Raw genomic sequence first — 72089 nt, forward strand, 5'->3', positions numbered from 1 at the left:
CAGCTCAACAGTCAAAATTGTTCGGACAGTAAAGTTCTTCAAATCCCCTTTGTTGAATGTCTTCAGTTAGAACACAGTGTTCTTCTATGAGCAACTCTCCAGCATTTAGTGTTGTAACTTGAGAAGCAGAGAGCAGCTCGGGTGGCATGCATGAAAACCCTCCATTCCTCTCATGGGATTTCTGTAGTCACTAAATTTTCCCTGGTGAACAAAGTGTCCACAGTGTGGAAGTGATTCGTTTTCCACCCAGCGGGCCGGGTAGACCAGCTGATTATAGATTTATGTCCATTTTTGTGTGAAGGACCATCAGTACCACACACAACTTGCCCTGAGGAGCTCTCATAATTTCTTTAAATCATGTTTCTCCTAGATATTTGATGTTTCTTTTGGTTGACATGCTGTTGAACGTGTCAGAAAAACTCAATAGAGCGCTAAAGCTCTGCTTATTTTCATTTCAGCTCAAAGCTGCTCCACAATCAGCCAATATAGGCCCAGATTAAAACCCTGCCTTGCATGAATAAGACTGTGCTCTAGCTGACAGTTTTGCTGTCTATTTGACGTAGACTGAAACTAATGAAAAGAAAATAATCTAAGAAGATGCTGATTTGAGGGGCTGGAACAATCATTTTAAACTGATCCTGTGTTTGTTTTTTGGGGGCAGTTAGAGGAATATTAAATTGTACAGTTAACAAAGTAGTTTAGGTTTCATTTTTGTCTATGACTACAACACCATTTATAATTGTGTCTAGTTGTTTATATAAGATATTGTGAACCTCTTCCTATGGCAATGTGAGATACTGTTTGAGCATAAAAATTCTCAGATCTGTAAATAAAGTGATAACGAAACTAAAAAAGCATCATGGGAAGTACTAAATGCTATAATGATAAGGAGTGACCAGCAGCCTTATGTTTCAGCATCACACAAAATTTAAATTATATCATGGGTACCAAGATGATAAAACAATTTTAAATTTTGGTTGAACTATTTCTTTAAGAACACTTCTACTGTCGAGTGGTAGTCAATGAACAAGTATCCCCCATCCCCATGCTGACATATAGGACCAAACCCTGTCCCTTTGACCAATTACAAAATTGGTATTGACTTGACATAATAGGTTTTATTTGTAAGATAGATTTATTTTCCCACCAGATAACTCTGAGTTATATCTGTTGGCCAAGGCAGTTTCACATATGAAACTAAGGTACTTTTTATAAGTCGCTTTGGATAAAGGTGACTGAAAGTCTTAAACCCTTCTAGAAATATGATAATGCTTACATAAATAACCTTTTTCTGCAGAAGTTTTGCTATCATTTATAAGTAAACAGATACATTTCTCTTGACTGAATGAGTGCTGATGGAGAGACCATCCCAGCCCAGTTAATCCTGTTATTAATCCAATGTGATACAGAGTAGGTCTCTTCATACACTGTCAAAATGTAACTGTTGAGAGGTAGGTCAAACCCAGTAAAGGGTGGTCCATACGGTGGATCAATTACAGGACTCATGAATTTAGAAGGAGGAGTCAAGTTGAACGTCTTTCTCTTTCTAGCACACACACACACACACACACACACATTTCAGTTTTCAACCCCATCAGTTATCAAGGAGTATAATTTTACTTTGTCACACATGTAATCTGTATTCATGCCCTGGCCTTTTGAGCTTGGCTAACAGAAGGCTTGTGTGATCCTATGTGAGGCAACAAGTCTCGAGGTCGCATAATTACAGCTGAAAGCCAATGGATCCCAAATTGCATTAGCTGCTGTATAATTGTCTTTTTTTTCATTTTTTTTTCATGTAATGACACATTATAAGCAACAAAATTGAAAAATGAACAGAAAACCGATTGGATTGTTAGCCTGCTGGAGATAGACGATGCCCATCAATGAAGAATGAGATGAGCTGTGTTTAAAGCCTTCACTGTGATACTGCATCTAAGGCACATCTTTTAAGGTAAGCATAGGACAGTTTTAACAGAAGTGGTTTTAATAAATGGACTTGGTGTCAATTTGTGAATTCCAAATTAGGGAGAACTGAACAAGAAATCAATATGAGTCTCTTGGGAAAATGCAAGCGCATCCTAACTGGTTTGGATTATAGGCAACAAATAAATGCATCATGCAAATAGTGCTTCAGGACATTCCACTGACAATTGCTACAGTATTGAATTTATTTAATATAGTTATTTCTCTTGCTTTATATTCTATTCTGGATTATTTATATACATTTCAATTTGTACATTGCATTTTGGGAGGATACATGTGCCTTAGAATCTGGTGAAAACAATTATCTAAGGAGGCTGCATTATTAAGTTGCTTCACTTTTGGATCAGCCTGTTTGATGCATGCAAATGCTGGCGAAGGAGGCATCTCACTATAGGTTTCGGTGAGTGGTTCTCTTGTCTTGTCTCTCTGGGCATGATGTTAAATATTTGCCTGGATTCTTGTTTGCTAAAAAAACGAACATCAGATAAGACTCAGACTGAAATGAAAATAATGAGATTGGGGGAAAAAGGGCGCCACACCTCATGTTTATCTCCAGTTGATTATAATGTGATCACATCATCATTGTGACCAAAACGGCACATTATGGTTGACTCTGGTGGAACAAATGATAGTGTAAGCACAGCTGAAGAGGATTCAAAACATCTCTTTTACCCCAGCAGGAATGGCTGTGGTAGTTCATAACCTTGCAGTGTCAATTCATTTTCTTCATTGAAGCATTTCAGTGGCTTTCCACCTGACACCAAAGTACTGAGTCTGTAGTAAGCTATATTATTGTTGTTTTGCTTTGGTGCCGACGGAAGTTAGTTTGAGGGATGCCACTTCCTGCCATCCCTCAAGCTAGAAAATGTCTTTTTTTTTATATTGTATTTTTTATGAATGAATGGATTTATACAAGGCTCTGTGCGGTGAATGCTAATTTTGATGTGTACCGTACATCAGCATACTAGCTGCTGCCTCTCTCGGTTATATCTATTTAAACATCTCCATCATTTTTGCTAATGCACATATCAATTTACATTACACTGAAAAATTCATTGAGATGATTTTTGGACTTATTGTTTGTTTGCTATTCCCAAAAGCCACTCACAGTCAATTTGACAGTTAACCAGGACTGGGGGGTATTTAAAAAGTGATGCTTCATCTCAAGTTGGGGGATCTGGTGTCTCTTTTCAATTGTGCAGATGGCACTTTCATGTTAGCTCCACCCCCGCAGTGAGAGATCATGTGACTGGTTGTTATAGTCTATTCAACACTCTTCTAATGAGCTGATTTGTCCACAAGTCTCTAGTTAACCTTGTTGGTAGGACAACATTTTGGGTAATCGAGCCTTCAACATCATCAATCAAATCGATGAGAGCCATCTCAGCTTGGGCTTCTTTTGTGTTAGCTATGCCGCTGTGGTTATGCCAAAGAAGGTGGCATGCTACCAGCCACTGGCATGACTACAATAGCCCTGAATTTGAATATCAAAAACAAATTGTGATTTAAACTAAGCCTGTTCTGCCTTGTAAACTCTGGCTGTTGTGGGATGTAAACAAGGCCTGTGATATTCAAGCTGATTATCGAGATTCATTGTTGCCAAGCAACACATTATTTGCATAGTCAATGTATTTTGTGTACATGGTGTAAACAATATTATTGACGGACCCAGTGATGTCTCTTTAAACATGCACAATGCTATCGTGTGCCCAGAGAACATATGTGCAGCAATACATCGTTCTGAACATGGTCTTTAAAGTGGTTAACACTTGATTACTACAACAGACTAGGACAAATGTGTGCTTTGTTAGTTACTTCTCTCTACAATCAATCCGTTTAGACACATTTTACAGGCCAGATGTTGCACTAGCAGCTGTGGTGATAATGGAGGCAGGGTTTGACTATATTTAGGATGAGAACAGTAGAATGTAGCCAAGGTTTCCAATGTGGCAACAAGTACAATAATAAACACCCATTCTTCAGCACTATGCTGTTAATAGCCTTGCATCTGCATGCAAAACCATGCAGAAGGGTTTTGGCCAGAAGTGTTTTACCAAAGGCAGGGAATACAAGGAAGAAATGTTGGGGTCAGAAGCAAAGATGGGAATGAATTGATTCCACCTTTAACTCAAGTCCCCGAACCATTCAAGCATGGCTAATGTTGCCTGTGAGCTTTGAATCCAAATGCACAAGTGAAGATAGATTAAAACCCTTCACCCAAGTAGTGACAAACCATAACGCATTCATGCAAAGCATAACGAAATTTGCAAAAAGTCTTATATTTGAAATGTCTTATTTCAAAGTATTTAGATTCTTCTGGCTAATATGTAATACTCTGACATATATGTGAATCAATGAGAAAACAGTGTGAAGTAGCATTGGAAAAAAACAGTGATTTATAGATTTTGCAGTGAGTCACTGCCTCTCATCTTGTATCCTATTTGATTCACTGCTACTGTGAAAAGCCGAAGCTGATCATTTTTCAGAGGAGTATCTAAGCTTTTCTACAAGAATCCACCAGATGGCTGTAAAAATAAACCCTGCTAAATATGCGCCGTGTGGGTGAATATATGACAGAGAGGAGCTGACAAAAATATGCTTCATTGCCTCAGGGAACTTTCTTTGGGAGACAGAGCTGTAATGTACACAGAGAGAGAAAGAGACAATATGAACAAGTACAGAAAGTGAACGTGTGTTTGTACATGTCAGTGTTGAGATTTTATCCTGACGATTGCAATTATCTGGTCATGGGGTGACAGACATATTTTTCATTTTTCAGATACTAACATATTTTCTTTATATTCTCATGCAAGTCATGCTCATTTACATACTTTGTGGCAGCTTACTTTTGAACAAGAATACCTAATACATTATATTTCATAGTAATTTGCGTGTACAGGAGATTATCTTGAGGTAATTCCCTGCAAACAGTCCTGAAGTCTCTGACTAAGGCTATTTTCAAAGGTATATATACTTCCTGTCTTTTGGTGTGATTGCATGTTTATATTTGCTCAGACAGTCTGCGTGGGCAGGGAGTGTCCATGCTAATATAGTCTAACGTGTGAACATGACTCATTTATTATGTAACCAGCCACCATTTTGTTGAGTCTCTCATCAGTCAAGCTGTGTCAGGAGTGTTGATTTGCAAGATAGCTCCCAAGCCCATCATCTATTGATTTTTGTTTTTGTTTTTGCCATTGATGTGAGGGGATGACAACTGATAGAATTACTGAATACCACACAGACTCATTTAATAAACCTGACTATATTATTAACCAGATGGAAATGGCACTTCAGCGATCTGTGCTTTTGTTTTGGCCCAAAATCCTAATCTAAGTCTAGCCTCTGAAATACACCTGCCACCTGTTTTGAGCTTTATGCAAATATTTCTATGAATATTACAGATTTTTCTAACCGTTTCTATACTACCAGCTGACTGAAAGGGTTTTAGTCCTGGTGGATTATTTAATATATTTTCAAATAGTAATATGAAGGAGTACTCTGTCTGTCGAGTCTTTTTAATGCCTGATGAGATGTTTTTGTCTATTGTCAATACAAGGACATTATTAAGATCGGTTCCAAAATCTATTGAAATGACTTGATGTCTACTGTCTACATGGACAGCTGGCTTCAAAAGCAGCCTCCTAAATGTCAAGTAACCTAATAAGTGACTGTTTCAATGCTTTACATGGGCACCAGCCACATGGTGGTCTAATCTAATTTACACAACTTCCTTTCATTAATGTTTATTTTGTGCTATAACTAGTAGTTTTATTGTGCTGTATTCGTAGTCATATTACAAAATGTCAAAACAATTTTGAATTTTGTGATAAACAAAAGTAAAAGTAACAAATAGCAAAGCTTATTGCAATTATTGGATGGCAGGTGGTCTACAATTGATGTTTAGGGAAGTTTTGTTAATGCATCAGCATAAAACAGCCGATAAAACTAAAAGACTGGTCTTGGGACTCAAGCATGAATATCAGATATCATTATATGGACTGAGTTCATCGAAATAAAGACTGACTTTAAAATTGTGAAATCAAAATTGTCAACCCAACCTTTATGTGTAAACTGCTGACATGTTTACTTGTTGTAACTTTTCCACGTTGTGTGCAAGAAATGGACGCTGACACAGTCAAAACACCTTCGGAGAAGTGCTAACAGAATGTCTGATAAAATGAATTGGACCCTCCAAACCCAAATTGTTTCAAACAAAATATTTGATTGCAGATACATTTCAGTGTATCACTAATTCACTTTTGTATCTTGCATTTTCCCCCTGGCCCTCCTGGACCCCATCCCCATTGCTGAGAATCACTGCCCTAAGAGATTGGGCACAAATATCAAAGTAGATGTGGGATATTAAAGGTGGTATATGAGAAAGGGGTTCAAAGTACCTTTGTTTGTTAATGGAAAAAAAGGCATGCCAGTATTTCCATAAGCAGTAGAGGAACTCAACTGGAAATAACACCAATGATTCCGTTATCACACTTCTGCAGGTCCTTTCACAGCTTTTGAGTGCTATACCTCAGTGATTGGGTTCTATGGCTATGCCTCAGCAAATGGGTTCTGTCAGCCTTTTAACAGAAACTACAAGGCAATAAATGTGAGAATTAACATAATCCCTAGATCAACCCTTCTTGCATTTCCCATTTAAAACGACCCAATCCTGTTATCAGAGGCCCAATTCCTTACATAGTGCTTACTGATGTTACCCAGTGACCACAGTGACAAATGCCATGACAGCCATCCCAGCATACCCTGCTCCCTTCTCAACACATGCCTGACATGTGACACTACAGTAGTTCGCTTCCTGGTGGGATGGATGGGGGAGATGATTGGTGACTTGTTTTTATTTAGCATTTTACTTTTTTAGAGAGTTTTGTACACTTCAACTTGCTATTTCGTTTGTTTTAGAGGCTGAAAATTAAGCTAGATTCAATAGTTAACTCTCTAAAATAACTGCTTCATATTGAGTTTATATGCAGTGCTGTGCAAGAGGTTTTTTTTTTCTGTCAGGACTAGCAGATTGAAACTGAGATGATATTATTATGTTTAGTTTAAATGCTGAGCCTGAAACTGCAGATGCATATTGCGTATGCGATCGTTATCAAAAACATCAAAATACATCTTTTGGGATATCAGATACCACTTTTTATAGACTAAGATGGGATGATCTGAGTTTATGAAACTCAAAACCACAACAATCACTCAGAGGAATAAGATTAATCATTGTTTTTTGTGCTTTATTAATGTATAACTTGGTAAATACTCTTATATAATATTTCAGTTCAGATCACTGTAGAATGTGCTTTGATATGCATGCTGGATATGCATTTATGTTTTTTATCTGTAGTGATGCATGTATAGCAATGATTTGCAAGCAGCTGTGATGTTTCTGAAAGAACAAAAACGTTTAGACTGAAAGCCTTCTTCAGTGTGTAGAAGATGCAACTGTACTAAAATCAAATTACGCAATCAAATTAAGCAACATGATCCAATGTGTACATACATTGCTCTAGTTTGGGAACTAAATGTACAGTACACGTGGAGGCAGTAATGTTATGCTGCACTCACTCCACCCTCTAGTGGACAGTAATTCCAGCTGTCATGCCAAAATAACAGGTGCTGAAAGTGTAAAAGGGATTTAATAATTAAAAATTAAAAAAATTTCAAAGTTGTTCAATAAAAGAATAACTGAAAGTTAAAAAGTTAAGGCAATTTAATTCACTATTAAGCTATTTAAGTTGATTTGGGTGTTACTTTTTACAGAGCTTTGACACAGACATGAACTTTCAGATGGGTGAATTAGAAATGTTCATATGATTAATTACCACACCCATTTAAGAATGTTTACCTGAAATCAAGAAAGGCTACACTTTCATTTTTAGGTATGACTTAGGTATGTGAAATACCAAGTGGTTTTTTTTTTTTTTTTTGGACCCTTCAAACTCACAAGAACATTTTAATCACACAGTTGCATGCTATTATTGTGTATGAAACATGAAAAAGTATGATGAAAGCATGAAAAAAAAGTACAGTCTGTAAACTGGCATTAGGTGTGTGACTAAGATAATTTGTGCTCTGTTTGGGACTGTGATTGGTGGACTTTGCTCTGGGAGTATGGCAAGCCAATTTAACATGAATTCTTACTTATTTATTTTAGTAGTAGACTTGCATTTTGTATCACTCATTCATTCATTCATTCATTCAAGTTACCAGGACATACTATAAATGCTTTAAAGGGTTAGTTCTTCCAAAAATGAAAATTATGTCATTAATGACTCATGTAGAATCCTCATGTAGTTCCAAACCCGTAAGACCTCCGTTCATCTTTGCTGCTGACGTGTTTTCTGGTGTGCCCAATAACAAAGATAACACATCAGCAGTGTCACTGCGGTGTTGTGAATGAACTCACAACAGATCCGGAAGAGAAGTCAATGCTGATAAAAAGTCATATTTTTTGTTATTTTTGAACCAAAATGTATTTTCGACACTTCAACAAATTCTAACTGACCCACTGATGTCACATGGACTATACTTTGATCATGTTTTTATTACCTTTCTGGACATGGACAGTATAACGTACATACATTTTCAATGGAGGGACAGAAAGCTTTCGGACTAAATCTAAAATATCTTAAACTGTGTTCCGAAGGTGAACAGAGGGCTTACGGGTTTGGAATGACATGAGGGTGAGTCATTAATTACATAATTTAAATTTTTGGATGAACTAAACCTTTAAAGAAATAGTTCACCCAAAAATGAAAATGTGATGTTTATCTGCTTACCCCCTAGGGCATCCAAGATGTAGGTGACTTTGTTTCTTCAGTAGAACACAAACTGAGATTTTCAACTCAAACTAGGGCTGTGACGATAAATCAATGCATCTCGATTCCTCTGGAATCGATTCTAAGCTTAGATTTTAACAGCAGATGGTGCTCTAATCTAGTTTTTATCTGCACACTCAAATGCTCATGAAGAAGAGTGCTAAAGAGTGCTTGTGTATTCGGCTGAGTCATGTAATTTATCTTCATCTTAAGCACTATTCGGACAGGACTAGTTTTCTAAACTACGTTTGAGTTTCGATTCTTACCACCTGACGTCTGTGATTTTCATGTACCAATTCGGACGGGACTAGTATCTCCGTGTTTATTACAGAGGTGGGAGGGTCTGTTTTGTGCATCTGGGTGTCACAGAGATCACGCGATCCGTATGCGTGCATTGCATTCATTCAGAATGACTGCCTTAGTATTATTACACAATAAATACTAAATGGCTAGTATAGCAAAACCATCTTAATATGTGGTTCCTTTAGTTTAACTGTTTTCCTTTTTTATTTTTATTAAATGTAATTAAAACATTATGTAACTGAGTACATAAATGAACGCGAGTAATCTTACCTGACGCTGATATTACAATAGCCGGTATTAACAGTTTACGCGATCTTGCTCTTGATTTCATTATTTGTAATATTTTTTAAATTATTTATTTGCCGCTAAGCAAATATATCAAACATCTGCGCGGTAAGAGCATCTACGGTAATTCACGTTGGCCAAAACACACAAGGAAACGCGTTGTGAAATGAAATATCACCGGCAATCACAGACATTCGCATTCGGACGGGATTAGTTTTCTCAGAAGATCACTGAGTTTGCTGAAAAACGGTAGGTAATTTGCTCTGGAATTATCACAGAGGTTGTGTGAGAAAAACCCAGACGTGGCAGATTCGGACGGGATTAAAATCACCAAGTACGTATGTGAAACGAAGATTTCTCTAACGACCCCCTGTAAAACTAGTCCCGTCCGAATAGGGCTTTAGAATGATTTTATAATGCAGGAGTAATGTAAACACAGCCCATTGTGAACACCTTTGTAATTCGCTTCAACCTTTTCGAATTTTATGAATGATTATTTCAGGTTCAAGTGTCTGTAATGATTTGGAAACGAGCAGAGTACGGGTGTTTCTAAAGCATGCAGTGCCATCTGCTGTTCAAAACTAATTTTAGAATCGATTCACGAAAGAATCACAGTGCATTAGGAAAATCTCAGAAACGATGCTGAATCATTTCTCGATTTGGGATGCGATTTATTTTCCCAGCCCTAACTCAAATCGTTGCAGTTTGTCAGTCTTATAATGGATGTTAATGGGATTCACGGCTAAAACATACACTTCAAAAACTAAATTAAATCCTGCTGCTTGTGACGATACATTGATGTGTAAAGACACAAAACGAACGGTCTGTGCAAGAAACTGTATTTTTTATAGTTGTTGTTGTTGATGTATTTTTTACCTCCGATGTACTGCAGGTTAAAAATATCTTTAACAAAGGCATTATTAATTAATAATATTTACTCCAGATGTGACTATTATCTATTACTATTATTCCTCAAAGGGGTAGTTTACGAAAAATGTAAATTTGACTAGTAGTCACTGATAAATGTGAAAAAGGATTGCCGCATGGGGAGGGGAGAGTAAAGTAGGAGGAGGCGAACTAGGGCGATAGATAAGTCCAGGCAGACAACACCCTAAACCGGTTTAAAGTATTTCCCGGTTACTGTATGTATTAGTTAGAGAATGCCACGGACTGTGCAGAATTTCCTAGGCCCAAAAGTGCGGAGCAGCGCAGAGCCATTTGTGCGTCTTTGTTTGTTGTGCACGTTTCCAAGCGATGGTAACGCGAATTCGGGTTGCGTTTGAGGAAGCGGCCCCTATAGTTTGCTTGCTCCGGTCTGGATGTAGCTGATTGGAGTAGCAGCAGTCAGAGTGGGTGATCACAGGGAGGAGGGGAGACTCTGAAGTGGCTTTTCTCTCTGTGTGTGTGTGTGTGATTCTCCAGCGGCCATGTTAACCAAGAAACCCTGCGCTGCCGCTGCTGCTGCTGTTGTCTACCCGACTGGTAAGGAACCCAATGCCCGGATCTAAGAGGGCGACGCCGGTCTCGTTTATTCTCCGGATTGGATTGTGGAGATGGATTATTTATCCGATTTAAATGCTCCATAACGCGTGTAAGACTCGCAGTTTTTAGTTTCATTACTCGCCGTTGACTGCATGGTCGAGTACAGTAGCAATAAGCCCCGGAAACAGCATTGGAAAACCGTCCGTTTTTGTATTTATCTGTTCATTATTATTGTTGCTATAGAGACTAACGTTAGATATAGAAGCCAAGAGCGTTGGATTAATGGCTCTTAGATGTTATGGTCGTTGTATAGCTCGTGTGTCCGTATTAAAGGTTTTCGTTGTGCTATGTTGATTTTTGTTTGTCGATTGTTTGTTAAATGATTTAAATATCATTCAGGTCCTCCATAAATTTCATCATTGAAATACAACTGATGTATCAGTACATGTAACGTCACGGGGCTATAGTTTTTCCTTTTTTTTTTTTTTTGGACAAGCTAGCCTTTAATTACATCCTGACTGGCAATTGTGTAAACATTTTCCCAAATACATTTTTTACTTGCTTTCACAGGCAAAGGGGGTGAGATTTGCCAGCTCCAGTCTTCCCCAGGACTGGGCATTGGGGGTCCCCGGGCTGGAGCAGGGACTGAAGCCACATCACCCGTCACATTACCACCACTCAGGAACAGCAACTCTCATCAGGTAAAATTTACCTTCTTGCTTGCGCTTTCCACCATGCATATCCCATTCTTTGTTGTTTTGCTTTTTATAGTCGCATGTACTGACTCCAATACTTATGTAAATTGTTATGTTGAAAAATAACTTTGTATTTAGTTTACTGTATGTGTTTTCCCCATCCTTTTAGATTAATGTTAGAGATGTACCTGAAGGAAAAAAAAATCATTTTAATCCAAATTAATGTAGTGCTTTTCACACACACGCACACAAACACACACACAAATGGTTCACTAAAATTGTACAAAAAATAGTTCCGTGAGCAAGATTAAGATTATTGTCAACACATTAACTCTGACAGCCCTAAAAAATACATTAAAATATATATATATATATTTTTCAAATTTTCTTTGGACCCCCTAGCACGCAGGGACCTCCTAGACTCCCATGCTTTATAGCATATGTTGTTCAGAGCCCTTAAGTAATGGTTCATTCTTCACACAGAATGCAAATCTGTTACTTGATTTTGATCATTGCTTGTGAATGTTGTTAATACATTAATACATTCAGAATAATCAAGGTGTATGTCAGTATTTTAAGATGTTACATTGGTAATGCATGAGAGAAAGGGTCTGACAGCAAAGAATGTCTTACACTGATATAGGCTTTAAAATGAAATTTGATGATTAGACGGTGTAATATTAGATTTGGTTAGAAAAAAAGACAGAACTTTATTTGTAAACTAGGCATTTTTAAGAAACCGTAGTAAGAAGACCTTGACAGTAGTTAAAATTTTTTAGAAAACCAAAATGCATGTCGTACCCCATGTTTTGGTAAAATAAAATACATGTATGTTGAGTGGTAGTAGTAATGACCAGTGGCTCTCTCAGTCATTGGCTGATGTGTTGTGTGTGGAGATGTTGCCATTAGTGGGGGATGGGAAATGCTCAGGCCATCAGTGACGCCAACAGACACAGCTAAAATCTGTCATGTAATGAATTTCCTCCTGTAAATCTATACATCCAAATTATAATACATCGAGTCTGCATGACAAGGATGTTTTGCATGGTATCGGAACAATAAACATGATATTCTAATATTCAAAAAGTATCAGTAATTAATCAACGAGTTTATTAGTTATATTTAAAGAATTGCAGTTCATATAAATGTATTTGGCATGTTATTCTGAATTAAATAAAAGAATTGGACCAATGCCATTTATGACTAAGTAGCCAGGGGTTCTTTGTTTGGCTAATAGGGGTAAATATAGACAGGCACATGGTAGCTGCATTTGTATTTCTGCATTCTCTTACAAGACAAAATTCCTGCCATATGACTATGCAGACGATGTCTGGCTTTCATTTAGGATTTTTTTTTCAGGTTTCAGAAGATGCAGAATAAGCTTCAAATCTTACTGGGAATTATAATTATTATTGCACCTTGCCCTTGCTTATTACTTGGTAATTAAGTATCATGATGACCTATGACGTGACAATGCTTAAGTTGATGATTAAGTTAATGATTTCGAAGCGCTCGTTCCTACTTTATGTAACAGATTACATCAACAATTTAGTGCTGATTTTGTATATGGTATATAGAACTGATTATGTAAGGTCTTAAAATTAATTTCTTTTATGCTTTACAATTGCCTACAAAGTTAAATTATATAGAGCATTTATCAGAAAAGTTATGGACGCTCAGTGCCTTTACATTTTTCTTCAAAGCTATTTGGTAGGTTAATTCGAATTATATACACATGTAAGAAGACATTCTTATCTTCAAGTGATATGGTAACTACAAGGACAGCAATATCTGTCTTATCTATATTTGTTCAAAATATCTTTCCTGTTAAATTTGAATGTCATACCTTTTAAAGTTTAGTTAACATTATTAAGGCCAGTCCCATAGCTTTTTAGTACTTCTGCCATGCGGTATATGTACTTTGCAGAGTAAGTGAGTGTTAAAATGATTGCCATGCTCACAACATCTCTCAGAGCATATGTGTCTGTTGTTCAGCTCCAGTTGTGTCCTCTACGGCTGTCAGCAAACATGCCCTTTGCACGACCCCCACCTGTCCAGATCATGTTTGAATTAACCGACAGGGCAGCCGAGTAAACAAAAGAAAGAAATTGAAGCTTTATTCAAATTCACTGATTCCTATCAGAGTACCCAACTTTTGTACGATGCATAATCTAAATAATCTCTGTATTTTCAAAAATTGTTACTTTTTAAAATGTACTTATGAGATTTTATTTTAAATGATGACTGGTAAATTATTTAGACTCCCTTACCTTACCTAATCTATAAATCTTAAATCTATAAATACACTTATTTAAACCAGTATGATTTATTGGACACTTAAAGATTGATTTATTGCTTTAGGATTAGCTATTGGTTACATTTATATTTGAATGATACACTTTTCTAAACTAGAGGCTTGTTGTTAAACAGTGCATCATATTGTCACTGCCCTTGTCTTGTGTGAGACAAGGGAGGAGGAAGAAATATGGCTGTATATTTAATGTTTTAAAAGCAGATTGTATCACAACCCTTGGATTTAGAGTTCAAGCTAAATCTAAAATATCTTAAACATATAAACTGTGTTCTTAAGATGAAAGGTCTTACGGGTTTGGAACGACATGAGGGTGAGTTATTAATGACATAATTTTGATTATTGGGTTAACTAACCCTTTAAGTGGATTGTGAGCATTACCAAATAAAATAAACACGAATCCATTAAAACTATTAGTCTGAAATAGCAGGACAACAGCCATGTCAAGGGGAGTCATGTTCAAAGGTGTTTTCGTGTAGAATGAGAAGGTTGCCACAAACGTCTGACTGAAGCAACAGGATGTCCTTGTAAAAACAAGATGCAGAGGTAATCACATCATCAAGGAAGCAAGCATCTTGCTGGGCAGGAGATTCAGTAATGCAGGAAATTCATGTCTAATGTCCTTGAATATACAAGTAAACAAACAAAAAAATGCCTCCCATAGCTTTGTGTACAAGTCTGAATTCTCCATCCTAAAAAAATGTACTAGGTAACAACAAATGGCATTTGAATTGAAAGGTTAAGAAATTACACTCTACACCTCGGACACCAATCTTTTAGACAATTATGTAACATTTTGCAGTCATGAACACATTAATTCATTTACAAGAATAATAAGATTTAATGATTAATAATGTAATGTATAGCATGGGATAAGATTTAGGCTAAGACATAAGTGCCCAATCTGTTTTTATTTGCCTGTCAAGCCTTCGTTCTTATTCTGTAGATTGTGTGTTGATCTCTGGTCTTTATATTAGTTGGCCTCATTTCTTTTGATCCTGTAAGAACACACAATAAGCATTTAGTCATACCCTGTCCAGGCTATGCTTAGCACACAAATCTACTGTATTGTCTTGTCTTTTTTTTTGTCTGTTTGAATAGTGTGTGCAAATACACATGGAATTACATATCTGAAAGCCTATTATAGAAAACCATGGAAAAATTGTTAGTCATTCTTACAACAACGGTGTTATCTGGCCTGAAGTGATCTCCCTTCCACTTTGCACTTTGTTAAGCGTCTGCTTTTAATATTTAGCTTGCTACAGTACAGTACCATTCTGTCAGCATGGACAGGGTTGAAATGACTTGGACAATTCAGTACCTTCAAAAGATTCTATAGCTGTCTCTTTTGTGTCAAATTGAAAATTGGCTAGGTAAATCAGCTGTGTCTTCCTCATTTTGGAAACAATCCTCAAATGATGCCTCTTGTTTTTGTTTTACCTTATCCAGGCTGGAGGCAATAACCACACAATGAATGACCATCTGCACGTTGGGAATCACCAGCAGATCCACGTTCAACAGCTGTTTGAGGAAAACAGCAACAAACGGACCGTGTTGACTGCACAACCCAATGGGTTGGCTCCCGCAAGTAGAACAGGTCTAGCCATGCCAGAGAAGCAGCAAGAAAGCAGCCAGTGTCGACAAGGCAGCTCAACTTCCATCAAGTCAACTGAAAGCAAACCCAAGCCAGCACCTTTGACTCCTGAGCAGGCCATGAAACAGTACTTGTCAAAGCTTTCAGTGTTTGAGCACCAAGAGATCCTCAGCAACCCTGAGATCTATTTTATAGGTCCAAATGCAAAGAAAAGACAAGGTGTAGTTGGGGGGTCAAACAATGGAGGTTATGATGATGATCAGGGCTCCTACATTCAAGTGCCCCATGACCACATAGCATATCGGTATGAGGTACTAAAGGTTATTGGTAAAGGCAGTTTTGGCCAGGTGGTGAAGGCCTATGACCACAAGAACCACCAGCAAGTGGCCCTGAAAATGGTGCGTAATGAAAAGCGATTCCATCGCCAAGCAGCTGAGGAAATCCGCATTCTGGAACACTTGCGCAAACAGGATAAGGACTCCACCATGAATGTCATCCACATGCTGGAGAACTTTACATTCCGCAACCATATTTGCATGACATTCGAATTGCTCAGCATGAACCTTTATGAGCTTATCAAGAAAAACAAGTTTCAGGGCTTTAGTTTGCCATTGGTGCGCAAGTTTGCACACTCCATCTTGCAGTGTCTTGACTCCCTGCACAAGAACCGAATCATTCACTGCGACCTCAAGCCGGAGAATATCCTTTTGAAGCAGCAGGGGCGCAGTGGGATAAAAGTGATTGACTTTGGCTCCAGCTGCTACGAGCATCAACGGGTCTACACTTACATCCAGTCACGCTTCTACAGGGCCCCAGAGGTCATTCTGGGTGCTCGATACGGGATGCCAATTGATATGTGGAGCTTAGGTTGTATCTTAGCGGAATTACTTACAGGGTACCCTCTCTTGCCTGGAGAAGATGAAGGGGACCAACTAGCATGTGTCATAGAGCTGCTGGGTATGCCCTCCCAGAAGCTACAGGATTCATCTAAGAGAGCCAAAAATTTTATCAGTTCAAAGGGATACCCCCGTTACTGCACAGTCACAACCTTACCTGATGGCTCAGTGGTGTTGAATGGGGGAAGGTCACGTAGGGGAAAACTCAGAGGTCCACCTGGCAGCAGGGACTGGATGACAGCACTTAAAGGCTGTGACGATCCCCTCTTCTTGGACTTTCTCAAACAGTGTCTAGAGTGGGACCCGTCCCTGCGTATGACCCCCAGTCAGGCCCTCCGCCACCCATGGCTCAGAAGACGCTTGCCAAAACCTCCCACTGGGGAGAAAACGACAGTAAAGCGGATCACTGAGGGTACTGGTGCTATAACTTCAATCTCCAAAATACCTCCCCCTTCTGGCTCAGCCACAAAGTTAAGGACTAACCTGGCACAAATGACTGATGCCAATGGGAATATACAACAAAGGACAGTGTTGCCAAAATTAGTCAGTTGAACACTTGTTTCTTTTTTTTTCTTTGAAATTATAATATTGGAAATTGTGCAAAGCTAAGCATTCAGAAGTGTGGTATTTTTTAGGAATAAGAGTCTTTAATGCATATCCGCCATTTATGAACTGCTTCGTAGCACCTTTTTCAGTTGGATTTTTTTCTAGGAAAGCTCAAATGGCCAAGAAAGGGGGAACAACACTTTTAAGTTTTTATCTCAGGGCTGTGTTGAATGCTGCTTTGAAGGAGCATTCATGCAAACTGGTCTGTAATAACAAAAAGTCGCACTTGGTTTAATACCTAAATGCCTTTGCCACAATGAAGTAATTTTAGGATACATTGATTTGTATGCTTCTAAAAATTTTATCACCACCCTCAGATCCTTTCAGATAAATAGCGTGTTCATAGATGAGGATTAAACATGCATTTTACTAAAAGCTATGCGATATGAGGCTTGTTGCATTTCCCAGCATCATTGTTGTCAATATCAAGAATAGAGAACATACTCTAAGAGACTTAGTGAGGGTCATAATGGAGAGTGGATGTTGCAGACTGTTCTGAGGTAGCAGAGAGAATTTTTATGTTTACATGATAGATTTGTTTTGTGTCTATTAATCTCTTGACATTCCTTTAAAGAAACTAAATGAGGAAAAGTGTCTAGAGTGGTCTACACTACAGCAGATTGATGGCAAATGTAAAGGAATTTATGTGGTTTGATAGAAAGTAGGCTATACTGTTCTCTGTAGTACTTGACCGGTGTACATTCGTGTAATTATAAGCTATTCGCTGGAAGAGTTGCTTTTGAACATGTACTGTCCTGGAAGGAAAAAAAAACTGGTGCTTTACCTTTTTATTTATTAATGTTTTATAGCTTGAAACTTAATGTTCACGGAACAAAACAGTGTTGTGTTATCTCAATGAGTGAAGACAGGTTAGTTTGCAAGTTAGGGTCTAGATTCTTTTTGTCTTTTTGCAGTGACTAGGATTAAGAATTGAGGAATCGGAAGGCAGGACAATAAATTAACGTAACATAACGTAAAAGTAACGATGCTAATTAAGATAGATATTTTAAGTGGACAACGTTATGGCAGAGCAATGCAAATGATTCAGTACAGTACAGATGGCTACATTGCTTATATATTGTTACATAATCATTGTGTGGACTTGCTAATATCAGGCCAGAGTTAAAATTCTTAAAGGTTGTTCCCTTTTTTAAATAATGAATAATGCTACAAATAAGTTATTAATAACACTTTTTTTTACCCCCAAATCCAGAACCATTGGATTTGAAAAAGAATATTTCACTAGATCACAAAACACTGGCCATTTTTATAGCATTTGTGACATGGAAATAATAACTTGACTGACATGGGTGTAAAATCTTAATAAGTTTAACTTATTTATCTTGTTTTGTTGTGTCAATGAAAAGCTAATATGGGTGGAACCAGTGGCCTGAATGTGGATTTTATTTATGGTGTAATGCACAAGAAATATATCTGCCACTATGTTGAGCTCTTATTATAGCAGGAGGTAGTCCTGCTTTCTTTCGACCAGTCATGGATTGTGGGGGTGTGGAAGGACGTCAAACTATGGGCTGTCAGGGAGACCAGTGAAGCTGTAATGCTCATGTTGAGCCCTCAACCCCCCACCCTCTGACGGAGACTGGCACAGTGCCCTCCAGGCCTACTGCACACTGCACAGGGGGCTCAGGGCCCTTTGGACACCCATAGTGCTTTATGCAGAAATTACCTGCTAAGATCAGCAGGCATTTCAAAATGTTCACCTTTTTTTATTGTTCTTTGAATTGACAGCAGTGTGGAATAATTGTGCCCTTAGGTTTAATACAATGTGCCTTTGGTTATCAATGCCATTCATTTTATTTCAAACAATGATTCTCCCTTCCATTTATTTTGAAAGACTCATGGTGATTTGAGCACATGTTTGAGCATCGCCCAAAGATACTTCCCAAACCATATTAAATGGGATTTGGGAACAAGCGGCCGCACAGTAGAGGTTATACATGCAGTTTGGACACTCAGTGTTTTTTATACTATGATTTGAGAGGACCCTTTTCCAACAGGGATGTCTTAGTAAGAGACAACAATTATTACAGTCTTCGTCACTGCATTCATTTTGTTGTCTTAACATCAGAGTATTCAAGGTGATACATTTGGTTAATTTTTATTACAATAGAAATAAGAACACATTTTAATATTTTACCTCAGACTGTTGTGATATTCTTGTACTTTATGAATCCAGGGCATTTGGTATATACCAAAGTGCATTCCTTTCTGTGTTAGTGGCTTTGAGGGAAATGAAGCCAGAATTTCTATTTTTACCTGATCAAGAGGCCATCAAGCCTGTCAAGGGCATGTCTTGAGATTGATAATCCTCTGTGGAGAGCGAATGATTGGGGAAGGATGCTTGAGCTCTATTAGACACTCGCATCACCTGGTAAAATGTCTGACAGATGTAGCATACCTCCAAACCTCTGTTACTTGACATGGTTGGATGTATCTTCAGAGCAGTGAAAACTGCAACCCCAAGAAATCCACAGTGACTCAAGTTGTCATCCCAGTGTGCAATACAGTGGTAGCATTGTTGAGGAAAATCAAACTACATGGCTGAAAGGTACATTTTAAAACAACATGCTTTTTACGATTTTTAAATATAAGCCCTAATTCTTGAATCTAGCTACCCACTGTCAACCGAGGTCAGTTCTTTTTTTTTTATTTTAAACGAATCTTTAAATGGAGGAATAAAGTTGACATTGTTTATATTCAGCCACAGATATGTTCTGTACATATGTGAATTTGTTGAGAATTTGATGTGGATGTGTACATATGTATAATGTTTTAATTTTGTGAAATGCTGCTGAAAACACTACATATATTGCTGTAGTGGGGTTTTATTGTTGGCGGCCAGTTTGATACTGTATGTATTGTACAGCAGAAAAAAGAAGAGGTTCTTTTCTAGTGATCATTTGTTAAATTTTATTGTTGTGGCTGGAATACATTAATAATAAAAGTTTTAATGTCCATCTTTACAAAATGCTTTTTGTGGTGATGTTATTAAGCCATCTAAGAAAAGAAAAAGAAAACCTAGAAGCTAAGCTAATAGTTTGTTCTGTATTTCGGTTCAGATCATCTGTGTAACAGAAAGCTTTGAACACACATCAGCAAGGGGTGGTGTGATATAGATACTGCTTAAGGTAAGTAACCAAAGGTTTGATGGTTTAACACTTTTATGGCTTTAAAGGCCCTTTCACGACAAGAACGATAACAATATACCGTAAAGTTTTAAATAACCATAAAGTTTTAAAAATCTTTCTAACTTCCACAACTATAAAAGATAATACAGGAGCAATATTGTTGGGATCTTTTTTTTTTCTTCATCCGATTAATGATAAAAACATCGGAAGCCAGTCAAAATCCATCTGACTTTGCCTCTGCAGTGTGCGCATAAAATAAAGTCTGATGCAATTTTATATTGTTGGTACAAAAATAGTTATCGTTCTTTGTGTTAACAGTCTCAACTTAACCCCAGTGAGATTTAACAATATGATTATTGTTATTGGCAGAGAGAGTAAATTTCTACAATAATCAAGTTTTTGGAGCCTTTTGGTCAACTCACGTCAGGCGCAGCTTTGACCAACTTTACCATGGAAAAATGCATTTAATTTTGACTTCTTGTCAAAAGAAGATCTGTTTACAGGGCTAGGATCTGGACTTCCATTAGTCCATATACATAGTTAAGTTTATTTATTTCTTTTTTTAGTCATATTCTGAGGCAATAATTAATGCCAAGAGTATTGCTAGTGCAAATAAAAGTAATTTGCGCAGCAGAGAGAACCCAAAGCTGATTCACTATCCTGTTTCATCTGCACCAAAAGGTGGGAGAACATCTCCTCCATAGACTACTCAGCAAACGGTTTGTGGGATGTGTTTTGATGGAAACTCCCGTCTTTTGGTTATTATCAACAACCAATCATAAATATTGCAGTGTGGTATCTTTCTGAAGCAGAGAAATTCTCAACTTCTTTCATTGACTTTAATAAATGTGCTCCTCGGGAGAAAGTCTTTGCATCAGTGAAAATGTGTTGTCTGTAGTGCTAATGAATTCAGTGTTGACATGAATGGAAAACGCTGAGAATTTATGGTGTGCTGGATCTTTTATAAGACTTGAGCAGAAAGTTGTTTTGCTGTCTATGCCAATTGTGGTTTAAAGGAAGAGTTTTAATAGGCTTTCCAAATGATTTGTAGTGCTGATAGATTGGGCTCCTAACATGCCAGTTCTTTGATCAGTTCTGACCACCTTTTTGTCTTCTAGGTCATAATTACAATCATGAAAATTGTTGTTATAAGTGCGTGATATCAGAAATTAGTCTTGGTTAAACATCATGAAGGTAATTCAACTAATGGATCTTTTCAAATATCAAAAATCTACATGTCTTGAATGTATTCTTTGTAGTCCCCAAAACACAAAAACACAAATGGTTTTAAGTGTTTGTTTTTTTTAGGTTTAACAAAGAACTCCCAAGTAGACGATGTGGTGCTTTGAAGACTGATAAAGTATGACATATTTGTTGTATTGTAAGTTCTTCAACTTAGTGCATAAAAGGTACTGCTTTAAATTTTCTTTCATTATCTGCAATGCCATCTAGTAACATAAAGCTGACAAACCTTATTTCAGAATATAGGCTCTGCCGGACATGACTGTAAAGTATAGCAAACTTTCCAGTTTATTTTAGGCTATTTAAATGACTCATGAAATAAAGCAGAGTCATGAATATTAACAACTCAGAGACAGGAGGCAGAAGGATTTTCTGTCTCAATGCCGTTTTTTGTTGTTTGGCTGATCGGCCTTTCTTAGTTTTTGCTGGGCAAGCGAGTGTGGGAAGAATGCCCATGTGATAGGCCTCTGTAAACAAACAGAGCTGGTGATGTCATACCACTGGAATGAAGAGGAATGCATTTTACACACTGAGGGTGCCGTCTACAGGGGTATTCCCCCAGAAAGCAAGATGAACCACCACTGTTGCCTCATCTCTTTAATCATATCCCTTTAAATTTCCTTACAATATTTTTATATATATATATATATATATATAAATGCTGTTAGCTGTTTTTGAGACTGATCAGATTATGCTAGGAATTTTGTTTGTATAGTTGACAAAAAAGAAAAGCTTGCATGCTCCACACATTAGAAAGAAATTGCTTACAAAAAGAACTTTCTGGCTTGAAGCAATGTAATGAACAATTTGCCTTCATTCCCCTTTGAAAAAAGTATAAATCATCTTCAGGCAGTTTTCAGTTACCGGAATAAAAACAAAACATGCAGGATCATGCAGTTCTTTTGTCACTTGATGCCTACATCAAATTTTACCCTCACTGAATATGCTTTTTCCTAACAATTTTGAGATTCTGCATTTGCATGACAGGGAACCAAGTTTAATAATTCAGTATTTTGTATTAGGTTCCTATCTCACGAGGTACAGAAGTATGACTGCTAGTGGTCTTGTCTGGACTGCGATCTCATCCATGGACATTTATGCATAGGTAACTATTATGCTGTTCATTCTGCCAGTCAAATAGCTCTTTGGCATATTAGGCCATGAGGAACAAGTTTTTTAAAAAACAAAGTAACTAAGGCTTCTGTGGGGCGGTCTCTGGCATATTGGGGCATGAGGAACAGGCTTTCTAAGAAACAGAGTAACTGAGGCTTCTGTGGGGCGGTCTCGCCAAACCTTGTGCTGAAGGGAATGCATCTCCTCATCTTTGAAGTTAGCTCATCTGCTTGAATATGAAGACTCTTAGAGGCCTCTCATGGTCAGGCAACATCTGACACCACCTTTGGTCCTCACATCAACTGGATGATATGACAATGATCAGTGTCTACAAGCCAAACATTGCTGAGAGGACCGGGCCATTTTTCTCTATATATCTATATATATATATTGCATTTGACTGTTTTCCGTGTGTTTTTCTTAATTCATCGTTATTTTAAACTTGTGGTTTTCATCACTGGTTGTGATGATACTTTAAACAGTGGACCAGTAAATACAGCTAATCTTCCTCAGCACTGCATTGCATAAACTGGGTCTTCCTTCTAATTTACATTTGGTGGTCATGTTTGGGTTTAATGTATGTATTAATGAAGATGTTTGGAAGTACAGTATTGTATCTGCAATTTTAGTTTTAGTGGGGTCTTTTTTTTTTTTGCCATGTTTAACAAAACTGCATTCACGTTGCTTATGAGGTGTAATTTAAAACCAATATTTGCACATGTGTTTTTCAGGATTGTGTTGATTCCGTCAATCCAAATAACTACTCTTAAGTGATGACAGGATAATCAACTCTGGATAGTAATGGAGAAGCTGGAATCCTGGACCATCTTCCTCACCATATTAGGAATGTGAGAGACTGAGAATAGGGAACCGCTGTGATTCGCAGGAACTGTTAAGTCAGTTGAGTTGAAGCCATGCTATTTTCAGCCACCAGAATCCCAGAGAGGGAAGAGGAGTAGTTTGAATTGGGATCAGAGTGCATGCATTCAAGTGCATACATCTTGAACTGTGATGGGGCATGCTAGTATAGCTATGTGGTTCTTTGAGTAGTTTCTCTATCGTTCTAGACAACAGTAAAGGTAAAAAAAATATATATATTTCTAAAACACTGCTTTAAATGACAAATTCTGTCATGAAACTCTAGATGGCTGATGGGTTGTTAACACAAACTGATGATATTCACATCACTAAACTACTTAACACAAGCTGACTGGATCATGTTGCATATGCAGCCAATGAACTTACTGCTTTACATTTAAATGGCTGGTTACCATTCACTAGAGCAGTTCACAGCGCGCTTTCAGAGTTCCTATGAAATCCTCCACCTTCCCCAGCTCCACCTGTTGAGATCTCCTATGGGTTATTATATATGCTTTTTATGCAGCAGCAGTATGTCTTAAATACTCACATTCAGCTGCAGGAGCATACAGCAGGTCTGTTTCACCAAGATCAAATACATTAACACTGTCATCTCCATTACAAATTTTAAGAGAGTTGTCATGATAGAACTATAATTATTATATACAGAATACTGTGATCTTCACACTCTGTGTTATACTTATCCGCACTGATATACTGGCTTTTTCATGGCTTTGCATTGCAGTCAATTAAAAGGTTGGAGGAAGGGGGAGGTTTCTGCGATCGACCATCTCGTAAGAAGATGAAAGGTTTTTAAATGTGTGACTGAGCACTTTCCAGCATTACGGGAAGCCGATCAAATCTTTTATGGTTATTGTAGAGATGTGCTGTATCAGCTGGCTGAAGATGATGTTCAAGCAGTTTAGCTTCATATCTGCCTTCTAATGCAAACTTCAAATAGTATATTGTTGTACATTGTATGTTGTTGAACAGTATCATTGTATAGATGTACTGTTTCTCGGTCGCCATATTTGTGGCAGAGGTCAATGCACTTTGTCAATATCTTTATGTAGGTATACCATTTAACCTGTTTAGCCACATGAGATAAAGAGTTTCTTTCTCTCCTACATTAAGATAATCTTGACCTCAGCTTATGTGTTCACAGCAAGTAGCCATTGGAGAGAGAGGAAAGGAAGAGAGGGAAGGAAAGGTATTATGGAGGTGATAAGATGCTTAATGCTTCTGACTTTCTCAGTTATCTGAAATGAAGGTAAAAAGTATTGATGGACATAATGATATTAAACCTGCTGTATTTGCTTTGAAGAAATAAGTAGGCTCCTTTGTGCCTCACTTGTTAATGAAGGATCCTGCCGGACAGAATATAAGTTTGTTAAAATTCTGAGTTTTTCTGACAGATTCAGTTTTATGTAATGGTGTGATGACTTTGGTGTCTTCTTAAAGGCACAATATGTAAGATTTGTTTTATTAAAATATCCAAAAACCACTAGAACAGTGTTATATATTTTGCTGACTTGTGTACATTATCCCAAATGTTTCGAAGAACGTTTAAATCCAGAGAAATAAGCAATTTTAACTAATGACATGGACCGTGTCCATAGTGTAATTGTGTTGCCTGCTGACGTCATAACCCCTCGATTTCCGTTTTTTTTTCTTTATGTTTTTATTAGAAAACATGGAAACACCAAAGACTAATTAATATGTTATGCGTTTAATTAGACATGTGACGACCGCACAGAGTAGCATTATAACAGAACTTTGAAATGTATCTAGAATAAAACAGCGCTGCTTTACCCCACATATTCAAGACTGGATGAAGTGGAAGCAGCCGACTGTGGCCTAATAAAAGCTCCGCTGTTTTCCGGCTTTTTAGCCTCACCCTGCTTCATTTTAGTACATTATTAAATCATTAGCTCATCCATGGACATGATTTCTGCCAGAGTCCCATCAGATTACATTAGCTGTGGGGATGAAGATGACAACTCCCATGATTCCACAGTCATCCACGGCATCTTCAAACTATGTCTTTGTTTGTTTTGAATATGAGCACTCTAGTGGCGAAAACTTTCATATTGTGCCTTTGGTAGTGCACATTTATTGTTAAAAAGCAACAGGTTAGAATAGGGGTCACCAAACTCAGTCCTGGAGGGCCAGTGTCCTGCAGAGTTTAGCTCCAACCCTAATCAAACACACCTTAGCTAGCTAATCAAGATCTTACTAGGTATACTTGAAACTTCCGGGCAAGTGTGTTGAGGCAAGTTGGAGCTAAACTCTTCAGGACACTGACCCTCCAGGAAAGAGTTTGGTGACCCCTAGGTTAGAGGATAAATTCCTAATGCAATCGACACTAATTAATGTAGGCAGGTGAAAAGTCTCAGGCCGTCATCAGCTTACCATTGGCTTGTAAGGCTTCTAGGAAGCAGTAAAAGCAGGAGACACCAGGCCACAAAGTAGCTCAGCCTGGTGTGACTATGTGTTCCCTTTATGAATTTAAATCTGTTTTGTATGTGAAAGTGTTGTGCGATATTCTTAACAGGCCTGGCCAACTTGGTGGAAGCTGTGAGCGAGGTTTGGATTCCTCACCCACAGGCATCACAGGACTCACATTCTTCTACAGTCGGCCTGCCAATGTGATTGTTTCTGAACCTCTCAGTCACAGTGGACTTGAAATCAAATTAGTGTTTACCTGTTCTTCAGAGACAAACAGCAAGCAGCTGTTTCTGTACAAAGGTCCTGCACTGCATGACCCTTTTATATTTAGCCTCGGCCCTTCTAACTGTGTGCCATTTTGATGTACACTAGGTCCCTAGCAAGTTTATAGTCTTGGTGTTGTGGTTAATGGGACACTGGGCTTTAATTCAGGTTTAAATGTCAAGAAATATTACGTTTATCTAAAAAAATCATTGCTATAGTCAGTTATTCTCCTTCCGCCCACTGCCAGTTTAACCCATTGTTTTTCAGACCCTCTTGTTTGCACTTGGCAGAAAACACAGCATATTTCATTGTATGCATCGTCAAGTGCACTCATTCCTGTTGGTGTCATCAATCCAGCAGCCTGCGTGTGCATCAAGTCTGAGGAGGAGGGGCCTCTCCAATATTTTGAATTTGGACTGCAATACCTTGTTCAACCACTCAGTGTCAATTCTAAATACAACAATATTGCCAATATCCACACATCTGACAGCTTTACCTGTTGTAGTTCGTTAAAGTTGTGAACGAAAAAGATGCTGTTTTTCTACACTTTCACTTCTTACGTCTCCATTATTTTTATTTCTTGCACGCTGCACAACTGAGCTGTGTTTATCAGGTGTGTGTCACTGAGATGAGGACTGTTTGAAACTCTTTTTTCACTTAAATGTTGATGCGCATTATCTCAGTTTAATACACAAACATAAAAGATGTGATTGTAAAACAATCAGAAAAAAAGGCATTACATGCAAATTTTTAAGTGATAACATGCAGGTATTCAAGGGCAGGCTCTAAGATGGTTTAGATCCTACCTGTCCGATCGCTACCATTTTGTTTACTTAAATGGGGAGTCATCTCATTTATCATCAGTAAAATATGGAGTGCCACAAGGATCCGTCCTAGGTCCCCTTCTATTTTCAATATATATGTTGCCCCTTGGTAATATTATTAGAAAATACGGAATTAGCTTCCACTGTTATGCTGATGATACTCAGCTATATATCTCAACGAGACCAGATGAAACTTCCCAATTATCTAAGCTAACAGAGTGTGTTAAAAATGTAAAAGATTGGATGACACACAATTTTCTCCAATTAAATTCGGATAAGACGGATATACTAATTATTGGACCAAAAAACACTACACAGAATCTTGTAGATTAAAATCTGCAACTAGACGGATGTACTGTTACTTCCTCTACAGTCAGAAATCTGGGTGTTATATTAGACAGCAATTTGTCTTTTGAAAATCATATTTCCAATGTTACAAAAACTGCATTCTTCCATCTTAGAAACATTGCCAAGCTACGAAACATGTTATCTGTTTCTGATGCAGAAAAGCTAGTTCATGCATTCATGACCTCTAGACTGGACTATTGTAATGCACTTTTAGGTGGTTGTCCTGCTTCTTCAATAAACAAGCTACAGGTAGTCCAAAATGCAGCAGCTAGAGTCCTTATGAGGTCAAGAAAATATGATCATATTACCCCAATTTTACAGTCTCTGCACTGGCTACCTATTAAGTTCCGTATCAGTTACAAATTATCATTACTTACCTATAAGGCCCTAAATGGTTTAGCTCCAGCGTACCTAACTAGCCTTCTACCACGTTACAACCCATCACGCACCCTAAGGTCACAAAACGCTGGACTTTTGGTCGTTCCTAGGATAGCAAAGTCCACTAAAGGAGGTAGAGCTTTCTCACATTTGGCTCCCAAACTCTGGAATAGCCTTCCTGATAATGTTCGGGGTTCAGACACACTCTCTTTGTTTAAATCTAGATTAAAAACACATCTCTTTCGCCAAGCATTCGAATAATGTATCTTTTTAATTGTGAGTGTAGTTGCATCTGTTCAAAGTTGCATTTTTATTCATTAGCTTGGGTTAAACTAATTTTACTTTGTTGGATCAGCAGCTATGCTAATGATGTCTGTATTTTGTTTCTATGTTTCGCCACGGGATTTACATCCCGTGGTAACTAGGATTTAAACAAGCTCCAGTCTGGATCCAGATCACCTGAGAAGAGATGATGCTGACCCTCAGAGGACCCCAGATGATGCTAACCTTGAATCAACAAACAGAACTAACAATTATTGCTAAATGTGTGACTGAATCATATAATAACTTAATAATATTGATAGTTCATCGTCTAGCTGACTACGTCTTGTATTATTATTATTATTTTTTCTAAAATCCTGTCAAATGTGCACAAACTACTAGCTACTACTAAATATTGTAGAAACATAATTTTCTGTAAAGTTGCTTTGTAACGATTTATTTTGTAAAAAGCGCTATACAAATAAACTTGAATTGAATTGAATTGAATTGAACATGCTAATACATAGGCCTAGTCACCAGTGGTGACCTCTGCAAAAACTTTACTCGCAATTTAATATTTATGGTCACAAATGCAACCATTTTAGTCACAGTTTGGAGCCCTGGCAACTCAGCTTCCCATAGAGCCCAACATTAAGGGAACAGTGGATGCTGTTTGTTTCTGTTGTGCAAGTGTGTTTGTTTGTCCGTTTTTGTTCCAGTTTTATTTATGTCGATGTCAGCTTCCAGACAATCGCTTTGCAAAAGCTTCATGTGCTTATGAATTTTTAGCTCCACCCACGGCACGCCTCCAGGAGCTCGGCTGTTTTTGGAGAGAAGCAGTACAGACATACATGTCTTTTATAAAATCTGATTAATCTAAAGAATCTTCAGAGATATGATAGGTGCAATACTATTCTTACTCTATAAATACTTGAGATTAAAATAAGATGTGTATGTCCCCTTTAAAATAAGACAATTTATTGTTGTTGTATCAGCCATTACATTAAAAATAAGGACAAAGCCACAAATCCAACCTTGCTTGAGGATCTCATCCAGTAAACTGCACACGTGTGGAAGCGGTTTTGTTAGAGTTGCATGGCAGAGGGCCTTCTTTTCACGCCAGTTCCACTCTCTTGTTCATTCATAATGGATAAACTGAAAACAGCAGTGCTGCCAGCTTGACTCAAACAACAGGTAGACAAAATGGAAAACTATTCATTTTGGCTGTGTATTTGTGTGAATGGTTGAAGCCTGGCGAGTACGCCAATGGTTCGTCTGTGCTGCAGTTGACAACACTTGTTCTCATTATTCCCTTTTTCACCCTGCCTGATTTGTCATCTTCTCCTGTCTTTTTTTTTTAGATTTGTCTTGTTTGTCTCTCTTAGTGTCATTCGGTCCTGTTCTTGTTTATTTCGGTCTTGCTTATTTCTTCTCTATATCAATCTCCATTTGCACCTGCCTACGGTATCTCTCTCCCTCTGCCTGGACAGCCTCAGCTCCCAAAGCATCCTTTTCTGTTGGCTCAATTCCCAGTTGTTCTGAGCTGCTAATAGTGCACTCTCCCCAAAACGATTTGGCCTTTTCAGTGCAACAGAGTTCCATGTCGACTCTGGAAAATCTGTTAATTGTCATGTTACTGCCACTATTATCAGGACTATTTGTCTCTTCGGTGAATCACAAATCAAAATCACGTTTCACTGCTTTATTATACTTGCAGTACTTTTTCATATACTTCTTTTAATATCATAGCTATTAAAGCAGTAGTTTCATGGCAGCGTTATTCCCTAGGTCAGAAATAAATAGAAATATCTATAATGTGTGCATGCTGTCTCGTGTGAGTATCTATCAAGTCTGTTTCCATAATGGCATATTACAGAATATTTTTCACACACTCATAAGATCCACATCTTTTACATACTTTTATCAGTGTTTTTTTATAGTATTGTGTTGCTGTTCTCTCTCTCACTATGCTCACAGGTTCTAAAAAGTATACTAAAAAGTGTAGACGGCTTGCTACCAGGAGGCTGACTAGGCCCAAATCTCAGTGTTAATTAACAGCTTTTGAAATAGCCTCGAGTCCTTGGGCTTGGCTATCGCTGTCTATATAGGGGAGTGAACTTTATGATACATTTGCACATGGCATGTACTATGGAGCTTCAGGTTCAAGTTTCTTCTGCCAGTAGCCCGTGGGTCCTATTTAGGCCATTGGCAGAGTATGAAATTTGAATTTCGTCATCCATAAATCTTCATTCTGGCCACAGCAGGAGCAGGTTATTCATGCAACTGGTTCCCTCATTGTTGTTTATCTTTGGCCGGGTCCCTAAGGGAGCAACAGTGGGCTGGAGAGGGATGAGCCCTCATAACGGGCAGCTGTCAAACAGAGAGGAAAGCTTTTCCTGTCGTACCATTAGCTTGCCAAGAAAGGTCCTCTCTGTGAGCTGAGGTGACATAGACATCCCAGACTGCCAAGTCCTGAGCCATTGCCACAAACACAAACAAATCTATCTTCATTAAGTGCTGCAGAAAACTACCTTGCTCTAGTAACTTCAAATCTCTTTAGTTTTTTGTTTGTTTGTTTTGTTATTTTGCTATTATTGATGGAACAGTATAGGCATTAAAATAGTGGAGAGTGGTATCATGATATGGACCTGTTTACCAATGAGCTAACGACTCCACACTGACCACAATTCGGATAGATAATGCTTCTTTACTTGTTGAGCTGCTGTTAATTTCCAGTTGTATGAATTCAAAAGCAAGCCGTCAGATTTGCATCACTGTAGCTCAAGATACCTGCAGTTTTCTATTATGAAATGCATTTCTGTGACTGCTAATAGATCAGGACACTTAAGCCCCGTGAGGATGCACATGTCAAGTGCACCCAGAGAGGCACACATACTTTTGACCCAAACAATATATGTCTTTCATTGCTGCTTGTATTTAGCGGGTATGGGTATTATTGGCATCATTTTACTAGCACGTCTTTCTCTGGAGAAATGTGACTCCATTACAGAATTAGAACCAGGGCAGTAAATTGTATGTTTGTGTCAAAGCGTATACGGCCAAGAATGAAGAGTGTCATACTAACACCAAAAGGTCACATAGATTGGTGCATAGTATCTATGTGTGAAAGGTCAAAGGGCATTTGATTTGTCAGATCAACAGAACATACGCCATCTGTGAAGTGTATTCAAACGTAATCATCTCCATATCTGAATCACTTGCCTTGGCATATTCATAATGTCCAACTGACATCAACCTAGAGTGAATAAAGTGTTTTTTTAATTGATCTTTTCAGTGAATCAGTTCACAAAACAATATGAATGACTTGTTCAGAAATTAAACTCTTCCAGTTCTCACTGACTCAATGATTAGTTCAGAGTGGTTAACAGCTCACAAAATAATGATTATTTTATCACTATTCTCCTGTGGATATGTGGGTGAGTAAATAATTATATAGTAAACTTGAAATGGAAAGCTCATCTACATCTAAAATATACAACACTAACCCCATACAAAGCAAGCCATTTCTCTATATCAAAACAACGTTCAGTTACACAGATTGCTAACTCTGGTGTACTGATTTGATAGTATTGGATTAAATAAGCAAGTCTGTGTCTAAATGAAAAAAGGTGCCCTTTCATTCATTTCATTGTCGTTCTGTCATGTCCTCCTCCTCTGCGATTTTTAGCTGTGTAATTGCAGAATCAAAGTGAGGCATTGCGTATTGAGCTAATCTGATTAGCTGGCCTCTAAGCAGGAACAGGATGAAGAGAGGATTCCAGGATACTTTGGAAATTATGCGTCATGGAAACATACATCATTTGGAATATTTAAAAATATATATAAATAGGCAGGATATTGTGTAAGACATAAATGTGAAATAATGATGCCTACATTGTACCTATATACATTGTATGAATATATATATATATATATATATATATATATATATATATATATATATATATATATATATATATATATATATATATATATATATATATGTATAAATATATATGTCATTTAAAATAGATGTTGTAGGTTTTATATACTTTATGCTGCAAACATGTTTTAGCACAGTTTATCAATTACTGTTCTCTGTTGAGACTACAGGGTAAGATTGTGAAGTGAGTTGGCCTGTTGATATCATTGCAGTTCCTGTCCAGTGTACATTTCAACAGAGAAACGGAAACGATGACCTAACAATTTTGTACATGTCTGGTTGTTGAAAATCATGCCCAGGGCCGTTTGAGAGATCTGAATTCTTTGGTACTGTATGCCATGGGATTGTCATTCCTGTTTCTTATACCTGTTTGTCATAGATTTAAAAACTGATGGCTTAGTTTTCTGGGCTCTCCAGGTTTCTTGTCCTTCTTTTCTTGTTATCATCATTCTTTTGATAGTTTTGCATGTCATCCATGTAACATCTGTCTTGGATCAGCTTACAAGTCCTGTCTAGGAGAATAAATTTGTTGGGGTGGACGTAAGGGGATAAGAAGGGATCGCCTTACTGCTCTTTAGTGTGGAAGTTATTGCTTGCTCAACTTGCCATTTGTCAAATCGCTAAGAGGCAACCAGGAGCAAATTAATTGTTATCACTTATACTTTATGTTGTGGCAAAGAATGTAACCTATATTATAAAACTGTGCGATTGACCAAGTGCTATAATTTCTCCTGAGTTCCCTGTCAAGGGTCTTAAACATTTTTAAACAAAGGGTCCCCCTTTTTGTCTTTGAGGTTGGACAGTTAAAATTTACTGACAGTCAGTCTGTGCGTGAACTTTGCTCCTGCATGTAATTAAGCACATCTCTTTGACACTGTACTATCCAGACAGATTAAGAGGACTGCAGGGAAATATTTAGGACTATTTAACTGTCAGACATGTAATAGTTACTGACCCCATCCAGGTTTATAACTGCTTGCCCTCAAACATGAATTGCTTTCATTAGCATATTTAGCATTCACTTATTGTAAATGTTGGCTTATGTGTATTTGTCATAAAGATGAACATGATGGTCTGAAAATGTCTGCCTATGAATGCCTAGATCTTGTGTATGGCACATCTAAAACTTCAGTTATATTTAATTCTTATATACATTGAGATAAGCTTATCTCAGTTTCCATATCATGCCTGACTCTTGCTAGAACATGTATTACATGCATCATTTTGCACGTTATGTTAACCATCAACTAACACCAGTCCTCTCAAATAAACGATGGCCTATATTTGGATAAGCAGACACCATGCTGACCTTGGGTGTCTCTTTGTTTGCCATGAGTGAAGATCAGTGTATGCGAAGAACACGTCTCAAGAGATGGATGTCATGGTATGCACAGGTATAGCTATATAATCTTAGAAATTAACAGTGATGAAGTAAAATGTTGCTTAATGCTCTATATGAATAGCATTACACCAGGCAAAACCCCTGCAGTTCCTTTCTAATTCACTGTAAAGCATTCTTGCTCTACAGCTTAGGGAGGTGAGTAGTCAACATCAATGCAGGTGAAATAGCCTTTGAAGGCAATATCTGCAATGACCTCGCCCCACATAGGTCACTTTTGCACACTAAGAACTCTGCTGTCAATCCTTGACATGGCATCAGGTTTCAACACAGGGATTACTAGAAAAAGATCTGTCCTCCCAGGATAGCACAGCAAGCTTATATTTAGCCTGGCTTGATGCATAGCCAGAATAAAGCCAAGTCTGCTGGCCACTGACCGCCCCTTGGCCCCCTGATGCTCCCAGTGAGAGCTCTGCGGTCACACCAAGTGAGGGCCACTCAATAAAGTGTTTAAAAAGCAGTGAGCTCCCAGTACACTGATTTTTCGATTTTGGTCCTGTAATCTTATATATAAGACTTTGTTCTTGTCATTGTACATGTTAGTATCTTTTGCATTGTGCAGCCCATTAGCCATTGCTGATCTAGCAGAATGTCCAAAGAGAGTGTGATCATTTCTGCATGCAAATCGTTCATTTTTGGAGAGACAAAATAGCTCTTTAACTTTATTGCAATAATTCTAATAGGTTTGAGCATTTTACAGTTTTTTTTTTTTTGAATGGCTTGAATTTCATATTTATGCTCTTTTTCCAATAGGTATGTGTCAAGGTTCTTTTACAGTATTATAGTAGCTGCCATAACCATTTTAGTCTACGTTTTTGTATTATACTTAATCAATTCATATTTAATTTCTTGTGTTCTCTTGACCCAGACATATAGGTGGCACAATTATTTAACGGGCACATTTGTGTCCCCTCTCTCACCATACTTGTTTTCCTCTGCTTTTTTCCATTGAACATTCTTAGCTTGCAAGTACTCTCCATGACATATAAACAACTTTAAGTTTACCCTCTTGTAAACCAGTTGAGCCAGCATTTGAACCTACAGTCATGCTTTGAGCCTTATCACTTTGAGTCTGTCATGTTTGCATGTGACAGGATGGACCCCTACAGCTGGTGATTCATGGCAGTTTTCCTGTGCATTTTACTTGAACATCTTATCTTTTAGTTAATAAAAAGCTTCATTTATACATTTAAGCTTTAACATAAAAAGCGTGCATATGTTGGATTGAATGTTTTTTCTTTTTATTCCAAAATGCTCTGTTTTCACACATTTCAGACATGGAAGACATTAGAAAGAATTACTAAGAAATTCATACAAGTATGTAAAGGCTAAGGAAAAAAGTCACATGGAAATTACAGTATTAAGATGACAACAGATCTTCTGAACTAAAGAGAAATAAGAAGGAGCTACTCTGTAAATATTGCATTGACGAAAGGTCAGTCTCTAACAAAATGACAGTGCTTTAAAGAAAACCAAAGACTAAGAATATCAGAGCCCTTCATTAGGTAGTGAGATCAAGGTCAGTCTGTACACTCTGTACATCTTAATTTGGTCCGTGGCTGCCTCATGTCTATGTCTGTGAAAAGGGTTCAACAGGTTCACCCAACTGACCAGGGGCAGGACATTCACCCATTCAGTGGAACAGTAATATGATACTACTGATCTGTCTGAGGGATTTGAGCATAACGCAGAATCCCAACAAAGCAAATCCCATCTTTGCAAAGTCGCACAGGTGTCACTGTTCCCAAGTGACTGTTACCAGTCAGGGATGAGTGATTTTTTATTTATTTATTTTCAAAAGGGTTGGATCCCTTGTGCTTGCAGGAATCAATAAGCACATCTTTAGAGCAGGGCTATTTCTGACTGCACAATGGGGCCTGGCTACATTCCTTGCTTCACACACTCTGTCCACTCTTTCATTGTATGAACAAAAAAAGTTCATACATTCCAAAAGTTTTTATGCTCCACAGACAAAATTGTTGTACAAAGGTCTGGAATAAAATGAGGGTGAATAAATGTTACAAAATGTAAATAAATTTGGCCACAAATTAAATTCACTCATGCTCATGTAAAAACATTTTAAATAGGCTTTATCCTCAGCTGATTGTTGATATTTCTGAGGTTTCATGCTAACTCCTGTCATATGCTCATAAGTCTACATCACAATGCGGGTGGTCAGTCTGGACCACCACACAAAATGGGCCTTGGTCTGATGTGAGAGCACCTGTGACCTAGATTTGGTAGGTTGATTAAGTGAGAGCTCTTAAATTTATGTGGCCCAATTGGCTGCATAAAATATTGTCCCCTGCTGGCAAATGTTTGCCCTCTGGCCTCATGAGCATGTGTAAGGGATATCTCTTTATTTTTATAACTATATTCTTTGACTGATAATTTCTGAATGGAAAATGCTGAGTTCTGCTGTGATTTGTGTCTTAAGCCTTTCATGTGCTATGCTCATTATTTGTTCCTATCCAAATACACTAAGGAATGTTGGCACCAGTCCATGTTTATGACTCTGGAGTAATAAACAGGATGACTTTTATGAATTTGCAATTAATATAGAAATACGGTATTCCAGGACCCTGATTTGTTTTATTTTTCGGACTTTACATTGCTAGTGACTACCATTCCTGCACACATGGACCATGAACTTCAAACTGGCCGCTTGCTATTGTTAGTAGCCTTGTGAAACTTAGCCCCCTTTTAACATTTTTCACACATCTGTCAGTAGGAAGATTCCATGACACTGGTCCTCTAAATATAAAGCCGGTTCCCAGTTCCTTCTCGGGAATGGCCATGTTTCCATCAAAGGCTGGCCTCTGGTGCACGACTGGAACAGATGCAGCTTCTACTCGCTCTCCATTACACAAGCTCTTTTGGGGTCTTGGTGTGTCCCTATAGGTTTACAATCATCTATCGGCACTTGTTTGGACAGTCAGCTCACTTGAACATAACAAAATAAATCCCAGTTGCAGACCAGTATATATGAGACGGTGTTGCACCCATTTACTTTATTCACCTGATCATGCAAACACTCATTGTGGCCTTCTCATTCCCTTGTGGGTTGTACTTATATATTTCAATGATTCATTAAATGCAAAGGGTGTGATATTTGTACTAAAGCAACCCTATTATCTTTTTCCAGCTGAGCAATCTGTGACTCAGTGGATTTGATTTATTTGTAAAATTGAAACATCGGCTACAAGAACATTTAAAAGTATTGTGATTATTTTTTACATTTAATAGTTTATTAAATAAAGGATTGTCATATGGTTCCAACTAAAGATGGCTACATGAATTGTATAGTTGTATATTTTTTATTACAGCCCAGTCAGAAGTAGTTTGGTATCTTTATCTATATACAGTAATATACTGTATTTCAGTTAAACTATCAGGTAGTCTTGAGTGAACAAGCTTTGTCTTTACACAACGGTTACTTCTCTCTGGTTTCAAGAAGGCCCCTCTGAGGGGGTGTAGCTTATTATTTTCCTAAAAAAAGACATTTAGTCATGTTTTTATGAATATCAATGTCGTTTCTATCTCTTCCAACGGTAAACTGAGGACACTGGAACCAATGACCCATTTAACCTGCAATCTAGCAGGAATATAGTAACAGCTTTGTCCACCTTTAACCGACTTTTATTTCTTAGTTTTCCTGCTGCACTTACTGGCTTCATACACATTTCTAGGTGACATTCAACTTTTGGCAATATAACCCTTCAAAAAGCATCCGATCATAAGTATATCTTACAAAATATGCATAATATTTTAATGACATGTCTTTCTTATTCATGTTATGCTTAGAATAAGTTTTTCCTCTTCGGTATTCCGAAAAGATGTATTATGATATAACTAACGCTTTGGAATACAATATGTCTGACCATTTAATGTCAGATATTAAGGTTAAGTTATAAATGCAATTAAAGGATTCGCTAAGTGGTGCAAATGTCTCACTAGCCCCAGTGGTGACTGAAGGGTAAAGGTCCAAATGAGCTCGACAGAGTGATTTGCATGAGTTGTACAAAGCTGTCATATATGTGGCCAAAGACTAGTTTAGAATTTCATACTTGACTATCTTGTATCATTCTCAGGATGGAAAAGATACCCAGAGGAATGCATTTGAAACAGATGATCCCTCTCGGAATAGAGTAAAAGTCAAGGTGCAGTTTCAAAACAAGAGTGCTTTTGAGAACTGACCGAATCAGCATACAGGGCATAGCCTATGACACCGAGCATCATCTGGTTTCATCACAGAACATTTTATCCTCCCGCTATCCCATTCAGGATGGAGCTCTAGCAATGCCAAACAACAAACTGATCTGAGCTGATTTAGTAATGGATCCTATTCAGCCTGTGGTTAAAGCTAAGCTTGGGAAACCACAGTCCCCGTCACTGACAGCCTGTGAACCACACGTCTGGGTAAAGAGCGTCTTTCCATGGGATGGTATTTCCGCATGTCGTTTTGAAGGCAAGGTCGTCAGTGGTCCTCACATGGTTGCGGTTGCAGAGGCTCAGCTTTTGGCTTCAGGCAAATGGAGGGTATCTCATGGAGGGTATACCCCAGCTTAGCCCATGGTCCTACCCCTTTTCTTTCTTGACTCCAGATCCAATGATTGAACGGGTTGGCAGATGCCAGAGCCTTGGAGTGGAACTGTCAATCAATAAACTGACTTTGCCTCTGCCAAATCTCATTAAGGCTCATGTTCTGTATTCATCTACATGGCAGACAGAGCTGTGGCGCCTCATATCCTGCATGCCCTCTTTCCTAGGCACATGTTAGATGTCATTTGACCGTTTAGTCCATGTAAACATGTCAAAATCTAGTGGCACACTAGTTGAAAACTCCTTAAACTAAGAAACATAATATCCATTTGTTTTAGTTGCAAAGGTCATACTTTTAACCATCAGAGAACATTAGCAGATCATTCTCAAAATCTGGGAAGCAATATAATTGGTACTGATGTATTAAGTCCGAGGTAAAAAATATATATATGAAAAATATATATATGTTTGTATATATAGGCCTATAATTTCTAAAGTCTTTCAGTCTGTCTTTGTTAATGGGAGTATAGATTTAAACAGGTTAATTCTTCAGACCATTTTTTTACTTTAAACTTGTGAAATTAAGATGTGTACAGACTGACCTTGATCTTACTGGCTAATAAAGGGCTCTGATATTCTTGGTCTTTGGTTTTGTTTTAAAACAATGACCATTCATTAAATATGTTTGCCTGCAGATTATTTGCAAGAGCAAAGAACTAACAATACTAAAGTCATGGGTTTGAACTTGAAAGCATTTTAAGTCATATAGAAAAAGTGGTCTGCAAAATGAATAGATGTTGATGTGCATATGGAGATTTGAAATTGAAGGTAACAGAAAAGTATATCGCCAGTGACCTGTATTTTACTGTAGATAAATATAATGCCACCCATCTCCCTCTCAAATATTAATCTGTTTTAGAAAGCACCTGCATGAGCCATGTTCTCTCTTAGCCTTAACCCTAACGTACACACCCACATACACATTCATACATACTGTATATACTTCCTCTCCCATGCTGTGAGGCACTGTTTGAAGTCTCCATTGCTGACATCTAGTGATCAGCATGAAGAAGAACAGAAGCCCTGTCTGAGTAAATCTTCTATGTGTTTTCTTTTCTATGTGTTGCCTACTATTGACTAGATTTTATTGCATGCACAATAAAAATTAATCATGGGTCTTATCATTTTCATTTTACTAAAATTAAGGCAATAATTAAAATTGAAGTATTCGCTGGTGAATGCTAGTTACTTTTTAGCCCCGCCCACAGGACACCTCCAGGAGATTGACTGTTTTTAGAGAGAAGTGTAAAGCTGTATCTGCCTTTTGTTAATCTGATAAAACTAAAGAATCTTCTGAGATATGAAGGACGCAATACTACTCAAGGTACTGAAGATTAACTTGACATTGGCAGAAACTGTGTGAGTGTTATGTCCCCTTTAAGGGCTCCCTAAATTGAGATAAGTTTTCACTGATGAGTTAAATTGCCGGTTTCTGCCTGTTTCTTAGCATTCACATTGCAGTCAGCAAGAGGAACTGGAATAAGTTACTTGATAGTCAGAGTCCAATCTTGCACAGAGCAATAACTATAGTGACAGTACCAGATGAAATGCATAGTTTAACTGCAGAAAAGCACACTATGCTGCTCTACTGAGATTATGATCTTAGCAGATCATTTTAAGTAAGTATATGTTAAATTGATGAATATTTCAGCATTATTAACACTATTAACTACGAAGATAGAGCCAAGTTAACCTGTTCCAGATGGTTGTGTCCACACTAAAGCACCTTCTTTTGTGAACACTGTTTAAGAACCAGACAGTTTCTACAAGCTAGGACTAGATCTTCAGCCAAGGTGAGACTGTAAAGCTCTACAAAGAAAGTCCTCCTGTCCTGTAGGCAGATGACAGATTAATAACTGTAACAGATCACAGGCCTCACTTGTTGCTGAGGTATTGTTTACATTTGTGTCAACAGAAACATTTAGAAAAAAAACTCACTGATAAACATAGCAATAGTAATGTGGTGTAAATACAGTAGTTCTATCATGACAAATCTCAGAAGATTTTAGTATGGTTCTGGATATGTCAAAGTTGCTGTTATTGCTGTTTTTGTAGATTATTGCTACGAAGCAAGTAGCCTACAGGAACTTGCCATTGCCAATACACATGCCGATACGGTGCTGTGAGTATTTAAGACTTTTTGCTACTGCACAAGACAAGTGCATTTATAGTAACCTGTAGCATATCAGTACATGTTGACCTGAGGAAGATGGAGGGTCTCAGAGGACTCTGAAAGCACCCTGCAAACTGCTCTTGTGAATACTAACCAGCCATTTAAATGTAAAGCAGCAAGTTCACTGGATGTATGCGACATCAGCCTGTGCAAAGTAGTTTAATGATGTGAATATCATCAGTTTGAGTTAAGGACCCATCAGCCTGCGCCATCTAGAGCTTCATGCCAGATCTTGGCATTTATCAGTTATATTTCCTGCGTTTGATGGTTCATGAGACTTCCTAAGCAGAACACAGAAATTCACACAAAGAAAAACACAAGAAATAAATATTTTGCGGTGTTCTACCTGTCCGGGTTTGCTGTCGTTCTTGGCTGATTGGGTATGTAGGTTTAAAATGAAAGAAACTTACATCAGTATGTCCTGGCATTTGACACTCTGTGATGTTCAGGGATATTAAGCCACCAACAATTCACTGCTGGTCAATGTGTTTTTACATTTGCTTTATTTTGATGTCTGTGGCGCTCCCTCACTTTGCGCTCCTTCTCATTTTTTTTAAAAGTCCAAAGAACTCACAGATCTCTTTTTTTTTTTCAAAACAAGCTTCCATTAAGGAGGGTTTCATATGCCAGCAAAATATTAATTATGCATATTATGAACTTATTTATTAATACATATTTATGATGATATATGTCTTTTAAAATATGTATTTAATAGATATACTATATCTCTACAATTAGGGTACAATGTGATTTTTTTTCCACATTTTATTTTATTTTCCATTTAACCACTAGATGTCACTAAAAGTCCCCACAGCACTTTCCCAATCTCTTACCTTGTGTAGTTCCATAAAGTAAACATCAGAGACAATTTGAGGAAACTCTTCCTACTTCATTCTGTCAGAAACGTTCATAAAATCTTGCTGCCTTATTCCTGGCACCAAGGACCTGTAATAAAAGAAAATGTGGCAAAATCAGTTATATAAACCAGTAGTCTGACAGACTTAATGCAAAATAAAGAATACAGTTTACCAATAGGCCTCTTCATAAAGGGCGCGAACTTTCGATATGAAATAATGAGAGATAAAAGACGTCTTCTGCGTATACTGGCCCGAAGCACATTTAAAAACTGTCAGTTGTAAAATTTAAAATTACTCCAAGATTACCAATATGTATACTATTATTGCAATATTAAGTATTCACCGTTGAGTCTCTGCTGCAAAGCTAACGTTACCACTCCAGTATCCCGCTAAACTGAAATTTGAAAAATGTTACGATATTACGACTTTCTAATTATATGACTAAATTCAAAAAATTTGCCATGGCTTTCAGCTTTTTATGTACTGAAATAAAGTGGATTGACAACCGATACAACTGAGTTCCGTTGTATTTATATTTGAGATTTGTTATTTTAATTTCTTATAAATAATAATATATATTACCTATGCCCCGTTGGTTATGGTTGTTTGCCACGAGGTTCTCCACGAGATGGAGCTATATCACCGTGTCTTTGTGCAGGAGTAGGCCTATTTTGCAATTAATTAAATTTATTTGCCAATAATTACGCCCCCCCCCCAACCCCAATACGTTATAATTATTTTGCCCCACAACTTAGAAGTTAAGTGAAAGGTTCAAACTACATTTCAAAGGCTACATTTTCATTACATTCATGTAGCACAGGCTATTAATAACGTGAATGCTATTTCTTGTCAGTGGTCCAGTCATTACTGAGGTGAAAAGTGTTTTTGGAAATACCCTCAGCCCCTCCCCAGCTCAGTATCCTTTTTTCAACTAAACCATGGCCTAGTGACACCAAAGTCTTGCTATAAGGCACATTTGTACACATTGTGAATCTTTTTATAAACCTCACGGTGGACTAGACCAAAAAAAAAAAAGCGTGTGCCTTCAAAGAATACTCACATTCATACGCAATAATTCTGAATAATATTTTCCACCCCTGATGTTTGCTGTAGGTGGTGTTCAAGGGTGATGGCATTGTTGCTCCCACAGATATTTCTCTGCATTGAAATGCAAGTTTTGAATTTGGAAATTGTGACTGGCACAGTTTTAAACCCCTTGTCATTTGAGTTATTTCTTTTAACGTTAGAAAGGCTTTTATTTTCTTTAAATCAATAATTCTGTAATTTATCTGAAAGAATCCCTTATCCTAGTTTCTTATATTGCATGTTGTTTAAAATGTATAGTTTATATAGCTTTGTATATTGTGAATAGCGCAGTTCAATTATATATTTGTAGGCCATTCATACTCATGATTCATGAGGCAACATGTGAGAGAGCGCATGCATGTGTGAGAGGGTGGGTGGAGCCTGACTCATCCGTATTTTCCAATCACCTTTTCTTAATTAGACCTACTCACCTATGGAACAGAAATGATTTTTGGATTATCCCACTCAGATTAGGGACAGTCCTTCACCACCAGTGTGTTATTTCACTCGTTGAATGGACAAATGGCACTCATTCTCTATTTTACTGTGCTCACGCCACTCACTAACTTTATAAGAAATCCGTCAAACATTAGACTGCCTAAATATGCATTTTGTCAGTGTTTCTTTTTGTTGGTCGTCACTCCTACATGTTTACAACCACGCAGTGTGCAGAGCAGTTAAACATGCACAGGAAATGTGACACGTTCTGAAATGACAGTTCATGGAAACTAAATTGCTTCTGCCCTTTTCTATATGCAAATTAACTGCTGCAGGGGCTAAACTATAGGTTGAATTTATGCTAACTAATGTACAGACATCTACAAGGGAGCACAATGTATCCAGAGAGTAGGCTGTTAACATATTAGCTAAATGTAGGATTGAAGCATGGCCTATAATCATTTGTAATACCGCTAACTGATGTGAGATGTTTCATAGTTTGATGTTGCTTCCCACGACAACACATTTTAAACAGCCTAGCAACCATCCAGAACACTTTAGAAATTGCTTAGTGACACCGAAATCTCAATGAATTTACATTGCCTGTATCACAAGAATATCTGGCAATAGTTTGCGGTTCAGTGCTCCAGCTATTAAGCCTGACACATATCTCTACTGTCTTGTGAATTTGTCTCAGAGAGGATGTTTCGGCTCCTTTACGTCTATTTTGGTTTCTGATCGTTATCTCCAAACCACTTTGTTATTTGTTTCCGATATAACTCTTGTAAATTTGTGCAAGTTGACGGCAGTCCAGTATTATTGAATGAAGGGTGTTTGAGTATTAAAATTTTACATGAAAGGTGTACGTCTATTGGGAGAAGGGAATTGTGAAAGGTACACCCTCACCTTGGGTCCACTAGGGGTAATAACAGGTCTGTATCGGTGAATAGTGTCAGTCAAGTAAAGTTGTGTTGTGATTTGTGTTTTATTCATTGCGGTTTTGCACATGACCTTTAAGAACACAGTCGCTGGTCACATGTAGAAGCTTGTCTTGTTATTTGATATAAGATAATGGGAACAGATTTTCTTCTTAGCATGTTTCCCCAAGGGTGTCCATTCCTATTTTCCCAGAGTCCTATGTATTCCAGATTTATATGGCACGTAAGAACACATGATTATGTTCTAATCACTCAAAGATTCAATTATGTAGAGTTGGGGTACTTGGACTTGGACGCAGAAATCCAGAAGTACAGACGAATTTACATCATGTGTAATATAAAATATGAAACAATAAGTAACATGCAATGAAGATAAAAAGACATTAATAAACTTCTGCCACTCAAACTCAATAGACTCAAGATTCGAAAAGGTGGACTCGGACCCACCACTGTTATGTTCTTGGATAACAATCTACGTCTCTAACTTTTCAAATGATTTCATTACAGTCCTCCACAAAGTCTGCCTTGAACATCAAGTAAATTAATAAAGCGGTCTCTATCTTTGTTGTTAAGTTGAACCTATTGTATGTGCCATATAAATCTGGTGAACATAAGACTTTGGGAACATAGGACCCTTTTTCATGTGCTATACAGATTGAGTGTTTCTTATGTGCTATATAAATGTGTGGGATAGAGGACTCTAGAAACATAGGCATGCTCCATCTTCAATGCACACATAGCATGAGGGCCTTATTTTCAGGAAGCCCATGTATTGTATGAAAGTGGAACCTTTAGATATCCTCAGCCTACACTATGCGTCAGTCCCCGAACATTCTCCCCGAAACTTTAAGCTGCGATATATTTCAATGACAGGTGGGTGAACTCAGATTTCGGAGGGTAATGCGGTGAGGAGAACGAGCATGAACTTCAAAGGTTCATGGTCTAGTTACTCCAATCGTGACTTTTTTCCGACCTAACCCATTCTCTCTTATCTTTCACAGATCATTACTGTATATACTGTTGTCATTTCCTTTTAATGTACATTTTAGATTCTCTATATAGATAATTGTGGTATTGTTGTACACAATTGTTAGACATCGTCTAGAAGGTCAAGACCTCTGAGGTTAAAGTTTATGTGACATACCCAATATTTTTCACTAGAACTTTCTTTAGCAAAAGTAATTAGATATTAAAGCATACCGACTTCTTTGAAAGTGCGAAGTAATTGGCTATTTAACCGGGACTTTTTTTTTATTTTGCCAAATGATTTGTAGTTCTTTTTCCTTCACAGCATTGCTGATTCCACATACGTTTTACTTCTCACTTGTTCAAGGAAGAAGCCTCAAAAAGCTGATGTCATTAACGTTTGGTGTAGAGATGTTCACACTGTGCATTTTGGATGCAAAGCAAGACCCAAGTGAAAACGAAAGTGCTGACAAACACCCACTCACATACACACATATAAACAGATATACTTTTATTTTCAATTTGAACGTCTAATGACAGATAACTTGCTGACAGTAGAGAGCTCTTGTATTCAAAGGGTTAATGATCAAGCCATGTGGGAGAGGTAATTAGCATGAAATCACAGGAACTGCAACAGGGGAAAGGATGATCCAGCAACGCAATCATGTTTTATTTCATTTCTTTTAATATGTCAATTTACAAAAGCCAACAAGAGACTTTTCCCTGCAAAAAGTACCTGTATTGATTCTCATTAAATTCTTCAGGCTGTCAGTGTGCATCTTCCTCCAGGCCTCTACCTCAGTTCTTTCTCTCTGTGTCACTGTATGTGTTTGACACCACCCTTCAGTAGAAGGCTGGGTCTGTGGTCAACTTTGCTCTGCTTATCGTAAGCTGTCGCAGCCACTTACCAGAAGTGATGGTAGACTGGGGGTTTCTCAGTGACATCACTTCATGCGACGAGGCAGAGCTGTTGCACTCATGCATGAAGCAGAAAGCGGATGACATGTGTTTAATCATCTTTTGAGTACTAGAAGATGATCAAAGTTTCATAGTTCATTCATTCATTATCTTCTTTCTTTTCTTTACATGCACGAATTTCATCAACCCGCCACAGTTTCCGCCGTGGGCTCTGCTATTTCTTGTGTATCTCTGGCAGTTTTTTTTTTTTTGCATGATTCAAATGAGATATGATGAAGATCTGAAGCTTTCACTGTTGTTTTGATGCTCAGCAGCTATGATATCCTGCTTGGTCATGGTGTGTATTTGAAGTTTCACTTTTCAATTCAATCATTTTTAAATGTCTTTACAAATAATTAAATTAAAAATGCAACATGGTGAAGCAAATGATTCAAGGAACTTAATTAACATGAACATGCACATCATTACGATGTGCCTCAAAAAAGGAACAAACAAAATTACAAAAGGCAAAAGAAAATATGCCACTTAAGTGTAAATTTTTCAAAATAAAATTTTATACATAATCAGAACGCTAAATAAATAAGCGTTCTATTTTTGTGGTTTGTTAGGATAGGACAATATTTGGCCGAGATACAACTATTTGAAAATCTGGAATCTGAGGGTGAAAATAGTTTTTTCAAAGTTGTGAAAAATTAAGTCCTTAGCAATGCACATTACTGATTAAAAAAAATATCCCAGCAACTTAAGACTGGTTTTGTGGTCCAGGGTCACATATGGTAAATATGCATGATCTCATCATCTCTAAGCAGTAGCCTGTTGTGTATCACATGCATTGTTTGCTTTTAACACACATGAGTTTTATGCATGCCTGCATCTCACTCATATAACGAGGCGAACGGCAGTACTGGGGGCCTTACAGCAGAGTTAAGTAGTTAATGTAGCTGTTAATGTAGAGTTGTGTAGTTAAATATATAATAGGGATGGATATAAATAAACATATACAGAGGGGTAGAAAAAGGCACACCCACAAACACAAAAATGATGAATACAAAATTATATTAACTGTTTAAATATATTTAGGTTTATTAGCAGAACCAATGTTTTCCAATCACTTGAGAATTTCCCAAAGAAATTACCAATAATATCTCACAATGCTGTGTAGAGCACTCAAATTGAATCTGTTCTGGACACTTAAGCAAACATACAGAGCCAGATATAAAATGTTTTACTGAGCAGACAATTTATGCAATAAAAAAGAAAAAAATCTAAGAAAAACATGTATTTTGTGTTTTCATTGACAAAATTATCTATATCTTGTCTATTTTCTCAACTGCGTTTACTGCAGTACACTCAATCTTTCACCGAAAGTAGGTAAGCAATATGCATATACTGTTTAAATACTCATTACATAAAAAGCAAAAAGACATTTGCACTAAATAATTAACAATCTAAAATACCTTATTAGAAACAAATGATCTGGAAATTAAGTTTGGTCTCATTTATAAGAGATAGCTTGGTATTCTGCCCTGCTTAAACTGACACATCTTAAAGTGATCAGACAGAGATGTGACATAACACATTGCTGGCCAGAATTCATAAAACATCATGCTTCTCTTTAGTCATTCGTATTTTTCCGGAAGCCTTTTCCCTGCATGTAGAGATGGAGGGTTTTCAGCTCGTCCATGACCTTCTCCTGGATATGCACATCGCTGACCTGTAAGACCAATGAAGATGAAGAGTTAATAAGAAACATACAGAAACCGGATTTATCCGTTTTTCAATAGTTCGAAACCCATTCTTACCCTCTCACTGGCAGACTTCAGTTTTTGGAGCTGTAAAACCGCAAGCTGATTTGGGTTCATTTTTTTCTCCAAAATCTAGATAAAAGTACATGTATTTTTGAAGATAGTTCAAAACATTTTAGTTTTAGTTGCTTCTGAGTAATAGTTTATATTATATATTCATATTTAATGTATACTGCAAATAAGTACAAGAATATTTACCACTGGAGAGGAAGTTGTGGTTATGTCAGACATCCTATATAGCTTTTTACATCTATCTTTTTTCTGAAACAAAGAATTGGTAGTAAAGAAATTAGTCAGTCTGAGGAAACAACCTACGCTTAAGTAATGGCCTTTAGTTTAAAAACTAAATATTTAAGTAAAAATGTTGCTATATTGTTAACAAACCAGGTAGCACACTGCTAAAAAGACCAGGATGATCTGGTTTTGGTTAGTGCTTGTCTAGTTAAACCTAGACATGATGATGTAACATGACAAGTTTATGATATTTGTTCTGAAAATGGAATGCGCTGACCTTATAAACACAGTTTCTGAGCTGTTCCATAATGTGTACAAGCTCAATGTGGTGGTTTATTTCTCCATTTTCTTGTACATAGGTCCCATTCGTCTTATCGAGAACATCTTGAAATAGGTCAATGATTTTCTGCAGGACGCAGCTGTGAAGATTTTTCTGATGGATGAAAATGATACAGTTCAGTTCAGAATACACTCGCGAAACCCGATGCCACCAGAAATGTAGATGGCATGATAGTATGACAACAAAAACTTTCCAGAGGTGCATCTTGATCATATTTCTGTACTGTTAAGACATGTGTACATGCACATGGCTTTAGTAGTAAAATCATTTTCTGAGAGTGAAGTCTGAAATATGTAACACACGACACAGAAATCAGTTTTTTATAGGTGTATTAAGATTGTTGCTAAAATTCATAGGGGCCAAGTCAATATTTTTATGGGTTGGGCTCCTTTTATGGGTTGGCCCCATGCCCAATTAGCTGGTTTTATCATATCGGACCTCATTGAGCCCTGCCTCATAACAGGACCCCCAATAAAATTAAATTTGCCAACGAATAACATATGATATGTGATAATGCGATAGCTCATAATATGAATTCAGACAAAGCATCTTACCTTTTTCCGAATTTTGTCAAAGGAGTTGTGCCTCAGGAGTATCTTCTCACCATCCTCAGGTGTCTGAGAGGATCATTCAAATGGTCACCAATTGAAATATTCAAAGTCTCCAAGGCATTTTCCAAAAACCTTACTAGTAAACTGATTCTGCACATGAACACCTGACTTTTAGTTCTAGTTGCAGCCCTTTGTTGTAGCACATTAGATTATTCCCACAGGCATATCACCCTCATTTTGTACGGATTAGTTTTATAATAAATGCATGCAGTTATTTGCATGTGAATAATGGGCCTTTTTAGTTCTAGCACTAAGCTGATAGTAGGATCAGAATACTCACCACATCTTTGCTGACATGCTTGGCTGACTTAGCCATCATGCTCAGGTCAAAACAGGGATCCTCGATGACACACTTGCCATCTCGGAGTACCGCCGTGCATTCGTGCATGGGAATGCCGGAAATCAGGATCAGAAAATAATACAGCAAAGCACTGGCCATATTCAGCTGCAAAGTGACTAAATGAATGTACGTGAATCCAGGTCCAGCTGATGCACCTGCCTAATTCCGTTCTTCCGTTTGCCTTCGCTCTGCTCCTCACCTTTGTATTTATTCTAGTTTCCTGGTGACGTCAGCAGAAGTCCCTTCTCTTTGATTCTGACTTTCCAGTTGAGATCAAGACAGGTGATGATGTCAGACTCCTGAAGCGTAATAAAATCCACGTTGGCTAGTGTATCCAGTGGGGATTGTGTCTTGGCTCAGATTGACACTGCAGAAGGCAAAGTTTTCTGGCTGCTTCATGCTACTCAAAGGAGCTTAAATTAAAAAAAAAAGTCACCACAAAATTGCATTTCAACTCTATAATGAGGTCATGACATTTATGCGACTCGAGGATGTCCCAGATTCTAAATATCTACGCAAACCACAGTCTTGGACAAGGAAAGTTAATTAAGGACAACATAAGGCATAATGAATTACTAAAGACAGTAAGAAGGCATGAAATGTTGTATTTGCATAATAATGACTCTAAAGCAAGACGGATTGGTCAAATGGAAACTTGTTTTAACCCGATAAGGGTCAATAATGGAAACTGAGGGGATTTGAAATCTAGGCCACTTTGCAATCTTATCTTATCTCATCTGATCTCATCTCATCTCATTCTTTTTTTTTTTTTTTTTTAGGTCAGTAGCGTCAAATCTATATTACTTTGTCACGTTATAACTTTAAGGCCTTTTATTTAACCAGGAGTGGATTTTATTTAAAGAGATGTACACTCTTTATTCTCCTTATTCAGTTAAATCTGGCAGAAACTCTTTTCTTTATTATGCCTTAATTTGCTTTTATATAGTATAATGCCTTTTATGATTCGATTCGATTATCAATATAATGCTTTACCCTTGCTCCAAACCTGCTTTCAACATATGAAATTCATCATTCATGTTTTACAGAACTTATAGTGATCATAATAATAATCACGAACCATTTCAATGTTTGTTGGATGTCATAACAATTTAAGACTTCCCTCAGTAATGCCATTTCACAACTAGTTTTGCCAGTTTTGTATCAAAAGTTAGTGTACTATCATATAGTGTTATTAAAATGCTTTAGATTTAGTATGAGATATGATTTATAAAAATGCAATGAAAAATCAAGGCACAAATCACTTTTTTTACACAAATTTTTATTGTAAATAAGTTCAATTTAAGTGTCTTAGCAAGACAAAGACGAGGGGATTTTATAAAACAAATGTTAAAAAATAAAAACATCACCAGCGACATTTCCACCGCATATTCTATTGAGTGGAAATGATAAGGATGTTTCAGAAAAATGCCAACAATTCTACAATGATGCACATGTTAGTGGACAAACTGAACTATTATTCTTCTCTTTAAGTCAAATGTCCTCATTTTAATCAGCAAATTCCATCTAAACCTTTGATTATGTGTCTGTTGACCCTTCCACGTACATTTCCAAACAGCAACACACTTTAAGATGTGCACCTGTGCAATCCCCAGACCCAAGGAATTTCCAGCTTCTGCTGTCGTGTGCTCAGCATTAAATGAAAAGAGACAAATGGGGAATAGGGTTGGGGAGGGGTAAGGGGGGATTTCCAGAGTCATAATGCTTTTTTCTTATCCACACTTCATCAGCCCTTTACACTGCTTCTTTGAAATGAATGTCAGTGTAAACAGGAAGCAGTTTGAGCTGCTTAAAAATGAAAGAAATCTCACCTATATGTTGGGCCATATAAAAAGCCTACATATATTATAATACAAGGCTCCCTAACTTTAGTAACATCCCATCGACCATGATTTGCTACTTGCTAGTCAGATGCAAACGGTATTATAGGGCGGGACGTTCTCATTCTAGCATTTGATTGGACAAAACTGCAGGATAACTCATTGGTATTGCTTTGGGGTAAATGTGTATATCATTTCTATCACATTACCCTGCAGCCATTAAACTGATATTCAGAAGCAAGTGTTGCACATGTTTGCTTGCATGGTGCTAAAAGGTGTTACATAGCATCTTCACAGTGCTATACAGCGACAGACTTTCTATAATTTCTGTGCAACATTTAATTTCTATGCAGCATGCCATAAAGGTAGGTTTCTAGGTTTATGTTTACACCCAGTCTACAGTGGACGCATCAGGTCAAAAGCACATAAAAATCAATTATTCTTTGGGACACCGGTAGCAGTAAATGAAAGTTAGGCTCTACTTCTAACTCTACTTCCTGAAACAACAAAAATGGCTTTGGAATGTTTGCTTTCCAGTGTACATTCAAAACAGAATTGCTCTGTGTAGACATGATGACTTCCTTGTACATCTTTTCTTTCCCATGTTGGTCCGATGCCCACAAAATTATGGCTCTGCTATTGTATTACAATGATCTGTTCTAGGTGTATATGAGCGTATTAACAGGTCAGAAGACTTCGATTTTTAATCAACATCACAAAAACAGCATATTCTATTCACAAATCTTTGTATGTACCTCTGTGTTTTAAGTCACCGTTCAATATGTTTTCTGTACAGCATTAAATTAATTGTTTATTTTTTATTAAACATTGGTTTAGAAAACAAGCCATGGCTTTGTCTTTAAATTAAAAGTCTGTCATTAGTGCTGCAACACTCTTCAGACTGCTTTGTACCGCTTCATGCTTCTTTAAGAATACACATGCAAATGTGCCAGTATTTATTGAACCACTAGATTCAAGTAATGGAAATGACATTATATGTAGTCGTATAGTAGTATATGTTGCTTTGAGAATCTGTGAGAACCTTTGATACTGTTAACCCCATTAAAGCAAAGTAAAGCTGGCTGGACCGCAGACAGCTCTGCAGCTTTTTCGAAACTGTGGTGAGAGCTGGCATGTGTTGAAATGGGTAGTTTCATGACTCTTAAAGCAAAAGGGGAAAAAATATATATCATTTTTAGATCCGTAAGTTTTGTTATAGCTCCAAGAATCATTGCAAATCCTGTTGCCGGCAGGAAAGTGCGTGGGCTGTTTAAGGGTGAGTATGAGCATGTTATCATGTACTCTTTCTCTATTTTCTGGTTTGTGGTTAATGCATCATCAGCAGTTAAAATGACTTTGCTGAGAAATAGCACTTGCATCATCATTCTGGCTCCCTGTATGTGATGCTGGTGTCCTCAATGGGCATAAGAAGACTGATCAGCCAGCTTTTACAAAAAAAAGTCCATGCTGGTCGACCAGCTTCACTTGATTGCCAATGAATTGCAGTTAGATCAGCACCATATCAGAACAAACTATAGTATAAACCAGCATGGAGCTGCAAGGAAAATCACAACTGAATTAGTTTTTGCATGCTAATTGTTAGCTTGAACCGTGTTAGTAGAAATATTCTCCACCCTCTTGGACATGATAGGGCCACTTTTTTCCTGGCAGTCAGACGAGAAGTATACATTTCCAACTTCACTTTTTTTAAGGAAGTCAAATTGAAACCTTATATGAGCTCATTTGTTATTATTACATTGTGTTGTGACAGGCTTCCTTACATGGCCAGATAACGCCAAACCTGTTCAATTACATTTTTCCTTTTGTCTGGGCTTCCCATAAGGACTGTATATGATTGTATAAGCAGCTTTAAATTTCACAGCTGGGTCATTTGCCAGTTTTTAAGAAGAAATTAAATAGCAAAGTGATAGAATGTGCTCTATTAACATAACCACCTAGTTTGGTATATTTATAGAGGTCCTGAGAAGTTTTCAGACACATTTAAAATAGATAGCATACCATGTGCGTGTGTCTGTGTGTGTGTGTGTGTACTTAAGAAATGCCACTTGGTTTGATGTTTGTTATCTAATACATTGACACTGATAAGGGTGACATAAGTATCCATCTTGTTTTTTGGCAACTGTAGTCGACATTTTCTCAGGGCTCTCTATTTGTTTTTTTGTTCAAACATGATTTGTATCTTGAAATGTGATGATGCTTTCAGTGTGTGGACTAAGCCAAATGTATGCTAATGAAACCATGACAAAGAGTTTTAAAAGCTGGGGGGAAATGGGAAGCATTTCTGTATCATATTCTCTGAATAGAAAAAATGTCATAGCATAAAGGTATAACAATAGACTGTCATATCATAATAACTTACATTAGCACAACCATTCTTAAAAATTATTTTATTCAGTCATAGACCTTACAAAATTTGCCATGTTACTAGCAAGTGGTTCACAGTGCTTTTTCAAATAAATAAGGACAAATAAATAATGTCAGTTAAAAATAGTTAAATACGTGTACAACATAAACTTCATAAATAGAATAAATAACACTGATTTCCCACAATTTGTTTAAATGTTGATCAAGATCTATTAAGACTTTAGATTTTTGGTGTTTTTGGCTTGTCGTCTCCTGCGCTCTTTGTTCTTCAGGTTTTTCAGCAGTGTTGCTTCTCTGTAGACACGCTTCAGCTCAAACAAAGCTTTGCGCTGGATGAGTGGGTCATCTTCCTGCAATTGTAAAGCATTTCATCAGTGATATGTCTATACAAGGGCACAGCTCATTTATCTTCAAAGTAAAAAGAGAATGTTCTCTTTTTCTATATTGTGCATGTATTTGTTTTCATATCTAGCATATGGTGTGCTTTCTAAAGAACTGTATCAAATGTGACTGATTAAAGTTCAAGGGCAAGATGATGCAAATATTCCTGCCATTTTTAATATCTGTTAATTGTATGCCCATTTTCTTGTTTTTTCTTGGATAGAGAGAGAGATAGAGAGCATGAAACTGTTGTCTCACCTTGATCGCCCATAGGGTTTCTGCATATGTCTTGAGCTCTGCACTTTTGCCTGGGAAGTAGTTTTCTCTCAGTTTTTTCAAATGCTCTTGAACGTGTGCAATTCTTTCCTTTGTAGCTTCATCCAGACTATCATTCTCCATGCGAGTGAATATCCTACTGTATGTGTCCATTATGATGCTCATCAAAAGATTCTGCTCAGGTTCCTGCAAAAAAGGAAAAAGAAAAAGGGGATTCAGCACAGGATATGCCATATAGGGTGTATCAAAACAATATGACTTTTGGTTTAGAATGACTAGACTGGTATTTTAGACCAAAAAATATTGCAAATGCCAAGCCATCGTGCAAAGGAGGTTATTTTTAAGAAGGTTAATTACCTCGAGATTCACCTTTAAGTCTTTCAGGACCCGTAGGAAGACAGGATGTGCATTGTGTATCTCATGATCATCTTTTATCTGGAAGAAATGAAAGGGTCATTGTTTACATCAGCTACTATTTTAGAATTTACACGTCATTATGGACTCTTTTCTCACTTAATCTGATGAATGTGTTTTTTTATTATTATCATCAGCGCGATACATCTGAAACTCAGCCTACAGATCAGACACGTTCAATTATAGAAGAAAGGCCAGTTTCAGACTGCATGGATGGTAGACTATACTTCCTGTTTTGTATTATGCTACCTCTCAAACATCCAACTCCAGTAAAAGTTGACTAATTTGTAAAGCCAGCTTAAAAAAAAAGATCTGGAATGGTTTGTGTCTTTAGGTATCTTACAGGCCTTATCCTGAAACAGTACACATCACCAATGCCAATCAGTTAACTTTTTGGACTCTTTTTTTCACTCCCTCTCTGTGATGTGACAAATCTTTGAAATCTGAACTGGTCTACTTACATAGTATGCTTTAAGCTCATCAATGCTCTTGTCCAGGTTCTCAGGGACGCTGGCCTCGCTGTATGTTGCCCATCCTGAAGTCAGCAAACATACTCCCCAGAAAAAGATTGTCATGTTTTGCGCAATCATCCTTTAAAGTTGAAGGTTCTTTACTGAAATGTATTCCTGTCTTTTAAAAGCTGAAGTTCACTTTTTAAGACGTCTTGCGACACCCGACTGTTCTCGTGTCCTAGCAATCTTCTGAATGCATGTGTTTGAGTGAATGGGGGTATTTATAGTTATGTGTGAGAGCGAGCAAGCGAGCAGTAATGAAGGTGTGATCTATGTGGCTTACAGCCGAAGTTTCCTTTAAAACAATGCACCATGATACTGCTATGGAGCCCACCACGCATCTTCTCGCCTGGAATCCCGGGGATGCCACTAGGCGGGGCTGTTGGTGGTTTTGTGGTTGGGAATCTTTTTGGTGATCAAGTAAGGGGTTCAGGACTCATGGGCCCACTACAATGATGCTCATGCATGAATGTCTCCCATTTGAGAAGGAAGTAGCGTTTTTCTTCTTATCCTCTTATCCTAGGGTTTCAAATAATAACCTTGCACCAAATTTAGTAGATTTTGATCTTATACCCACTTACTATGTTAATTTATTTTTCAGCTTCTACATGCAATGATGTGCAATACACAGTCCACACAACACTTTTATGCAGTCTGATAGCAAGGAGATCAGAAGTTTGTTGTTTTGTTTCATTGATTAAAGCTTGTGGCATTTAGTACAAGAGTAATTAACCTTGACATTTTTGTAGCTTTTCTCTTAGATGCAGTTGGTGGAAAAACTAACAAAAGTAGGCTGAAACACATTCAGTAATTCTTCAGAATCCCACGTGGAGCTAAGAAAAAAAAAAAAAAAAAAAAAAAAGAGGATGTATTTAAAGAAGGACTTTTTGAATGACTGCAGAAAAACTGAGTTGTGCTGTTGCTCGTCAGGAGATGCAACCGGCGTTTGAGGTTTTAGCACTTCATCAGTTTTGCCCTGCGCACAGAGAAAGAGAGAGAATGACAAAGAGAATGAGAGGAAGACAGACTCAAAAGTGATGAGTGGTGTGAGACAGGTACACTTTCAAGAAGGGAGAATTAATTTTTTCTGTTAGGTCACTTGAGGTGATACTACATCTACTGTATGTTAGAACAGAGAAAGGCCACTTCATTTAGCTAGGTTTTTATTTTATTTTATTTTATTTTTTGTCATGATTAAGGTCCTCCAACCAATTACGTAATGGTAAAATGGGAAATATCAATGAAAGAATCTAAAAATAAAAAGTCGGAAAAGTATGTTTTCAGTTCCTATCGGCTGCCACTCAGACACTCCAGACCTCAGTGTTGGAGGTATGTCGCATTTTCCAGTAGAGTATCGTCGGCGTGGTTGATTTTCCACGGCTGTGGTTGTATGATGTGTTACCCCAGACTCCTCAAATGTACATCATACAGACTACGTAGAAACCAAAAAGGATCTTCCTTCTATGAACCGCTTACTTTGTCATTTTTGTCATTTTTCATTTACATTATTCATCAGCTGAAAACCCCATATTTTGCACCTCATGTTAAACATGTACTGATATTCTGAGTACTAACCAGAGATAATTAATCAAACTGGAAGATAATTAATCGAACTGGATGGTTTATTCCATGATAAGTAAAAGGCTTATCATCCAAACCTTTCATCCAAAATTTTCCATATGACAAGGACTTAAAATGCAGCAAGAGGCTGAAGTGAAATCCAGGGTTCCCATACTAAACATCCATACTCATATGAGAATGTAACCAGTTATTCAATATTGGGAAATATACAGAACATGTCCTTGCCATTATTATTCGGCAGACTTGAGCGGGATGTTATATGAAGCAACACACATTGCAGTACTTTATAAGTTCATGCATTCCCTTGGATTTGACCCCATGACCATAGTGCCATGTTCTACTGTAGACTATGTGGATGCTTGGCCATTTTTCCAGTTCATACAAAAAATGAAAGTTTTCTTCTAAGTTTTACAGCTTACCAGGTAGCCAAAATGGTTTAGCCTGATAATAGTAAACAATGAGTCTGCACACCAGAAAATGCTCCTAAGAAATTTTAATGATTGCTCACCACGTGTAATGTTTCGGGTCCAAGCCCTTCATCAGACATGAAAACAAGTGGGGAGACACACCTCCATATATACAGCCATGTATGATCACATGATCACATACATCCATGATTAAATAACATGACCAATCAAGTTAAATTGCAATTACATCAGGAAAACAGATAAATAAATATATATATATATAAACCGACATTTGTAATACAAAACATATATAAGATATATTAAGTGGCTAAGAGAAGGCTTGCAGTGCTTGAAGCATAGCCTAGAAAAAAAAAAAAAATGTCTCTACCACTGTAGGCAGTCACGATAGATGAGCAAGAATGTAAATACATAAGTGGTACCACAAAAGTGTGTTACATATGTCAAGTCAGCAGAACAATAACACAACATTTACAATATTAACAAAATTACAATAGTTATTTACAGAAATGGCCTCAGGTCAAAGTCTTCATTCAACCCTTTTGGGGCTAAAGTGTCCAGGGTATTGATCCAGAATGCTTCTCTTTTGAGTAGCAGACAATTAACATCTCCTCCGCGGGAGGGCTGTTTCACAAGTTCAATGCCGCAATATCTGAGAGAGGAAACGTTATGAGAGGTCTGTGAAAAATGCACCGCTACTGGACTTTTGATGTCATGGTTGCGAATATTTGATCGGTGTTCTGAAATTCTTGTTTTCAGTGGCCTGGTCGTTTTACCAACATAGGCCAAGCCGCATGGCTTGACATTCTTTGTGTTACAGGTGATCACACCTTTGATGTCATAGAGTTTTCCAGTGCATGGGTGATTGAAGGTGGTAGTTTTATTTGTGAAGTTGCATTGAGGGCAATTACCACATCTGTAATTCCCAAAGGGAATAGACTGCAAAAAATGTGGTGGAGTCAATGGTGGAAGATGCACTCTCACGAACATGTTTTTGAGATTAGGTGCTCTCTTGTACACAATGCGGGGTGATGTAGTGAAGCATTTAAGTGCTGGATCAGAGTCAATAATGTGCCAATGTTTTTTAATGATGGATTCGAAATCTCTGCCAAGAGGCGAGTATTGGACAATGCAGTTAACTCTAGACTCAGAAGTTCTGGATCTGATTTTGCGGAGACAATCAGTGTGCGATATATTTTTAAAGCGATTACGTGCTTTGGTAATCCAATCATGTTTGTATTGTCTCTGTTGGAAACGTTTTTCTAAATCAGCTGCCTGGGCTTTAAAATCACTATCAGAACTACAGATCCGGCGAATGCGACTGAACTGAGACAAAGGCAGACTCCTCTTAAGTGGAATAGGGTGAAAAGAATGTCCATGAAGAATAGAATTTCTGTCAGTGCTTTTTCGGTACAGGTTGGATCCCAGTCTATTCAAGTCTCTGTAAACAAGGATATCTAAAAAGTTCATCCTGTTTTTTTATATTCTTCAAGCACTGCAAGCCTTCTCTTAGCCACTTAATATATCTTATATATCTTTTGTATTACAAATGTCGGTTTATATATATATATGTCATCTATTTACTTGAATGCCCATGAGGCTTGGCCTATGTTGGTAAAACGACCAGGCCACTGAAAACAAGAATTTCAGAACACAGATCAAATATTCGTATATACAGTATTGTTCAAAATAATAGCAGTACAATGTGACTAACCAGAATAATCAAGGTTTTTAGTATATTTTTTATTGCTACGTGGCAAACAAGTTACCAGTAGGTTCAGTAGATTGTCAGAAAACAAACAAGACCCAGCATTCATGATATGCACGCTCTTAAGGCTGTGCAATTGGGCAATTAGTTGAAAGGGGTGTGTTCAAAAAAATAGCAGTGTCTACCTTTGACTGTACAAACTCAAAACTATTTTGTACAAACATTTTTTTTTCTGGGATTTAGCAATCCTGTGAATCACTAAACTAATATTTAGTTGTATGACCACAGTTTTTTAAAACTGCTTGACATCTGTGTGGCATGGAGTCAACCAACTTGTGGCACCTCTCAGCTGTTATTCCACTCCATGATTCTTTAACAACATTCCACAATTCATTCACATTTCTTGGTTTTGCTTCAGAAACAGCATTTTTGATATCACCCCACAAGTTCTCAATTGGATTAAGGTCTGGAGATTGGGCTGGCCACTCCATAACATTAATTTTGTTGGTTTGGAACCAAGACTTTGCCCGTTTACTAGTGTGTTTTGGGTCATTGTCTTGTTGAAACAACCATTTCAAGGGCATGTCCTCTTCAGCATAGGGCAACATGACCTCTTCAAGTATTTTAACATATGCAAACTGATCCATGATCCCTGGTATGCGATAAATAGGCCCAACACCATAGTAGGAGAAACATGCCCATATCATGATGCTTGCACCTCCATGCTTCACTGTCTTCACTGTGTACTGTGGCTTGAATTCAGAGTTTGGGGGTCGTCTCACAAACTGCCTGTGGCCCTTGGACCCAAAAAGAACAATTTTACTCTCATCAGTCCACAAAATGTTCCTCCATTTCTCTTTAGGCCAGTTGATGTGTTCTTTGGCAAATTGTAACCTCTTCTGCACATGCCTTTTTTTTAACAGAGGGACTTTGCGGGGGATTCTTGAAAATAGATTAGCTTCACACAGACGTCTTCTAACTGTCACAGTACTTACAGGTAACTCCAGACTGTCTTTGATCATCCTGGAGGTGATCATTGGCTGAGCCTTTGCCATTCTGGTTATTCTTCTATCCATTTTGATGGTTGTCTTCCGTTTTCTTCCACGTCTCTCTGGTTTTGCTCTCCATTTTAAGGCATTGGAGATCATTTTAGCTGAACAGCCTATCATTTTTTGCACCTCTTTATAGGTTTTCCCCTCTCTAATCAACTTTTTAATCAAAGTACGCTGTTCTTCTGAACAATGTCTTGAACGACCCATTTTCCTCAGCTTTCAAATGCATGTTCAACAAGTGTTGGCTTCATCCTTAAATAGGGGCCACCTGATTCACACCTGTTTCTTCACAAAATTGATGACCTCAGTGATTGAATGCCACACTGCTATTTTTTGAACACACCCCTTTCAACTAATTCAACTAATTGCCCAATTGCACAGCCTTAAGAGCGTGCATATCATGAATGCTGGGTCTCATTTGTTTTCTGAGAATCTACTGAACCTACTGGTAACTTGTTTGCCACGTAGCAATAAAAAAATATACGAAAAACCTTGATTATTCTGGTTAGTCACATTGTACTGCTATTATTTTGAACAATACTGTATATAAGTCCAGTAGCGGTGCATTTTTCACAAACCTCTCATAACGTTTCCTCTCTCAGATATTGCGGCATTGAACTTGTGGACTCATTGTTTACCTTTGCAACTACTTGTCTGCCCAGCACCCAGTTTTAAGGTTTAGGATGTGCGTGCTGTACCTATGAATTCTTAGCCTGATAATGGCCCAAATCTGGCAGGCCTAAAAAAAATAACTTGGCCCGGCTGTGATTGCCAGACTCAGCATGGACATGGGATGAATGATGCCCCAAAATCATCCCAAATACACTCCCCTGAGTCTGGCTGCCAAAACTGCCATCATTGGGCCACAATCATGTCTTGATCACAATCAAGAATTGAAACGCTTAGCCAGTACTGGCCTGAGTCTGGGTAATGAAACAGAGCCGATACTGGGCCACAATCATGCCAACAAAGAATTGTGCCACTTAGCCAGTACTGGCCCAATTCTGGGTACTAAAACTAAGTCCCCGTCTAAACACCCATAGTCACAATGTTGAGAAATGAAACACTTGCTCTTGTCCAGGTTCTCAGGGATGCTGGCTTCGCTGTATGTTGCCCATCCTGAAGTCAGCAAATATACTCCCCAGATAAAGATTGTTGTGTTTTGCGCTATATAATCCTTGTAAGTTGAAGGCTCTCACTGAAATGTATAAGACGTCTTGCGACACCCGACTGTTCTCGTGTCCTAGCAATCTTCTGAATGCATGTGTTTGAGTGAATGGGGGTATTTATAGTTATGTGTGAGAGCAAGCAAGCGAGCAGTAATGAAGGTGTGATCTATGTGGCTTACAGCTGAAGTTTCCTTTAAAACAATGCACCATGATACTGCTATGGAGCCCACCACGCATCTTCTCGCCTGGAATCCCGGGGATGCCACTAGGCGGGGCTGTTGGTGGTTTTGTGGTTGGGAATCTTTTTGGTGATCAAGTAAGGGGTTCAGGACTCATGGGCCCACTACAATGATGCTCATGCATGAATGTCTCCCATTTGAGAAGGAAGTAGTGCTTTTTTCTTCTTATCCTCTTATCCTAGGGTTTCAAATAATAACCTTGCACCATATTTAGTGGATTTTGATCTTATACCCACTTACTATGTTAATTTATTTTTCAGCTTCTACATGCAATGATGTGCAATACACAGTCCACACAACACTTTTATGCAGTCTGATAGCAAGGAGATCAGAAGTTTGTTTTTTTTTTGTTTCATTGATTAAAGCTTGTGGCATTTAGTACAAGAGTAATTAACCTTGGCATTTTTTTTTTAGCTTTTCTCTTAGATGCAGTTGGTGGAAAAACTAACAAAAGTAGGCTGAAACACATTCACTAGTAGTTCTTCAGAATCCCACATGGAGCAAAAAAAAGATGATGTAGATCAGTGGTTTTCAACCTGTGGTCCGCGGACCCCTAGTGGGTCGCGGTGGTATTGCAGGTAAGCCGCCAATTATTTTCTGTTCATTTCCAGTCCATTCTAGGGCTATGCGATTAAAAGAAATCATTATAAAATCACGATTTGAGCGTGTGCGATTTCTAAATCGCTTTATAGCACGATTTTCCACGGCCCTGACCTCCCGTAGTATGCTATCCGATCCAATCAGAAGGCATTGCGCCTAGCGCGAGAACAGAACAGACTGGGCATACGCCTGACTCCAGGTTCACACACTGTCTGTGATGCGCATTCACACTGCATGCGGTAAAAGGCTAGAAATAAAAACATGCGAAAATAATTAATATCAAACACATGAGTTGTGAGTGCACAAGACACAGTTTAAGTGAGAGGAGACACGTTTTAAGTGTGCACACTCTCTCCGCGCAGAGCAGCGTGTATCTGAGCAAGTACGTCTGGTTTTGTGACAGAGCAAAGGAAATCTGTGTGCGAAACAGAGAGATTCGCACTCGTGCATTATTTTAATGTGCTTTCGCGTTATATTTACTGTATGCGCTCTCGCTGCTGACCGCATACACATACTGCAAACACCTGAGGCACTGCTACAATTAATGAGCTCTATGAACAATGCATGGCAAAAAAGAAAAAAAAGTCCCTGTGCACAGGATTTTTTGTTTAGTTTTTTTGCCTTAAGTCTATACATTTCGTTATATCTTTACTATAGTGATAATTTTGACTTATGTCTGTTCTACTGTTCTTGATACGTTACAACATTTAGTTAAAGCTCTAATTGGTTTTCTTTCAAATGAATCCTAAATGCATTTATGACTGTAAAAGCATATCGGTGTGTGTCACAATCGCAAAATTAATCAAAGAAATTGCGAAAGTTTTTTTTTTTTTTTCATATCGCACAGCCCTAGTCCATTCAGTAAATACAGTTAACAATCTAGCTTCTGAGTACTAAGTTATTAACTCAACAATAGCGGGGTCAGTTAATTTTTATAAAGAAGGACTTTTTGAATGACTGCAGAAAAATTGAGTTGTGCTGTTGCTCGTCAGAAGATGCAACCGGCGTTTGAGGTTTTATCACTTCATCAGTTTTGCCCTGCGCACAGAGAAAGAGAGAGAATGACAAAGAGAATGAGAGGAAGACAGACTCAAAAGTGATGAGTGGTGTGAGACAGGTACACCTTCAAGAATGGAGAATTCATTTTTTCTGTTAGGTCACTTGAGATGATACTACATCTACTGTAAGTTAGAACAGAGAAGTATATGCAGTATTGTGCATTTTCTAATTGAGTATCGTCTGCGTGGTTGATTTTCCACAGCTGTGGTTGTATGATGTGTTACCCCAGACTCCTCAAATGTACATCATACAGACTACGTAGAAACCAAAAGGATCTTCCTTCTATGAACCGCTTACTTGTCATTTTTGCACTGTTTCGTTTACATTGTTCATCAGCTGAAAACCCCATATTTTGCACCTCATGTTAAACATGTACTGATATTCTGAGTACAAACCAGAGATAATTAATCAAATTGGAAGTTGGATGGTTTATTCCATGATAAGTAAAAGGCTTATCATCCAAACCTTTCATCCAAAATGTTCCATATGACAAGGACTTAAAATGCAGCAAGAGGCTGAAGTGAAATCGAGGGTTCCCATACTAAACATCCATAGTCATATGAGAATGTAACCAGTTATTCAATATTGGGAAATATACTGTTAATGGATGTGATGATTTTGCAATTATACTGTCTTGATTAATGCTTAATGTGCTATAGACTGATATACTGTAACCCAGGTAGTAATAATGCTTATGCTTAATTCCAAATATGTAACCCAGTGATTAATGATATATGGAAAATGTATTGTGTAACTTCACTAACATTACGACAACTGCGTATATGCATGAAATGAATGTAAGGAATGTATTAGAGTAGAAACACTTATGTATTAGAAGTAGTTTTGATTATAAATGGACAATATAGTAGTTAAGGTGTATTTTACAGACGATAAAGAGGAAAAAGGGGAGAAAAAGGGCTCGAAGGTACTGGAAAGCAATGCAACGCAAAGAAATGAAAGCCTTAACGGAGGAGTTGGCAGCACTCCAGGTGACAACAGCAGGAGAAAGCTTGGCAGCCACGGTGGACCGTCTCCGTATAAAAGACTGAGAGAGCGACTCGACAGACGGATACTGAACAAGCGCAGTATCCCTCGACGCCTGAAACCAGCTGATTATACCTTGATTTTGTAACTTTACTATTGTACTTTGATATAACTTTTGTTAACTTTAATAAAACTTGTATTTTATGATTAACAAGTTATTGTCTACAAGAGTAGTGATTTAAGAGCCGTAAGCAAGAACTGACCACAGGGAAGTCTGCTGAGCAAGTTGTAAGTATTTTTGAAATGCTTATAGTTTTGTCCAGAGTCGACTTTCCTTACCTACCTGAGAATAATAAATAAATAGGTAAAAGGTGTATAAGGGGACACCATAAAACAATACAGAACATGTCCTTGCCATTATTATTCTGCAGACTTGAGGGGGATGTTATATGAAGCAACACACATTGCAGTACTTTATGAGTTCATGCATTCCCTTGGATTTGACCCCATGACCATAGTGCCATGTTCTACTGTAGACTATGTGGATGCTTGGCCATTTTTCCAGTTCATACAAGAAATGCAATTTTTCTTCTAAGTTTTACAGCTTACCAGGTAGCCAAAATGGTTTAGCCTGATAATGGCCCAGATCTGGCAGGCCTAAAAAAATAACTTGGCCCGGCTGTGATTGCCAGACTCAGCATGGACACAGGATGAATGATGCCCCAAAATTATCCCAAATACACTCCCCTGAGTCCAGCTACCAAAACTGCCAGCATTGGGCCACAATCATGTCTTGATCACAATCAAGAATTGAAACGCTTAGCCAGTACTGGCCTGAGTCTGGGTACTAAAACTAAGTCCCCGTCTAAACACCCCGGTCCGCATTGGGCCACAGTCTCAATGTTGAGAAATGAAACACTTAGCCATTACTGGCCTGAGTCTGGGCACTGAAATTGAGCTGAAACCACCGGCATTTGGCCACAATCATGTCTACTAAAATGGTACACTTAGGCAGGTCTGTCCCAAGACTGGGTACTGAAACTGTGCCAACAACATCGGCATTGGGTCACAATCACACCAACCTAAATGGTACACTTAACAGGGACTGGTCCGACACTGGATACTGAAACTGAGCTCACACTGGGTCACAATCATGCAGACACTTTCAAATTCAATTGAAGTTTATTTGTATATCACTTTTTACTATACAAATCATTGTAAAGCAACTTTACAGAAAATTATCTCATTAATGACTCACCCTCATGACGTTCCAAACCAGTAAGGCCTCCATTTATCTTCGGAACACAGTTTAAGATATTTTAGATTTAGTCCGAGAGCTCTCAGTCCCTCCATTGAAGCTGTGTACGGTATACTGTCCATGTCCAGAAAGGTAATAAAAACATCATCAAAGTATAGTCCATGTGACATCAGAGGGTCAGTCAGAAAGATTTTGGTCCAAAAATAAAAAATAAATTATGACTTTATTCTGTTTGTTGTGAGCTTCTGTGACTGTTGATGTATGACGCTGCTGACATGTTATCTTTGTTATTGGGCACACCAGAAAATATTGTTTCAAATATTTAAAGGTGACATCTCATGAAAATCTGACTTTTCCAGGTTTTAAGTGCTATAATCTGGTCCCTGGTGCATCTACCAACCAAGGAAACGAGAAAAAAATTAAACCAGTAACTTTGTTTTCGATAAGCCTTTTTCTGCAAATGTTTGAGAAAACAAGCGCGTCTGAATTTGCTCCCTTGGTGATGTGGCAAAGGGATCTTATAATATTACCGGCCTTAATCTGTAAGTTTATACCCACGGCACCATCATTTTGATTTAGCAAGAGACAACGGTGTACCAGTTTTAATGCCATGGCGAAAGTTTGAGCAAAACATGCTAACTGTTCTGTCTTTGGCTGCACAGATCAGCACAGAACATTATTTAAAGTGAGTGAAGTGAAGTGACATTCAGCCAAGTATGGTGACCCATACTCAGAATTTGTGCTCTGCATTTAACCCACCCGAAGTGCGCACACACACAGAGCAGTGAACACACACACTCGGAGCAGCGGGCAGCCATTTATGCTGCGGCGCCCGGGGAGCAGTTGGGGGTTCAATGCCTTGCTCAAGGGCACCTAAGTCGTGGTATTGAAGGTGGAGAGAGAATTGTACATGCACTCCCACCCACAATTCCTGCCGGCCCGGGACTCGAACTCAGAACCTTTCGATTGGGAGTCGGACTCTTTAACCATTAGGCCACGACTTCCCCTAAAGAAGGAGGAGTCCCATCCTCAAAAGAGACAAGCAGAGCAGTGGATTTATTAACAGTTATCTATTCACTGTATATTGCTGCTGCCACAAAGATCTAAAATAAACATGATTTATTTCCCAGCAGTTTACCTTCACAGACATAACCTACTGTTTTTGTATCTAGTGTGTTTTTAATGTAAACTTGTGTGTGAATGGTAACTTTACTAGCATGCTGTGTCAGTGTGCTTCGGATGTGTGCACTCAGAAAAACATAACTCGTATGGTTTAAAAACGCATGATTCCAGCACAATAATCAGAACCAAAAAGGATGTTTTGAAAGTTTACAAAGAAAAATTGAGCACCATGCACTTAAAGTCTTGGATCTCACAATACGAGACTTTCAAGTAATTCCAAACACACCAACATACAAAAATATGTGCATTGTGTAGTTGACACATGACAAATGAAAATATGTGATCTAAAACTGGTTCAAAATATCAAACATGGATCTGAACCTAAAAAACCACATCACACACTATGCAGATTTGTCTGAATTCTGACTAACCAATTTTTGCAGACTGGCTCTGATTTTAGTGTCAAACGTCATGCAGGGTGTTTGTCTCGTGTGTGTGTGTGTGTGTGTGTGTGTAATATGACAATGTTTAATTTGTTACGTTTGTTATTAAACAAACAAAGGCGTAAATGAATGCAAAAGTTGTTTTATTCACAAAATATGCCATTAAGCTCACAAAATATTTCAAGCAAATCCACAGTTAAAAACATTCACCGTTTCAGTACACTGTAATTGATGCAAACATACTTGTGATGAGAATAAGTTAGATTTTAAGTTAAGTTCCTTTGTGTTATGGTGTAGTACAGTACATTATAAAATAAAAAATAAATAAATATTTCCAATTAATTTATAAATAAATAAGCTCGTACATAGCAAAGCACTAGTTTACTGCATGGGAGACAGGGCTTTTGGATTCTGATTGCAGCTCGACAGGTTTTACTGTTTTGGCCTTATTAAACACCATGAGAAAATCATTTAATGCTCCTTGGATTGTTCCATTTTTCACCTTTGAAAGAAAAAACATATGTATCAGATATCATATCATGTATCAAAACTTTGATGGCTTTTGGCTATTGTGGTAAGTAATTCAGTAATATGTACAGTTTTGTTCTCTTGTCCTCATGTTTACCTTGATTGAGTGAATGTCCTGAAGCTCTCTCCATACTTTCTGCTCTTGACTGTACCTGTGTTTCAGCTCGTGTACCTTAGATATAACATATGTTAAATTGGTTTTCACTTTTGTCTCTTTAGATTTGTTCCTCATGTCTTGGAAGATGTCTTCATAGATTTTCAGCATACTTTCGAGCAGCAGTGCTTGGCAAGTGCAGGAAGCCTTGGACTAGGAGAAACAAGTATCATTAGCACAACATAAAAAATGTTAAATTGCATTTTCACATTTGAGCTTTTTAGCATAGTTAAAACTTACACTCAGCTGGTCCAGATGAGACACAAAAACGTGTTTTCCGATCCATTCTGGGCCTTCTGTGTTCTAAAGAAAGAGGAAAAATAGCGACCGTTATGAATATATTATGCATTTCTTGTGAATCTTAACCCCTAATCTAAGATCAAACTGTCATCATGTTTAGTGTGCAATAGATGTGGTTTCTGAATCACCTGGTCTTCCTGCTAATATTAGCTGCAAGACCAAACTACAGCATCCAGTTATGAGTTGCATCTATAGTCATCTTGCTTACACAGACTGAGTTGCTTTCAAACCCGCTGCAGAGGTTCGTGACAGTAGACATCACTTACATAGTGCAATCGAAGATTACGGATATATGTTTCCAGCTTGTGGCTCTCTTCGCTTTCGGACCGTCGAAATCTGAATGCGTTGGTTGTCTGAAGAGATGCTATTAACAGAAGTCCACACAGCAGCAACATGTTGAACCAAGAATCCATTCTTTGTGTTTGTGTTTCAGTGCTGTGAACTATGCGACTTGACACACGATGTTGTGACCTGAAAGCTAGTCAGCAGGTAAGTGTTGATGATCGGAAAGGGGCTGGGGGTTTATATAAGCGCACAGTGGATGCGCTTGGGTTTTTGGGGTTTCCGTGGGCTAATTTTCTATGAAAGTTTCCTATAAATCAGAGATGTGATGCTCTTAAGTAAGTGACGTTGCACTAATCCCTATAGCCCAGGAACAAATTATTATTCACAAGGATTCGTATGGCCAGACACAGTGGCCTTTGTGGATAGTCAAGATTGCAATCTATTTTTGGACAACCATGAAACTGGGTTGAGGGCTTGTTAACATGCGTATGCAATTAGTCATTACCAAACTGAAAGTTGGGTCTTCATCAGATATTATTTTTTGTGTGAAAATGAAACTACTTATCAGTCGCATCAACTGCTTTTATATATGCCAACTAAATCTAACTGCCATTAATCAATGTGCATTTTTTGCATGCATATCTGTAATTGCATATGTCTGAATTTGATGCATATGCATTTGACCACAAGTGTTTGTTTACATGTGTGAAAGTGCATATGTATGCATACATACCTTTGTATATTTGGTGCTGCAAATGCACCACATACTGAAAAAGTCAGTCGTGCATACTGCATAATGTAAACATACTGCATCATTTTGGCACTTTTCATTCAACATGCATTAATTTGAATTGCTGGTAAATTTGTGCTGATGGAAATTTGCTTAATCTACAACTTTCTGATTGTGGCCACATAGCTTTTCAGTTGAATTTCCTTTCAAACATACTGTGGTGTAGCAACAAACATCAGTTCTCTGAATCTAAACCTCAGAAATCTTAAAAACATGTTGAAGATGTAAATGAAGTTGTGCATAGTATGCTAAAGGGATGGACAGTGAAGTACAGTGCAAGTTTCAGGAACTGTTTCTTCTAAGTAGTAAGTTGGCGGAAACGGTTTCAAGGTTGTGGGTTGGATTCCCAGGGAAAGTGTGAACTGATCAAATGTGTACCTTGAATGCAGTGCAGGTTATTAGAGTTATTAAGGTTATTATCAAATACAAACCCGATTCCAAAAATGTTGGGACACTGTACAAATTGTGAATAAAAACAGAATGCAGTCATTTCAATATTTTATTCAGAATACAACATAGATGACATATCAAATGTTTAAACTGAGAAAATGTATCACTGTAAGGGGAAAATAAGTTGATTTTAAATTTCATGGCATCAACACGTCTCAAAAGAGTTGGGACAAGGACATGTTTATCACTGTGTGGCATGCCCTCTTCTTTTGATAACAGTCTGCAAATGACTGAGGAGACAAGTTGCTCAAGTTTAGGAATAGGAATGTTGTGCCATTTTTGTCTAATACAAGCTTATAGTTGCTCCACTGTCTTAGGTCTTCTTTGTTGCATCTTCTTCTTTATGATGTGCCAAATGTGTTTTATGGGTGAAATATCTGGATTGCAGGCTGGCCATTTCAGTACCCGGATCCCTTATTCTACGCAGCCATGATGTTGTAATTGATGCAGTATTAGGTCTGGAAGAGACAACGTCTGGATGGGAGCATATGTTGTTCTAAAACTTGGATATACCTTTCAGCATTGATGATGCCTTTCCAGATGTGTAAGCTGCCCATGCCACACACACTCATGCAACCCCACACCATCAGAGATGCAGGCTTCTGAACTGAGTGCTGATAACAGCTTGGGTTGGCCTTGTCCTCTTTAGTCTGGATGACATGGTTTTCCAAAAAGAACTTCAAATTTTGATTTGTCTGACCACAGAACAGTTTTCCACTTTGCCACAGTCCATTTTAAATGAGCCTTATTGCAAATGCATACGCTTCTGGATCGTGTTTAGATATGGCTTCTTTTTTGACCTATAGAGTTTTAGCCAGCAACAGCGAATGGCAAGGTGGATTGTGTTCACTGACAATGTTTTCTGTAAGTATTCCTGAGCCCATGTTGTGATTTCCATTACATTAGCATTCCTGTATATGATGCAGTTCCATCTTAGGGCCCGAAGATCATGGGCATCCAGTATGGTTTTCCATCCTTGACCCTTATGCACAGAGATTGTTCCAGATTCTCTGAATCTTTGGATGATTTTATGCACTGTAGATGATGATAACTCTTTGCAATTTTTATCTGAAAAACTCATTTCTGATATTAATCCACAATTTTTCACCGCAGCATTGGGGAATTGATGATCCTCTGCCCATCTTGACTTCTGAGAGACACTGCCACTCTCTGAGATGCTCTTTTTATACCCAATCATGTTGCCAATTGACCTAATAAGTTAAATTTTTTTAGGTCAATAGAAATAGAACTGCTGGTGATTCCAGCTAACCCATCGGTTCATCACAATCGTTTCATCACAACTTCTCTATACAGCTGGGTTCGTCAACCATAACTCCTTCGAGGACAGCCAGAAACCTAGGAGTTGTGATGGATCATCAGTTAAGCTTCACAGACCATATTGCTACAACGACCTAGTCCTGCAGATTCGCCTTATACAACATTAGGAAGATTAGACCCTTCCTGTCAGAGCAAGCCACCCAACTTCTTGTCCTAGCTCTTGTTCTCTCCAGACTGGACTATTGTAATGCTCTCCTGGTGCGCCTTCCTGCATGTACCATCAAGCCTCTGCAACTTATCCAGAAAGCAGCAGCAAGGGTTGTCTTCAATGAGCAAAAAAAAAAAGCTCACGTTACTCCTCTCCTCATCCACTCGCATCAAATTCAAGGTACGGATGCTTCCCTACAAGACGACCACTGGCACGGCACCAATATACCTAAACTCACTGGTTAAATTTCATGAGCCCTCCGGAAGTTTGCACTCTGCAAGTGAATGAGGTTCAAAATCACTCCCACGGACCTTTTCCTGGACTGTGCCCAGTTGGTGGAATGACCTCCCAATCTCTGTTCGTATAGAGTCTTTACTCATTTTCAAAAAACATCTAAAGACTCATATTTTTCGCCAGCACTTAACCAACTAATACTAGCACTTTCCTTTTCTTGTCTTTCATATTCTTGTAAAAAAAAAAAAAAAAAAAAAAACTGCCTACGTGTTCTGTACTGACTGAGACTTGTCATGGCACTTGTATACTGTTGTTATTCTCTTGTTGATCTGATTGCTTCTATTGTTTTCATTTATAAGGCGCTTTGGTTAAAATCGTCTGCTAAATTATTCAGTTTAAATGTATATTGGTCCTCCAGCTGTTCCTTATTTGTACATTTAACTTGTCCGGCCTTTTATTGCTACCTGTCCCAACTTTTTTGGAATGTGTCGCTCTCATGAAATCCAAAATGAGCCAATATTTGGCATGACATTTCAAAATGTCTCACTTTCAATATTTGATATGTTATCTGTATTATATTGTGCCTAAAATATATGTTTATGAGATTTGTAACTTATTGCATTCCTTTTTATTCACAATTTACTTTTGTAAATTTTACTTTTACACTGTAATTTATTACAGTGTCCCAACTTTTTTGGAATCGGGTTTGTACTTTCTTCAGCGGTTTGCATGACACATTGAAGTCTTGGATACCACATGAGAGATATATAGGTTTGAATGTCACTTAAGTTATAAAGTGAAGTTTCCCATTCCCTCACTCTTCCAAATATATCCCTGCCTCATCTTCATTGCAGAGCGAAAAGAAATATGAACTATAAAAGTATCTTAGATTATTATGCATGTTCATGCAAGACTTTCTTCTTAGGGAGCCAACTTTTACATGCATGCCATCTTTATTTATTTATAAAACTTCAAAACATTTATGAACATCTTTTTGTAGGTGCATTTTATAAATGATCACACAAGACATAAATTAATGCAAAACTTGTAATTTTATTTGTTTCGTTAGGCCATGTGATAATAAATAATAATAATTTAAATATTTGACTAAACAGCCACAGAAATTAAGATGATTCTTGTCCTGGAGATTGTTTCTGTTGGTCTTCCTCAGTAGGCCAGATCATACAAAATGAGAAAGGAATTTAGGATTCCTTTCTGGATTGTGTCATTTTTCACCTGGTTGGGGACAAACATACAAATCATATATCATAACCAACATTTAACTTTAGTTACAGACAGTGTTGGGGAAAATTACTTTAAAAAAGTAATGCATTACAATGTTGCACTTTTTGTCACCTGGGCTGGGCTTCCTTGCTTGCTTTTTAATAACAAAAAGCCCAACGTTACATTTTTGGCAACTGTAAAGGCCCTTACATACCAAAAGTGAAATTTACTAAGCCTCCAGCTGAAGGAAGTGCCTCTACACCTCACTCCCAGTGTCTCTCAACACTGGGACAGGAGAGGTATCAGTGAATAAATATAAAAACAATGTAACTTGCATTATTGATTTGAACAAGAAATTCAGATATTTCATTGCAATTTAAAAAATAATGCATTACTTTACTACTTCCTTGAAAAAAAGAAACCTGATAACGTAACTCGCGTAACATGAAATGCATTACACCCCAACAGTGGTTACAGATAAACTAGAAATTAAAATACTGGCAATCAGCATAACATTTCTGGACATCTTTTATACTCTTTATTTATACCTCGATTGAGTGAATCTCCTGAAGCTCCTTCCATACTTTCTGTTCTTCACTATACTTGTGTCTCAGCATTTTCACCTCAGTCATTATATATTTTAGGCTGGATTTTGTGTCTTCATTC

At 37.8% G+C, this 72089-nt stretch overlaps 3 protein-coding genes across 4 annotated transcripts; 1 reads left to right on the top strand and 2 right to left on the bottom strand.

The window, feature by feature from the left end:
• Nucleotides 1–10484: 10484 nt before the first annotated feature.
• Nucleotides 10485–19980, top strand: LOC113048004 (dual specificity tyrosine-phosphorylation-regulated kinase 2). 2 transcript variants are annotated; one of them, XM_026209493.1, is made up of 3 exons: nt 10485–10889; nt 11460–11590; nt 15345–19980. In XM_026209493.1, exons 1-3 carry the CDS (start codon nt 10835–10837, stop codon nt 16935–16937), a joined length of 1779 nt encoding a protein of 592 aa, XP_026065278.1. In that variant the 5' UTR covers nt 10485–10834; the 3' UTR covers nt 16938–19980. The 2 variants fall into 2 exon arrangements, with proteins under 2 accessions (XP_026065278.1, XP_026065279.1); XM_026209494.1 differs by having other exon boundaries at nt 10870–10998.
• A 26319-nt stretch (nt 19981–46299) lies between these two features.
• On the bottom strand, nt 46300–48895 carry LOC113048606 (uncharacterized). Its single transcript, XM_026210474.1, has 6 exons — nt 48467–48895; nt 48130–48192; nt 47513–47668; nt 47200–47262; nt 46999–47073; nt 46300–46910 (listed from the first exon to the last, which is right to left on the bottom strand). The coding sequence occupies exons 1-6, from the start codon at nt 48623–48625 to the stop codon at nt 46812–46814; spliced, it is 615 nt and encodes a 204-aa protein (XP_026066259.1). The 5' UTR covers nt 48626–48895; the 3' UTR covers nt 46300–46811.
• Nucleotides 48896–52762: 3867 nt separating this feature from the next.
• Nucleotides 52763–54534, bottom strand: ifng1 (Interferon gamma 1). Its single transcript, XM_026210476.1, has 4 exons — nt 54282–54534; nt 53764–53841; nt 53389–53592; nt 52763–53099 (listed from the first exon to the last, which is right to left on the bottom strand). The coding sequence occupies exons 1-4, from the start codon at nt 54408–54410 to the stop codon at nt 52962–52964; spliced, it is 549 nt and encodes a 182-aa protein (XP_026066261.1). The 5' UTR covers nt 54411–54534; the 3' UTR covers nt 52763–52961.
• Between the last annotated feature and the right edge of the window lie 17555 nt (nt 54535–72089).

This window comes from Carassius auratus, chromosome 29, assembly GCF_003368295.1.
Source record: "Carassius auratus strain Wakin chromosome 29, ASM336829v1, whole genome shotgun sequence".
NCBI lineage: Eukaryota > Metazoa > Chordata > Actinopteri > Cypriniformes > Cyprinidae > Carassius > Carassius auratus.

Coding starts and splice junctions, on each gene's coding strand:
- LOC113048004 (XM_026209493.1), top strand. CDS start 10,835: ATGTTAACCAAGAAACCCTGCGCTGCCGCTGCTGCTGCTGTTGTCTAC. Junction 10,890..11,459: donor TGCTGTTGTCTACCCGACTG/GTAAGGAACCCA, acceptor TTGCTTTCACAG/GCAAAGGGGGTGAGATTTGC. Junction 11,591..15,344: donor GGAACAGCAACTCTCATCAG/GTAAAATTTACC, acceptor TACCTTATCCAG/GCTGGAGGCAATAACCACAC.
- LOC113048606 (XM_026210474.1), bottom strand. CDS start 48,625: ATGGCCAGTGCTTTGCTGTATTATTTTCTGATCCTGATTTCCGGCATT. Junction 47,263..47,512: donor TCAGAAACTGTGTTTATAAG/GTCAGCGCATTC, acceptor TCTTTGTTTCAG/AAAAAAGATAGATGTAAAAA. Junction 46,911..46,998: donor TGAAGTCTGCCAGTGAGAGG/GTAAGAATGGGT, acceptor TTGGTCTTACAG/GTCAGCGATGTGCATATCCA.
- ifng1 (XM_026210476.1), bottom strand. CDS start 54,410: ATGATTGCGCAAAACATGACAATCTTTTTCTGGGGAGTATGTTTGCTG. Junction 53,593..53,763: donor ACTTAAAGGTGAATCTCGAG/GTAATTAACCTT, acceptor CCTTTTTTGCAG/GAACCTGAGCAGAATCTTTT. Junction 53,100..53,388: donor AAACCCTATGGGCGATCAAG/GTGAGACAACAG, acceptor TTACAATTGCAG/GAAGATGACCCACTCATCCA.